Below are 72,089 nucleotides of genomic sequence, written 5' to 3' on the forward strand. Positions count from 1 at the left end.
TTGGTCTCGTGCCGCCAGAGACAAGAGCGATGGTGCCGCAAACACAGCTACTTGTTGTACCACCATGCATGTGGACCTTAAAGGTGGAGCTGTCCCCATAGTAGATCTGACGAAGTTGTTTGGCTTCATCGACCACATCACGTCATTCTCTTCATAACTTGTAATTCTGTACTTACTATGCTTTTTTGTATATGTTACAGAGACGCGTTTCGAATGCCCTTGGTGTTCAAAGGTCTACTCTGTCTCTTCCGACCTACAGCAGCATTATGACTTGGAGCATGCGCAGGACATGGCTAGAGGTGGGTTTTGGATCTTTATGACCACACTACCTTCAAGAGAGAGAGAGTTATATTCATATTAGGTGTGTGATTATTTCATTTGTCTAAGGTCTGTTTTGTTGTTTATTGGACTGCAGAATCTTGTACGTCAGGCTCGACCCCCCCCCACCCCCCAACGACGACGGCGGCGGCAACTTCTTACGCAACTTCTTCGACTGGGTCAACATCACCACCGGCGGCACAGGCATTGTAACCAGCCATGCCAACCAAGTCATGACAACACTGCAGTCAGGTACTTACGTACTTAAAGACGTGTACCAAAATCCATTAAAAAGAAATTGCTTCTCCATGTTCTCAGGTCAAATATTGATATGCGATTAAAATGCAATTAATTGCGATTAATTAATTACAAAGCCTCTAATTAATTATATATATTTTTTAATCTAGTTCCCCTACTGACCTCACCTTCATGGCTGATGCCACCAGCCTGTTCGCTTTTGCCGCCAGAGATGCATTTGAGGCCGCCATCCGCGCCTTCACCACCGGAGCCACTAACCCTAATGACGTCGCAAAGAGGGTCTACGCGGGTTTGCAGTATACCCAGATCATGACAAACAGCCACCATGGATTATCTAAAATCACAGAGTTGTCTGCTTCAGTAAAAAATATATGCGGTAAATTCAGCTCCCACATCACCTCAGCTCAGCTCATCCAAGCCGTTGACACCGTGGTAGCCGCCATTAACCAGGCTGTGCATGGCATTGAAGCAGCTACTGCCTTCATGGCACCCAACGCCCCTCCACAAGGGCCACACGACTACCCACCCCAAGACCCACCGAGGAGCAACAGAAGCATGGACCAACGTCGTAAACAGGAGGAGGACATGGTATGGAAAATAAACATACACATAAAGTCCCTTTCCCACATGCAGTCCATAACATTGCTGGAGAAAAAAAACGTTTGCTTTTTAATTCACTATGAGCACAGAGCACTTAATGAGCATTTAAAATAAAGAAGATATTTTCTTAAGTCTGAGTTTTCCTTAAATGTTTTTTGCAGAGCGAGTCTTGTTTTGCCAGTTTTCCTCTATATTTTTGAAACCACCGCACCTGCAGTCAACCATTACCAAAGGACAAAGAAGGGCGCAACAGTTTTCCCTGTTCTTTAGTGTTTGATATAACACAGCTACTGGAGAAAATATCAACTATACAGTACATCGTTAAGTATTTTTGGCTTGATGTTTAGTATGGAGTGAAAACAGAAGGGGGCACAGTATAGAGCCCTGGGGGACTCCGGTCTAATAACTATAGGGTTTTAGTGGGTCAAAGGCAGGAAAAGCTATGAGCAAGTTTCAAGTCCCTTCAAGTTGATTTGAATATTGTATTCAAATGAATGGAATCCAGTGACTTCCTTAAACATAATAAACCACGGTATGATTTGGAAAATGATCATGAATAATGTCAGATATACAGTGATTTGTTGTCAATAAGCTTAACATGCCAGATGCCCTTGAGTGTTTTTTAAACTTGATAGTCCAATATCATCATTAGCAGCACATACTTTTTTGTTTGTTTTTATCCTGAATAATAGTTGTGCTTGGCAGGCCATTACATGGATTGTTTATCAACTTAAGCACCTTGTGGGTGACATTGGGGTATTAGCTCTGTGCTGTTACTTTATCTTATTTGCAGTTTTGCACAACAAACAAGTTTGATCATTTAAGCCAGTGTTCTAAAACTTTTTCATGTCAAGGACCCCCAAATTGACACTTACTAGCCCGCGGACCCCCCATTTGAAAAGATATGCCAGGGACCCCCATAAGAGAAGATTATTTTTTACGGCTCTAGCAGTGATTCTCAACCATTTTAATTTCAAGGACCCCCAGTTTGACATGCATTAGGCTACGGACCCCCATTTAATGGCATTTGTATCTCTGGGACCCCAATTCATATTGTAAAATCAATGTTAATTTAACTCTGAGAGTGTGCAAATTTGTACACTCTCAGAGTTACAGACCCATAAGGGTCCATGTGGTTCCTATCCATCATTTAGCTGGGGACCCCCTGGAACCCCCTCAAGTACCTCTGGGGGTCCCCGGACCCCACTTTGAGAAACACTGATTTAAGCTGTATTGTGTATTCAAATCATCATAGTCTACCAAATCCCATCGCTGAATTTAACAACTGAGATGGTCACAGAACATGTTTTCATCCAAATTATATTAAAATAAGGAGCTTTTGATGAAAATGTGTCACTAAAGACAGGCGAGTTAATTCTCAAACTGTGTCCATCGACAACATCCAGCCACTAGATGTCGCACTATACTCAACTACTCCAAACACTGCTGTCTAGTTGAATGAAGTGGATGCTGGGTCATTTTAAGCATTCATTTCCAATGTTGTGAGATAACAGTAGTAGTGAAGAGACAACTGAATATTTCGTGGTAATTTATGTTGCAACCTGCATATCTATAGGTTTAGTTTAGGCTGTAACGTTGTCCTATCTACACTTTAAGGACAGGCCCCCCATTTAATAAGATTTTATCTCAAGGAAGGGCCCCAATAAGTAAAAATAGCAATACCACAATATAAAAATACTCTGCTACAAGTAAACGGCCTGTGTTCAAAATGTTCCTTGAGTATAAGTACAAAAGCATCAAAATATACTTAAAGTAACTAGTATAAGTACTACAATATTTGAAAATAGCAGATCTACAAGCTCAACGCATAGCGACGCATTGTGAGCTTGTAGATCAGCTATTTTCAAATAGCCTATGTATAAAATAGGGCTTAAGGTGTTAATTTATGTTTTATAATATAATAATTTATAGCTGCAAAGTAGCCTAACTAGTAATCTGAGTTCCCAGAAGTTTTCTCCAGCTCTCGCATACAAACGGGAGGGGCGAGGAAACTTCTGGGCCAGAGCCCTTGTATTTGTGGGCGGGATGTAACTAAAGGTGGACATACACTACGAGATAATCGGGCTAAAAAACAACCCTCACGAGTATCGGGGGGGCGTGTCTACCCCAGCCTAGATCGGGGGCGAAACTCGGGCATAAACATCGTCTAGTGTGAGGGTTCAAAGATCCAATCTGAACCCTCCCGAGTTGCTCACAAGACGATCGGGGCCACTCCGATCACGTTCAAAATAGTTTGATATTTCGAGTGAAAACCCCTCCCCCCTTTTTTGACATCGTCAAAATCATTTTCAAAAATGTTTGATATTTATCTGGATTGCTGTATGGAACACCTGGCGCGGGTCGGACCAAGAGAAACCCGCAATGCCACACACACACACACACACACACACACACGCAGACACACGTTGTTTATGTAGGATGGACAATCATGTGCAGCTGCGGTGGATCCATGTTTTATATTAAAATACGTTATTTTGATAATGATTTTATGATTTTCATTTTAAAATATGGACTGACAGTCCTATAGCTATAATGTCCATAGAGAATATATCCCCACCTGAAAGATGCTTATTAAACTTTATAACTTGCCTGGTAACATGCATGCTTCATCTTGCCGTCTAAAATTATATTCCTTGGCTTGCAAACAGCCAAAACGTGTGTAGCCGATGAAACACAACGGCTTTGCATTGATGGTATAAGAAAGGTATAAGAAACTCATGAGCACACTGGCCAATACAAACTAATAGGCGAGTGCGCTCTGGTGCGCAATTTCCGAACGCACTGCTGCTGTCCAATGTGTCCAAATTCATCTTTAAATGCCCTGTTTTCACCACTGTCACATATCTTTTACACATATATTTTATACTCTTTATACCAGGAGTCTTCAACGTTTTCAGGCCAAGGACCCCCTAGCTGAGAGAGAGACGAAGCAGGGACCCCCGCCCTCCTCTATATTGTATAACATTGTGTTTCAGATTAAACTTTTTGTTTACTTGGTCTGCTCTTTTTCCCCCTCTACACCTATATATCTCTTTGCCAAAAATAGCCGATCTACACAACGCCTGGCAGCGCAAGGCGTTGTGAGCTTGTAGATCTGCTATTTTTTGCTAAAGTTCTCCTCAGAAAAGGGATGCCAGGGTTCAAGTGGTTAAGGTAAAAAAAAAAAAAAGATAACACACAAAGATTTGGCGGACCCCCTGTAGTAACTCTGAGGACCCCCTAGGGGTCCCGGACCCCCTGTTGAAGACCCCTGCTTTATACTTTTGGATAGTGTCATTTCTCTTGTTAACTAGCAGATTAATGTTTAGCGATCTCAAGCAGTCTGTCTCTCTCAAGTAGCAGCTGCAATCCATCCAGTAACGACCAATTTATGCTTCGACGTACAACGGTCAGTGCATGGTGGGAAAAGTACTCAGATATCAATAAGTAAAAGTATCAATACTCGGTTACAAATAAAAGTCCGGAATTCAAAATTGAGTAAAAGCACAAAAGTATTAGTATCAAAATGTACTTAAAGTAGCCTACCAAAAGTAAAAGTACTAATATTTGAAAATAGCAGATCTACAAGCTCACAATGTGTTGCGATGCGATGCATTAATTGTGAGCTTGTAGATCGGCTATTTTCAAATAGCCTATGTAGGCCTATAAAATAGGGCTAAAGTGGTTTTATAATATAATAATTGATAATAGCAAAGTAACTAGTAACTAAAGTTTTCAAATGATTGTGGAGTAAAAGTACAATATTTACCGTTGGGGTGTAGAAGTAATACAATAGTACTGAAAATTGGCAATACTCCAGTAAAGTAAAAATACCTAAAAATTGTACTTAAGTGCAGTACTTGAGCACATGTACTTTGTTACTTTATGACAACGGTGTTGCGCCCCGAATATATTCAATCTGCGCTTCAGTGTGAGTTTGTGGATTTGCAAAGCGATCCTGATGAATCATGCTTAATAATGTGACGTTGTAGCCTACGTCTGGCATTGCGGGGTATAATGAGAATAAAAGTAAAATCATTCAAAATATTGAATGATTATGATGAGGACGGTAGGCTTTGCTTCATGGTCAGTCTTGGAGGGGGGGGGGGGGACCGCTCGTTTACGGTTTATTATGCCACCTAATAGCTTACATTTTGATTCATTCTCTGTGAGAGAGTATCACAAATGTGCCAAATATAAGGCGTTCTGTCTTGACTCTTGGAGTTCCAGTACATTTGTTAACTATCCATTTCTTAAATTAGCCTTTCATTATGTTCTGGCCCACCATCTAATGCTTTAGAAAAAAAACTTTCATGTTGGTGCACCCTTCATAGTTCTTAAATCCATGAATTTTGCAAAATGTTGCGAGGGAAGTCTCTGTGCCAGCCAGGATTATTTTGTTCTTCGTCGCACAATGGTTTCGACTCGAGTGGTTAACATTATGCGATATTAGCTGTAGAATACAACTCTCGTAGACGTATTTATGATTCTGACGTTTTCAATCTACGAGAGTTGTAGGGTTCACCCCCATGGACACAGGGACTTTCTGCACTATGCCCCGCAGACACTCCAAACATGTACAAATTGAAAATAAAGGTGCTTAACCCCACGCAGCAAATGTTAACTATCACTACGGGGTAGTAGTTTAATGTAATAATCCATATCTTTCAATAAAGAAGTGTTTAATGCCGTCTGTGGCTGATTCTGTCGGAAGTTCCCAATGGGCGGTAGTGACGCGCCCGAATTACACTCAATGTAAACAGGAAGTAAGCGAGGGTGATAAAATGGCATTCGGCCACGGACGGCATTAAAACACTTCTTTATTGAAAGATATGGATTATTACATTAAACTACTACCCCGTAGCGAGAGTTAACATTTGGGGCGTGGGAAAAAGCACCTTTATTTTTTAATTTGTACATGTTTGGAGTTTCTACGGGGTATAGTGCTGAAAGTTTCTGTGTCCATGGGGGGTGAACCCTACAGCTCTCGTAGATTGAAAACGTCATAATCATAAATACGTCTATGAGAGTTGTATTCTACAGCTAATGCGATATACAAGACCACAAGTAGCCTACCGCGAATGAGACGCGTTGTGAGCTTGTAGATCTGCTCTGATGCGGTGCACTGTGTGTGTGCGTGTGCGTGTGTGTGTGTGTGTGTGCGCGCTCCGCTGCTCAGGAGCGCAGCTGACTGACATATGAAAATGTACGGATTGTAATGTGTAACTTTATTTAATATCAAAATAATATAGGCAACTGATATAATATCTTATATAATTATAATTATTAATAATTCATAATTTATATTTATATTTTAAATATATTTTCCTATTTATTATTGCTGTTCGGGCAAGCCCGAGAATCTGGATAGAATCTTGTAATGTGAGATGCCCCCGATGTTTTTAATCGTGTAGTGTGTGCATGTTAAGATAATCTGATAAGAGAATCTTGAAAGATTATCTTGTAGTGTGTGATGATACCCGATTTAAAAATCGTTAATATTAAGATTATCTCGTAGTGTATGTCCACCTTACGCTCAGAATCTGAGCGGACACGCCTCTTACCGGTCTGAGAGCTGTGCAACTCGTCTAAACAGTCCGACGAGAGGCAAACAGCAGTACACAACAATGGCGGCCGCCCGTCGCTACTATTTACATGCAACACCCACTGCATGTGGATCCCGCCCCCTTTTCTTCATTGGCTGTTGATTTGAATCAGAACGCAGTGGCCTCGCCCCTGCTGTCCAGGCTCTGAGGCGAAGTCTCCCAGACTACCTAACTAGTAACTTAAGTTTTCAAATAATTGTAGTGGAGTAAAAGTACAATATTTGCCTCTGAGATGTAGAGGAGTAGAAGTTAAAGTATTGAAAATTGGAAATACTAAAAAAAAAGAAAAAAAAAGGTCCTTAAGTACAGTCCTTGAGTAAATGTACTTAGTTACTTTACACCACTGGTAGTGTTACTTTACACCACTGGTAGTGTGACTAAAACCACACATTAAGATACAGACGTCAGCCTGCTATATATAACCCTTACAACAAGGCGGACGATCCACTCTGCTAATCCCCAGCCCTATGTCTATCTACAGGAGACCATAGTCTCCCCTCCTACTAACGTGAAGGCAGCTAAACTCCCCCTGACTATCTGTCTTCACCGCCGGCAAGACTAAAACCTGCGAACGGCACCCTCCCGTCCCCAGAGTGTCTGTCGAGACGCAGGACGAAGTGCTCCGCTCCTGACCACAGCTCAACTGAATGCTTCATCTGGTCATTCTTATGTTATTATTTATATTATGTCATCATGATTTGTGTGCGTGGGGATTTTAAACAAGCTTTAGTGCTTCATGAGTCTTCCAGTTTAGTAGACCTTGTATTGTGAATGTGTACTTTCATGTACTGTTGTTCTCATGTCTTACTAAATAAAGTACATCAATCAATACCGGTCTGACAGTGAGTTTCACAGTCTGACCTTACAAAGTGGACCCTTGCACTGGCACGTAGATCGATCAGTGTCCGTGGGCCTTCTGGTTCACCATCTTGCATCTCCAAGAAAGAGCTTCACTGTTTTCCAACACGGACCAAAATCCTGACCTGTACAACAGGTCATAATAGGCCGTGGGCCGAGTGCCTCTATCTCCTTTAGTTTTTGAGTTGGTTGATCCCCATCAAGAGCCTGGCTAATTTTTTAGTATTGTGTAGATTAGTTGTTTATGAACACATTATCAAATGTTTCCATCCTGAAAAGTTGCGCCAGAAAAATAAAACTTAGATATAATGTCACTAAGTAATGTTACTTATTTTCAAGAAAATGGCAGCCCACTGCGAAGTATAAACCAATCAAAGCTCGCCTACTGTATCGTGCAATTCAGTTGGCCAATCACGTTCTTCGTACCACTTGCAAGAGCAGAACCCGGAAATACAGCTCAGACTGACGGACTATTGTAAACAAGAAAACAACAGATATCTTATAGAAAGATTAAGAGGTAATATTTGTTTTGTGATGATCGTCGTTGTCTTATTCTTATGAAAATGTATACAATGGATGCAGACAATAGAATGAGCCGTGTTGATGACGGCACATTATGATATTAAGCAATATTATATCATTATAACGTTAGGGTTGCCTACAGGCAACAGGATGGTTTGCAGATGCAAATTTAGCGTTTTAACAACAGCTGAAGATACTATTAAGGAGTGACCAATCAATATGTACCCCTTTATAAATGTCTCGCTATCATTAGTTGGCTCTGCTACACGTTGCCTCGTTATTTTATTGATTCCATCTCGTATCTTTTCTGTTCAGATCTCCAGTCACTGTGCATCCGTTGCCAAAGTTGGTGTTTAGGGTTACGGTTGGTGATTTATTATTTCTCTCTTGACAAGTTCTAAGCTAAAGTTACCAGTTGTTAATGTAGATATAGTTAGGCGAGTTGGGTTAAATTACGTTTGTCTGTCAAGTAAGTGTGTGTGCACTAGCATGCTGCATTCATTATTTTGTAGAGCCTGTTTATCTTTTGGTTAAATGCACAGTGTTAAAATACTAATTTGTAAGGTTTTTGTATGGCTTAAATGGTGTTTGTTATCTCTATCTTATGTTTGATTGTGTGCAATAACCACAAAAAGAAGCAAATCCTGCTTCATACATGTCCTGACTAGACATTACCATGTAGCTGACTAGACCTTCAAAACAGCAGACAAAAATATACATAATCAGATCCTATTTAATGAATCAGCACCAGACAAAATCACTTGAATAATATGAATCAGTGTTGTGAAGCTACATTTAGGCAGAATTATGCTCGTCACAGAATCTGACTGGTCCTTCTAAACATGTTAATAGGACACAATGTATTGATACAGTACAGATTTTAATCTAGATAACAGTTTTGACTTAAAATAATCTACAGAGCCCAAGTATTTGTACAGAACACCTGAAATTCTATAAATCTAATTAGATTAGATGTGGTGATGTAATGTTTCCTCTTTAGAGACCTTTGATGTTTGTGTGTTGCAGGCTGTATGGAGTGGCTCAATTGCAGAGGTGCAGGAGGTGACAAACAACTGGATCTGGAAAATGATTGTGACATGTTTGAAGAAGAGTGGATTGTGTGTGTCACGTAATGCAGTCTATGAGAGATGGGTCGACATGATTATGAAGATCTATGTTTTAATGCTTGTGCTCTTTTGTAAATGATTGGTTCAGGAAACTAAAGATATAGTGTGCACATCGAAAAACAAGAGATCAGAAAGCATGTGATGTCTGATAGAAACTGCTCTCATCGACTTCAATGCATTACAGTTAACTTCAGGTGCCAGTTTTCTTCGCAGTGCGTCTATGACACATGCGATGTTATAGAACAGCTGTCCTAGTGGTTATAGGGGAAGTTCAAGGCTGATCTGATATCCACTCAAATGCAGAAAATGTACCTATGAAGTAATGTAGCTGGGCCACAGACAAGGACCTCATGGCATGTCATCCATCAATGGAACAGTTTGCTGCTGCAATGTGATACTATGTAATATTTTAACTTTGAATAAATCACTCTAAAAAAGTAACCTTTTGTACTACTTCTACTGGTTACCATACCCTACTGAATCTAGGCTTTTTGATGCAGTTCAAGTGCCACGTTTTAGTACAAATGTTGAGATACAAAGAGTTACCGGTAGTGAGTAGGTTTATTTAACAAACCATTTATTTGGCTACCGTTTCTAGTCTTACATGCTCTTGAAATGTGCTCTTTATTGGTCAAGAGAATGTAACTGTAATTCTCAATCTAAAATATTCCCAATTGGTTAGCACATCTTGGTCTCTTAGTTTCATTTATTAAATGCAACTGAACCTGATCCATTGTGTGGACACTGTCTGGACAGATGACAGGAAGAAGCTGAGAGGTCAGTTACCACCATTGAAAACGATGAAACAAAGAAACAAAATAGTATATTAGGTTTTGGGGTTATTTCATTTAATGATGTACATGTCACCTATAGTATGTTGTGTAAAGTAACTAAGAACATTTACTCAAGTACTGTACTTAAGTACATACAGTTGAGGTATTTTTTACTTTACTGGAGTATTTCCAAGTTTTAGTTATTTTACTTCTACTCCACTATATCTCAGAGACAAATATTGTACTTTTACTCCACTACAATTATATGAAAACTTTAGTTACTTTGTAGATTTGAATTATTATTACAAAACATACATTAACCTCTTAGTCTTCAGCCCTATTTAAACTTTGGCTATTTGAAAATTGTCAATCTACAAGCTCACATCGGCTATTTTCAAAAGATTTTACATTTGATACATATTACCTTGTGAAACGGGACATTTAATTCAACATAAGAGTACTTTTACTTACGGTACTTTAAGTACATTTTGATACCAATACTTATGTTCTTTTACTCAAGTGAATTTTGAATTCCGGACTTTCACTTGTAACAGAGTATTTCTACATTGCCTTTCCTTAAGTAAAACATGTGAGTACTTTTTCCACCACTGACTATAAATGGCTCACAGTTTAACAGGTAATAATGTACGATTTATTTGAAAAATGATCTGTAACTGTAACAGATTAAGTATACTTAAATATGAAATCATCATGAAAGACAAGAATTAACGTAACCACTTCATTTATGTTAATGATCAAATCACCGTAGTGGCAGTGAACGAGAGGCAAGGCAATAGGCATATAGCGAAAATAATCGGATATACAAAAGCAGTCCAATACGGTTATGAATGAACTATTAGTAGCCTATGGTATAGCTGCTGCAAGTTTGTTAGGAATATATATATTTTACACTCATTGTAGTCTTTTTTGGACAAGAAGTTTCGGTTTTACGGAATGTTTTCTTCCTGGTTGCCATGGAGATTCTGAGTAGCCCTGCATATTTGCCTGTTTAAAATTGCATTTGTTAAAATCGGTCTTTTTCATTCTGGCGCACGAATCGGAGATGGAAACATTTGTTACAGTACTTATAAGAATTTTATATGTCTACTGTGAAAAAAGAATGTACACTCAGAGTGGGGATCAATGAAAGTCAGAATTAGAGCCCTCGGCCCACGGTCTATAAAGAAAACACATAACTATCAATGACTTAAAGGAGAATTCCGGACAAATTAAGTGTTATCTTTGATGTCTCGTTACTCACCTACCGACGTAAAAACCTGGCAACACGAGTTGCCAGGTTCTGGAAAGAAACAAGCATCCAGTGTTAAATCGTTCGCCATTAACGGTAGCCTCGCAGGAAGTTTCAGCGCATGTTTGACTATCATGAGACTCTACAATGAATAGTAGAAGAGAAAAAAATAACTTTGCATCGGTTATAATAGACGAATTTCCCTAACCCACGCGCTCCCATTATGACAACGGAGGGGGTTTAAAAAATGACGACAGGGGAATCTATGGAAAAAAAGAACGCCACTTTTTACGTCGGTAGGTAGTAACGAGACATCAAAGATAACACTTAATTTGTCCGGAATTCTCCTTTAAATCAAACCAATTAAGTGCTTCAGGTACTGTGGGTCAATTAACCTTGGCTGCAGTGGACACAACTAGACCCAAATTGATGGCTGATTACTGTCAGCTGGCTGCCCAGCTTAGCTGTCTTGATTACATTGATCACTTGACACATTCAAATTATATTAAAATAAGGGAGTGTTTGATGAAAATGTGTCACTAAAGACAGGGGAGTTAATTCTCAAACGGCGTGCATCGACAGCATCCAGCCACTAGATGTCGCACTATACTCAACTACATGGTTGAATGAAGTGGATGCTGGGTAATTTTAAAGGGGTAGTTCACCCCCAAAATAACTTTTTTTCTATTGATTACTCACCCCATGGAGCCTTGAATTCATAGATATTTTTTTGTTTTTGTCACATTCCTAAGCCAATAATTTGATTATAATAAATTTGTCCCCATTGATTCCGGTAGGAGACACAAATGCATTTGTGTCTCCTACCGGAATCAATGGGGCTAAATTTATTATAATCAAATAATAAAGGAAGGAATGCGACAAAAACTAAAAAATATCCATGAATTCAAGGCTCCATGGGGTGAGTAATCAATAGAAAAAAAGTCATTTTGGGGGTGAGCTACTCCTTTAAGCATTCATTTCCAATATTGTGAGGAGGAGACAACTGAATATTTCGTGGTATTTTAATGTTCAACATGCATAGCTATAGGTTTAGTTTAGGCTGTATCGTTATTCCATCTACACTTTACATTTAAAAGGACAAGCCCCCCATTTCATAACATTTTATCTCAAGGAAGGTCCCCAATCTACAAACAGAGTCTGTGGTGCGACTAAAACCACACAATCAGATACAGACCTAAGCCTGCGATATATCCATTACAACGTTGTGTTTATTTTTTTTAAACAATACTTAACTCTTCCCCCTTAGCTAGGGACCCCTGGGTCTGAGCTTCATGTGACGTCGTTCAACTCCCCAGAGACACGCTTCTCTAGACGGCGTGCCTGCCACGCCGTCTAGAGAAGCGTGTCTCTGGGGAGTTGAACGACGTCACATGAAGCAGGCAGCAGCAGCAGTAGTGGATGTCAGCAGGTCAGTAACACAGCATGTCGACAAGTGATCACTGGTGGACGGAGCGGCCAGGGCGGAGGACATACTCTGCTAATCCCCAGCCCTATATCTATCTACAGGAGACCATAGCCTCCCCCCCTACTAACGTGAAGGCAGCTAAACTCCCCCTGACTATCTGTCTTCACCGCCGGCAAGACTAAAACTTGCGAACGGCACCCTCCCGTCCCCAGTGTCTGTGGAGCCGCAGGACGAAGTGCTCCGCTCCTGATCACAGTTCAACTAAACGCTTCATGGTCAGTCATATGTTTGCTCTCACCCACGCCTGGCCCCAATAGAGTAAATCACAGAGTATCTCATCTTCCACACCTGAATTCAATCCACAAGTGAAGTGTCCAGTGGTGGAAGAAGTACTCACATTTTGTACTTAAGTAAAAGTATCAATACCACAATGTAGAAATAACTATCGCAAATCAATAATAATAATACATAAATAATAGAGCAATTTGCTAGATGGGAGGTTGAGATGATGATTGTATCAGACAGTTCTGTCAGACAGTTCTCTGTTCCACAGAGTTCATCAAATGCAACATAAAACAAATAATATTTTTTAAATCAATGAATTGTAAATGTCCTCCTTGACAGTCATGGTGTTTTAAGTGACCATGAATTGTCCATATTATGAAATGTCCACATTATCATGTTGCATAAACACACTACACATATACAACTACAATGAAGATCATTTATACAAAGGAAACACATAACAAGAGACATACTGTGTGCGCCTTCTGCACAGAACATCCAGGAGCTGTTAGTTTTTTTATATCTTATTATCTGTATTAATATTATTCTCAGAGCCTCTTCACAGACAAAGAAAGAGCTCCTTCCCTCTCCAAAATCTCAGTAGTTCTGATTATAAGAACCTTCTGCTCAAACATGTGAACTCAATATTCCTGTGATTGGTGTCGCATGCTTTCTGCCCATGCAATATATGTAACTGACCTGAACAGTAGATGGCACTATATCACGCAACAATACAGTATATGTTACCCAAAATAAAAATGTATCCACAATTCTGACAAAAATAAACAATCAAATAAAATACACACAATTCAACCCATCTCTATAAGCTATAAGGACTGTACGATATTGATATTTTTTATGCAAAGCCTGAAATGCAATGCAGGATTGCAGGAATTGTGCATCATTTAATTGATTCCTGGAAATGTTGTACTTCGAAGACCACTTAACGTTAACCCATTTTCAAACATTTCATATAGGTCTTCACTAACGCTCATAAGATGGCACCATCTCTGTCTACTCACTCTGTCTCAGAGGAGGGCTGAAACAGGGTGAGACTATGAAAGTAAGAGTATACACATGAAGGTCCATTTGGTTACATTTGTACACTCTTGGAGTTCCAAATTGCCTAACACTTTACTGTGAATATTTAGATCTTTATTTCCTCTCTTTAGGCCCTGGTTGGTAATTTGAGATCAGAGGGCATGGCCTGCTGTCTCACACCCTCAAAGAGGTGAGTGATCACAATGCTTAGCAATAACTTTTATACTGTTGGAAAGCCTGTTTATTTCCCTTTTAAATGGTGCTCCATTTGTATGGAACATGCATTTGTTCGACGAGAGGCGCAGCAGAGTATGTGGGTTGCGGCCATGAAAAATGGGATACATGGAGTACGGTGGGTCTAATAGACCTCCAGGCCATTAAGGGGCCTTTCCACAAATCTTATCCGAGGGACATTCTCCCATACACCTGCTGGCCTACTACTCACTCAGAGGAGGGCTGTGGACAGTTCAGAAACCTGCCTACCCGTGACATCATTGGTAGGCAGGGTTGGTCATTTCAAACAAGATTTCAAACTTGATTTTTTTTTCATCTATGCAAGAACAATGGCTTATATTTCAGCATTCTAACTTCCCAGGAAGAGAGGCTGTAGTTTCTATCTATTAGCTAGGAGTCCCTATCCATGTCATTGGTAGGCAGATTTCTGAACTGTCGACCAAGCCGAATGCTGCTTCACCGTGTTTTTGTAGGCACCTCGAGCAGGTCAGCACTTGAAGACCTGAGGGGGCGGTTTGGAACATATCTAGGCAGGCAGTCATAGAGGTAGGAAGGTGCCAGACCATTTAGAGCCTTATTAACTAGTAAAATGAATTTAAAATCAATCCTAAAAACAACCGGGAGCCAGTGTAGTGAAGCTAGAACTGGAGTAATAAGTTCTCTCATCTTAGTTTTAGTTAAAACTCTGGCCGCCGCATTTTGAACAAGTTGTAATCTGTCAGTTGTTTTCTTTGTATGCAAGTTGAGGGCATTACATTTAGTTTGACTCGGTTCCACAGATAAATATTGTGAAAATAGCAGATCTACAAGCTCACAATGCCTGGTGTTGCGAGGCATTGAGCTTGTAGATGGCTATTTTCAAAATGTTTCTTTCTTATACATTTTTGCAATTTGGCCAATGTTTCACCAGTTTTTATAGTATAGTTTGTTGATTACTTTTGATGTAATGGTCTTTTTTCATTTCTTTAGTTTTGTATTCGGTATTACAAGTCCTTAAATTGTCACTTTACTGTCATCTGGGGACCCCCCAAAATCATGTGGGGACACCCCTGGGGGGCACAGACTGGTGCATAATGGACTAAAGACAATATTACTGATATAAGATGTTCTACATTCAGCCATTCTAGGCTATTTATAGCACCAGGCATCGAGTCGTTCAGACTACCAGTACCAGATGACTTGAGCTATACTATGCAAGACCACACGTTGTCATGCTACCTGCATGTACAGTGTATTTGGCTACATTTCCACTTAAAGGACGACTTCACCCATTTTCATCTTCTTCTAATTGGTCCTCACCAAATACTCATGATAAAATGGAACCATTTTGTTCTACTCGGTTTGTGTCTCATAGGAGGGCTGTGGACAGTCCAGAAACCCGTCTACCAGTGACATCATCGCTAGGCAGGATTTTTTTTTCCAATAAGATTTCACATTTTTGAGCGGTCCTATAAGAGGGTTTAGGACCCATCCGCGGTGAGAGTTTCTTTCCGTCGTGAAAATGTGTCTTTCGCTGTGACGCCATGCTGTGGAAAACACGCCTATAGGCTAAGCTTTGCAGGACGTGCTGTGATTGGCAAGCGAGACACATGATGAAATTAACTTCAAACTTCGCAGACGCGCTGTGATTGGCTAGCGAGACGCATGATGAAATTAATAATGTAAAAAATTTAAAGCACCGCTCAATTTACACTAGGTGTGAATTGATCCATGAACATGGCGTCACGGCATGGCTATTTATGAATGAACACTGACGCGAATGAGCAGAGGGTGATGTACCAGTTTACATAGATTGTGCAATCACATTCACTAGTTTACATAGATTGTGCATCACATTCACTCTTTCACACACACATTCATACACCGATGGCGGAGGAAACCATGCAAGGCACCAACCTGCTCACCGGGAGCAACTAGCAGTTCAGAGTCTTGCTCAAGGACTCTTCGACACTAACTCTGAGGGAGGCCGGGATCGAACTGGGAACCCTTCCGGAACCCTCCGTGTTCTAATGACGGCAACTCTACCCATGAGCCATGCCGCCATACAGGGAGTAATTGAATTGGGAATCCCACTAGTAACGCACCACCTAGATTTGGTGTCATGTTACCTTGTTACAACAAAAATGGACCAATCAGCATCTACTGCCCCTGAGAGCACGATGGAAATTGACCAACACTCACTTTCAAAGATAAACATTTTTCTCAATAAATATTTTTTCCTCTTCTTTTTTTTAGAGCGGTGCTAGCGAGACGCATGATGAAATTAATAACTCATAAATAGCACCGCTCACTTCACACTGGGTGTGATTTTTGTCTCCGAAAAAAATTACACATTGAGAAAGTTAAGTTGGACTGTAAGTTGTTCTAAATATGGGTTTGGAGCCACTTACAGACAATGTGTGAAATTTGTGTTGAAAATGTAACCTGTATGAGTGTGGAATCAGAGCAGTTTACAGAGACATGAAAATGGCTGCCCAATAGCCCAAAGTAGATGTCCTGCTGAGCTATGAGCTTCAAAGCAGGGACGTGCTGGCCACTGGGACATTTGGGACAATTCCAGAAAGGCCTCTCCATTCCAGGCCGACCAGGCCGGCCGCTAAAAAAAAAACGGCCGAAATTAAGAACCGGCCGGCCGGCCGTTTAAAAGAAAGACGGGCCTCTCTATCTGAGATTCCCAGGCGGAATTAGGGGCCCTGTACACAGGTTACAGGTTAAACTGCATGCTGCACAGGTTACATGTTAAACTGCATGCTACACAGGTTACATGCTAAACTGTATGCTACACAGGTTACATGTTAAAGGAGAATTCCGGACAAATTAAGTGTTATCTTTCATGTCTCGTTACTCACCTAGCGACGTAAAAAGTGGCGTTCTTTTTTTCCATATATTCCCCTGTCGTCATTTTTTAAACACCCTCCGTTGTTATAATGGGAGCGAGTGGGTTAGTGAAGTTCGTCTATTATAACCAACGCAATGTTATTTTTTTCTCTACTACGATTCATTGTAGAGTCTCATGATAGTCAAACATGCGCTGAAAATTCCTGCGAGCCTGCCGTTAATGGCGAACGATTTAACACTGGTTGCTTGTTTCCAGAATCTGGCAACACGAGTTGCCAGGTTCTGGAAAGAAACAAGCATTCAGTGTTAAATCGTTCGCCATTAACGGCAGGCTCGCAGGAATTTTCAGCGCATGTTTGACTATCATGAGACTCTACAATGAATCGTAGTATAGAAAAAAATAACATTGCGTCGGTTATAATAGACAAACTTCACTAACCCACTCGCTCCCATTATAACAACGGAGGGTGTTTAAAAAATGACGACAGGGGAATATATGGAAAAAAAGAACGCCACTTTTTACGTCGCTAGGTGAGTAACGAGACATGAAAGATAACACTTAATTTGTCCGGAATTCTCCTTTAAACTGCCTGCTACACAGGTTACATGTTAAACTGCCTGCTACACAGTAAATTGTATGCTACACAGGTTACATGTTAAACTGCCTGCTACACAGGTTACATGTTAAACTGTATGCTACACAGGTTACACGTTAAACTGCCTGCTACACAGGTTACATATTAAACTGCATGCTACACAGGTTACAGGTTAACAACTTTGATCATGGAGAGGGCCACTATATTTCCACACTCACTCCAGATGGCCACATTGCATATACTGTCGGGCCTTCTATGTCACACAAAAGTAGCAAAAATAGCAGATCTACAATAGTAGATTGGTTATTTTTGAATTGGAATTCCGATTTTTTTGGTGCTATTTTTTAATTGGAATCCTGAAAAGTAACATTTTTATTTAATTTCAAATGCATGTTGTTTTATGAACTTAAATACAAATACATTGGACAAGATAATAACAAAATAATTAGAATTGTAATACTAGTCATTAAGCTACTAATAGACTAAAGTAATTAAAGTGGGTCATGAATTGTAACAGCTGAAATCAATAATATATCAGTATTCCGATATTAACCTGCGGGCCACATCTTTACTTCTGTCATCACAGTCCACCACAATAAGGAAGACTCCTTGGGATGTGAATTTGGGGACTCCCTGTGGAAAAGGGTAGGCACTTACCAGCAGAATATTTTTTTCCTGTTTGTAGTGATGGCATTCTGCTATATTCAAATACTGGGAAGTCTTTCAAGGACAAAGTCCCACATGAAGAACAAAACTGTGAAGCTGATCTTTTGCATTGTGGCTGTGTTTTTCTTTGGCTGGATACCGTACAATGTGGTCATATTTCTTAAGATGCTGGCTGACGACTACCCACTGACACCTTTCAAGGATTGTGAAGTAAGCATTCGGCTTGATTATGCCTTCTATGTGTGCAGACTCATTGCATTCTCCCACTGCTGTCTCAACCCAGTTTTTTACGCTTTTGTGGGTGTCAAATTCAGAAGTCATTTAAAGTCAATACTAGGGCTTTCACCGACTAGTCGACTAGTATAACCACTAGTCGACCTTGTTGGTACTAGTCGAATAGTTGAAAAAAAATATGTTTTTAATTTGTTTTAATGCCATAGTAATGGCCCATCTTACTATTATTATTATCCTCCTGACTTTATTTTTTATCAAAAGGGGGTCAAAAGTATGCCCAATAAAAGCCTATTATTGGGCAATGGGGATCCTTGGAGACGCTGCTGTGGTGCTGTGCTGCTGTGCCAGAAGCGCTTCCCTTAAAACGCCATAAAAATAAGGGCAGGAGGATAATAATAATGGTAATATAGTAGTAGGATGGCATTAAAACAATGCCCCCCCTAAAAATAAATAAAAATAAAAATAAAATCGACTAGTCGACTACCACTGGGTCAAATTAGTCGACCTATAAAAATCTCTAGTCGTGAAAGCCCTAGTCAATACTGCTTCGAATGAATCAAAGGTTCCATCGTCAAAGCCCAGCAGAGCAGCCACAAGTCAGGATGGCTAACATTTATTCACATGGATCAATGTATTAGTTCCTCTTCAAGAAATCACCAGTTACTGAAGAATCTCCACAAACCATTGTTGAATTAATTCATTTTCACTAGACAATTACAAAATTGGAGAACCCATTCAACATATCATAGGAGATTAAACAAGATCATTTGCATATGGTTGATTGACCATTCTTATTTTATGTATTTTTTATTTTGAAACTGTACAGAGATGTCGATAAGTGAACAACAGTGCTTGGCAGCTTTGTAGCAGCTGTGTGTATATGTAGCATACATTTTACATGAACTTAAAATGCTATTTACTTTAATCAAAGCAGTAATATTCATGAATATAATCTTCATTTTATTGTTTTGTAGCAGTAGATGTATAGCTTAGCTACTCAAATTGTTTACAGGTAGATCATGAATTTGCCAAGTGACAATTTGAGGGCAAATTTGTCACGAAAAAAAGAAATACAGAGCAAATATCTTACAGCCACGCATTTATAAATGTATAGGCCTAGTAAAAATTTGGACAATGTCTTTAATGTTGTTGTTTTTTGTCTTCCTTTTCAGTATTTAAATAATTGAAGTATGCAATTTAGACAGATTCTTGAAGTTTGAATAATTTTTTTTCACAGGTTGCATTGAACCTTCAAATTGTGTTTTTTTATTTATTTTGAAAATGCATAGTGATGTAGATAAGCGACAGTGCCTGTCAGCTTTATAGTAGTCCAACTACTGTACATGTAGCATAAACTTGACATGAACTGGACCTGCTTTTTTACCATTAATTCTTTGTGTTGCAGTAGATGTATAGCTTACTTTTATCAACTCTAATCTTTTACAGGTAAACATAAACTTTCCATGTGACAATTTGAGACTATATTTTTGCTTTTGTCAGAAAATAAATCTCACAGAATATAATTCATTGAAGTTTACAGTTTAGACAGATTCTTGAAGTGTATATCACTTAACTAACCCAACTAACCCATTTAACCAATCCTAACAAACTGTATCCTTAAGTGTAGTCAAATTTAAAATGAAAGAAAGAATATGTTGTGAAACAAACATGAACAAAGCCAGGCATTAAAGCTCCTTTGAAGCCATCCACATCCCCGAATTAATCAATGAATTGTTATGTCCTTGCACGTGCTTTATGAGTTGTATACATGCAGTGGACAATAGAAGCCCTGCTATAACAGCCAGAGCAGACTGGCAAGCGCTTGAAGGGTTTCACTGCCCAGGTAGGGCTCAAGGCCTAGGAAGAGCTTTTTCCCAGTGGCTGTCAGAACCCTGATCACGGATTTGTAAAAAAAGAAAAAAAAGAAACTGCATTTATCTTTAAATAACCATGCTTGTTTTGCTCACACAGTTACTATGCACTATAATGTATAATATTTTAGCCTATACTCCACCCAATTCTGTACATTCCCCATTGCTGCTATAAGAGGTTTTTTCAAGAGGGTTAGTGTGGGTCTTACCTGCTCATTTCAAATATATTTTGATCATATCTTTTATTACAGTCCAGTCCAGTATTATCTTTAGGCCTATTATTATCGTGTTGCATAATGTATTGCTGCTAATAGCACAGTCTTGCAGAACATGCAACACCAACATTACGCTGCTTGAACTGTACTTGTATTAGTGAGTGACAAAAATAAATCCCTCTTGAAACGTGATTCTTGAGATGTCTGCAGCTAAGTGCAAAGTTGACATTTTGACCTGAGGGCGGGTGGCACTATAGAGAAAAGGTCATGGGTCAATGAAATGGTTAGGGTTCATCGTCCGGGGGACCATGGCCAAATCCCATTACTCATTTTTATGCCACCCTGCATTCGATGAAGTCGATTGAGTTCCGCCATCTTGAAGGACTTTCCATTCATTAATTCAGGGTCTGCATAACAGTGGTAGAAGTACTCCATTCCAGAAAGACAAACGACCTCGCTGTGAGTGAGTGTGCAAACCCAACCTTTCACCCAAAAGTTTGGGTGAAAAGGTTGTAAAGTGTGGGCTCGTGCTCACACTGACTCCTGCGTCATAAGACTGTCTCCTGTCCAAGGGGAGAACCCCTTTGTGGGAGTGCTAGATGTTTGGTTTCCCACACGGAATCTTGGTGCCGTGACGCAGATCGGGTTTCACAGTGAGTGGAGTAGCCACCTGAGGCCAAAGGGTTTGATTGATTGATTGATTGAATACTTTGATGTTTTTGCCAGACCCAGGGGGTCAGGCCTACATGAGGCTTTGTCTGTCCCTCTTTTCCTCCCGGTCAACGTTTTTCCTCCCGGTTCAACGTTTTTCCTCCCGGCCCCTCTTTTCGATTGGCCAAGCTTAGCGTGACGTAGTGCTCTGATCTTCAGATTTCAACTTTTAAAGTGGTTTGTAGGTGTGTTACGTACTAGGAATTTATTCTGGGTCTGGCAGAACCAGGTCTCCTGGTCTTGTTTACTAACTAGTTACGAACACGCCGAATGGATGACACAACTAGAAAAAGTGCCCCTCGGAGCACAGGTCTCCGCCAGGTCAGGTAGGTTGGTGTGGGCCAGCAATGGATCGGACGGATCAGTCTTGATCACTTGACTAAAGAGATAATATGTACCGATTTGCGTGATGTTTGGACAACATTTGTAGGAGTAATATAAAAAAAAGGTTTCGCAAAAATTGGCCTCCGGGCGGCGATATAATAAGGGCAATGTTGAAAGGATGGCATTTGTTTCTGAATTGGCATCCAGGGAGTGTGTGTGCAGTTTTTCTGCGATCAAGCCAACGGTGCCGGAGATTAGCTGTTCACAAACGGAGGGGGCGACGGACGGACACACACACGGACGGATGGACCTGACGGACGGACAAGGTGCAAAACATAGTCTCGGCCATGGCTTTCGGCCTGGCGGAGACAAAAAGCCAGAGGCTTGTTTCCATTGTGGTCCATTCAACATTCAACACAAAACAATTGGACAAAAACAACAGTGCAACAAAAAAACAACTACACAACTATAGAAAAGCAATAGGCCTATATACAGATTAATTCATGATAAGGGGAAGTAGTACCAGCTCATAAGCCAAATATCCCCTGGCCAAGGACGAGTGTGTGTTACACTCAAAGCACCACAGAAACAGGATCTTTGACTACTGGATCTATTGTGGTAGTAGTGACACACACACACAAAAAGAAAAAAATCACAGAAACTTCGACATCTGGTTATAGAAAAAAAGAGGTGCAGAAATGTTAATGATGTTGAATTGTAAATAAAGGAAAAAGAAAGAAAGATATAATAATACATACATACTGTAGGTAGGATACAGTATTACTTGGACCACTGACATTCTGTTATTATTAGTTTTTTAAATAAATATAATATAATAGTGGGCTCTAGGAGAGCGCCCACTCATGTTATTTCCACTATTGAGTATATATTTATTTTAATCTATTTATTCTTTGGGAATCACAGGGATTTTTTGAATCTCTTTAAAATGTTTTATACTTTTTCAATATTGAACTTTAAGTTTAAAATGTTATACAGGAGGTCAATGGAGAGGTAAATAATATCTGGACGTATATGACGTTACAGCATGCCCACAGGAACAGTACCAGACTAGTCATGGTGTTGTTGTTAAGGTTACAACCATTGTCCTGAATGTCGGTAGCACAACCAAGGAGATGATCGTGGACTTCTGTACACAAAGGCAGGGGGTATTACACGTCTCTATCTGATCAAAAGGCACCATGCAGTGGAGAAAGTGAGCATATCACAGAAGACCCAACTTGGAGAATTATGCGCGCAGAGACCGAGGCAAAGAAGGTGAGACAGCATCTCCACCACTTCAGGCTGCTGAGGAAATTCACGGTCTCACAGAAGGTGCTGAAATCCTTAAACTCTGCTACAACCCAGCTCATCCTGACGGGGGCCACCACCGTATGGTATGGAAATAGCCACTCCCAGGATCTGTGAGTTGGATCTGTGAGTTGGCCAGCTCCCTCCCATCCCTGCTGCACACTTACAACAGTGGGTGCTTGGGTAGGGCTAAAAGGACTATGAAGGAACACCCCAGTAACGGACCATTCGTGACAATGCGGATTGGCAAGCGCTTGATGTGTCTCACAGCCTGGGACATAAAAAAAACTGCACTCGTCTATAAATAACCATGTACGCTTTGCTCACACTGTTACTTGCATTAATGTACATATAAGCGTACTCGATGCATATATGCATATATCTTACCTTGCGGCGCATCCTAAAATTGCCTAGATATATTATAATCCCCCTAATTCTGCATATTCCACAATGCACATCCTCATTGCAGCTAAGACGTTTTTAAAGAGGGTTAGCCTGTATTACCTGTTATTTTTAACCTTTTTTGTTTTACATTTTTAAAATTTAATTTCTTATTTTTATTTTATTTTTCATTTTATTTCAATACAGTCCAGTATTATCTTATTATTATTATGTTGTTTTATATTGTATTGCTGTTGTTAGCACCGTTTGCAGAACATGCCACACAAACATTTCACTACTTGCACCTGTATGAGTAGTTAGTGACTAAACCCCTCTTGATCCTTGACTTTTTCAGATACAATATGACAATATGTTACATTTCAATGAGAAACACTCTCGTCTTAGTAGGTTCAGTTCACCATTTATTGACACAAATGGAAACAATTAAGCTTGGCGTTAACGCTCCACTCTCGGGAGAATATTCACTGAATTGTGTCGAAGCAGCCTGCTAAGCAATAAGCATATATTCAGAGAAAGCTTATACAAATCCCCATAGGGATACAACATGAACAATAAGCAGTATATTGACATATTAGATGACTTAGCAGACTTAACATAATCACAAGTATTTTAGCCTATGCAGACTTTAAACAAGCAGATATACATGATAATCACAAGTATTTGAGCCTATGCCAGACTATAATCAAAAAGGTGGAGGCTGGGGTGGAGGAGGCAGCTTAGCAGAAGTGGTCAGCATCAAGACCAGCAGAGACCTAGAGAATTCGAACCGTATTTAAAGGAACCTTGTTGCTAATGTGTGGGCTGTGATTGGAGTATGAGTGAGTGACGTAATGACCAGCTGAGCTGTGAATGGGGAATAGAAAGCTGATGTTCACATCAGCTGACTGACCGCTGGTTACAGCTTTGGCGTGCACGACTTCCGTGTCCTGCATGAACTAACGCTATGCTTCATTTGGTTGGAATATAATGTGCATTATGCAATTTTGTTCCTGTGCACAATTAGTACTGTATTATTTTAGGTTAGATCCGGCTGCTCTAGTTGAGTGAGTTTTCGTGGCTGTGTTCTCCATCCCAAACAGTTTTTATTGGTCGAGATCTGCATGCTGCTTTGCGCACGTTCCTGGAATACAGATATTATGATACAACATGGATGATGGGAAAACAGCTTTATTAAGAGTGGGGACAACACAGTAGCCTTTTTACCTGTGACCTCGCTTAGCTTCTGATGCACTTCATATTTATATTTCAGGATTGTTTAAATAATCAAACCGTATAGTGACACCCTAATCTAGTGGCTGTTCTTACAGAAGGGACTGGGTCTCCAGCCCAGCCGGGTCTCACATATTTAAGGGAGACCTATGAGGCAATATCTAAAGGAGACAGCTGTGTGTGTGTGTGTGTGTGTGTGTGTGTGCGCGCGCGCACTCACGCACGGTCGCGCTGTTGCTTGATGAAGCAGAGATATTCCTCTAATCTCATTATTACATTTATTGTCTCCGCCAGGCCAAAGGCATGGGGAGAGTATGTTTTCACTTTGTCCGTCCGTCCGTGTGTGTGTGTGTGTGTCCGTCTGTCACCAGCTGTGATTGGCTAGCGAGACACATGATGACATGATGACATCACTCATATCATACCTACCTGACCTGGCGGAGACCTGTGCTCCAAGGAGCACTTTTTCTAGTTTATTTAGATTTGTATTAACGCGAGAACAATGGCTTCTATTATTGCATTGCAACTTTCAAGGAATAGAAAGCCTGCAGTTTCTATTAGCTTGGATTCCCCATCGATGATGTCACTGGTAGACAGGTTTCTGAACTGTCCACAGCCCTCCTCTGAGACACAGACCGAGTAGATTTTTTTTTTACCATTTTATCATGAGCATTAGTGAGGACCAATTATATGAAGACAGGTTGAAAATGGGTGAAGTCGTCCTTTAACAGTGCTGCTTGGGGCTTTCTAATAGGCTATTATTTCCCTGCATAGGCAAACATTGGCCAAATTGTCAAATAATATGAGAGGCCAAATGTTGGAAGATAGCCGATCTACAAGCTCACAACGCCTGGCATTGAGGCATTGTGAGCTTGTAGATCAGCTATTTTCACAACATTTATCTGTGGAACCACAGATATCTGTGGAACCACAAACTAAATGTAATGCCTCAACTCCTACAATTCCAAGTGCTTGTCAGTTCAAATATGATTATTTTGGGGGGGGTCACAGTCAGAAAATGTTGAGAACCACTGGGAGGATGCAATGCATGTTATAAAATAGTATGTGAAGCTAGCTGAAATCAATCAAAACATGTATTTTGTGAAGTATTTTTATTGCAAAGAAAAAACACATTGAGGTACATACATACATACATACATACATACATACATACATACATACATACATACATACATACATACATACATACATTAGTTAGTTAGTTATGAGGCGTTTTACAATTTTAAACATTACACTGGTGCAGGGATGTTTGTATTTGCTTGTGAAATGTGGATGATGTAGTCAGTACTAACACAGGGCGCTTGAAGCTAGAGAAAGGATTTGCTTATAATTTTGAGAATTTAACGACTGATATCGTCACAGAACATGTTTTCGTTCAAATTGTATTAAGATATTAGGAGCTTTCGATGAAGTAAGATGGTAGCCTACACGTTAACATGATGATTATATGATCAGTAATGACAAAGCGGAGTTTCTTCTCAGGTACCATTCCGCTATTTCGGTATTTTGAGCGTAACAGTGTATGTGTGTGTGTGTGTGTGTACTGTATGTATGTATGTATACATTTTCAGTCTCACACATAACAGTAAATTATAATTTATTTCTTTCATATATATATACACTTCCACTTATGTATTCTTTACTGCCACATACAGTACATCTAACTATTTACCTACATAGTTTTATTCTAAGATATACCATATACTCACATACATGCAGTCGTGGACATTTAGTTGTTTTTTTCTTTCTCTCGCTCTCTCTCACTTGAGCATTATTCATCATGAATGTCTTGAATTAAAGACCATATTTCTTGCATTGATCTCAGCATGTCTTACATTTTGTTATGTGTGTCACACTGGTACATGAGTATGTTTTTAAGTGTTGAAGTGAGGACAGTGAACACGAGGTCAGATTAATTTACATTTCTGCCTGTGCTGGGAGAGAAAATGATGACCAGAAAACATAATCTTAATCACAATTGTTATTATTTTTATCGGCAGGTATGTTTGCACACACAAGGTCCCATTGAGGTTGGTGCATTACATTGAATAACAACTGTATAGAACATTTTATTTACAAATAATTGTATTTACAAATAATGGTGGGCTTTCTTTGTGAGCCTCAAAAAGTGGTCTTGATAGACAGGCACCTCATGATTAACTAGAAAAAGTGCTCCTCGGAGCACAGGTCTCCGCCAGGTCAGGTACGTTATTCTGGCGTCCTGGTGGCGCTATAATAGGCCAATGTGAAAAGGGTGCCACTGCATTCATGATTTGAGGTATTTTGCTAAATTAGACCTGCTGGTGGCGCTATAACAGGCCAATGTGAAAAAGGGTGGCATTTCTTCCTTGGCCTAATGGGATTGTGTTTGTGGAATTTCACAGAAATCGCAAGCTGCGTTCATGATTTGAGGCATTTTGTTCAAAACGGACCAATCCTGAAAATTTTGGAAGCGAACCTTAGCCAATGAGGATGGAATATGGGAAATCGGACAGATCCGTGTTGATCACATGACTATAGAGATACTGTGTACCGATTTGCATGACGTTTGGATAAAATCTGTGGGAGTAATGTAAAAAAAAAAGGTTTTTCCTCCAGGTGGCGCTATAACAGGCCCATGTGAAAAATTTGAGGCAGAGGTTCTGAATTGGCATCCAGGGAGTGTGTGTGCACAGTTTGGAGGCGACCAGGCCAACGGTGCCAGAGATTAGCTGGTAACACACGGACAGGACACACGGACGGACAGACACAGGGACACACACACGGACGGACGGACGGACGGACGGAGGGTAAAACATACTCTCTCGCCATGCCTTTCGGCCTGGCGGAGACAATGAAAAGAACAGTAAGAAATGGCAGTATAATATAGCTTTGTTCAGACTGCACGCAAATCCAATTAGTTTCTCAAATCTTATACAGTCTTATACATGTATGTAGGACTTACTCTTCATTACTGTTATTTGTTAGTGATCAGATTGGATTTGTGTATTTAGACATCGTCGACCTATCTGCATTGGCAGATGTTGTGTGCAATACCTATGTTTCACGCAGCACAGGTGAGTAATGCTTAACTTAAACACGGTCATATGACGGTGTCACTCACTGGACATTGCAGATCTTCTAATTTTGACAAGTGACACTGCCGTGCGATGAAGTATAAATCAGGCATCAGTGCATGAGTGAGTGTCCAAACTGAGACCCATCTGTAAGAATCAGATGGGAATCACATTTCAAACCACCCTAGAACTGTGGTTCAGATGTGATTTGCAGAGGACAATGCATTTTCATCAAGAACATTTAACCTTTATTGAGTTATATACAGTATATATATATATTTTTTTTAAAGATTTTATAAAATCGGCAAAACATATTTTAAGAATTCAACGGTTTAACACTGCTGTCAACATTACAGGAATTAAGGTGTATTCAGGTCCATGTGCTTCAGAAAACAGACAGTGGTCTTTGAATGTGTTGCATGGTCTGTCACTCATGTATAATGCAGGGTGGTTCTCAATTTTTTCAGGCTGTGACCCCCCAAAATCAATCCCCACACTGACAAGCACTTGGAATAGCCGATCTACAAGCTTGTAGATCGGCTATTTTCACAATTGTTGCCTCTTTCTCATTTGACAATTTGCCCAATGTTTCATAGTATAGTTTGTTGATTACTTTTGATGCAGAAATGGTCTTTTTTCTTTAACTTCTTTTTTTGGTATTGTGGTATATGAACAGTGTGCAAGTCAAAGCATATAAAGAAATGATTAAAGTAAGAGTAATAATAATGTGACAAGACACAGTCTAACTGTATGCATTTTGGCCTACTCAAGTGACCTTTGTTGTTTACTCAGATCCTGGCTAGCATCTGCTATTCAGCCTGGGGTGACATCTCCATTGTTTAGCTAATCAGGTAGAGAGACAGTGAGTCTACCATGTGTTTGGTCAACAGGTGGGGGGAGGCTATCGTTGACCCCCACCCCACATGCTAATGTCAGCTATACAGTGTATAAAGAAGTGACTGCAACATTATTAGTTAGTACTGCCTGGCCGTGAGGCTGTCAGGGAGCTCCGGCTCCCTGGCTCTCTCTGCTATGCTGTTATGATGCTGTACTTGAATGAATGCTGAATAAATGAACATGGAACATGGTCCTGACGTCTCTTCTCCTCCATTTTATTACAACCACAAGCCTGCTAACACGGTCTGATGCCTCATAATACACGACAGTATAAAAAAGGTCTTAAAAGTCCTTAAACTTTTTATTTTTTTATTTTCGTTTCTTAGCAGAGACTTCAAGCTCCTTTGTCTTTTTTCACAAGTGCAAAATGACTTCAGGGTGCCGGTTTACAATTTAGTAAAAAGGACTAACTAATAAAGAAACATTACCCCTAACCTAAATCCTAATCAAAAGAAAATACACCATTTCTAAACTTACTTACCTAACTAAGTGAAAACAGAAACAAACCAAGAACTGGATGAACCAAAGAAAAGTACAAAACACCCCTACAAAGTGAATATAGGGTATAAAATATACAAATAGGTAACTGACAACTCTGAATGACTAAATATTATTCAAGATCGAAGATAAACAGAATCAAAACTTTGGGTGAACTGAAGGCCAAACAAATCAACTAAACAAAAGGCAGAAAAGGTTACATGGGTTGGGAGACCAGAGGGATCGAGTCTCTGCTGCTTTTTGAGCTGCTTGTCCCCACTGCTGCCAGAGCAGAGTGAGGCTTTATAGACGAATCCACAGACGCGCTGCCTGTAGCTGCCTGCAGCTGCCTGCAGCTGCCTGCAGCTGCCTGTAGGCGGCCATTGCTGCGGTGTCGCGGTGCGGAGCATTGACACCGCAGCAATGGCTGCCTACAGGCAGCGTGTCTGTGGATTCGTCTATAGGTGAGGACTCTGGATCACAGCCAATCATGGATAGGGCGTGGACAGGGGTGACGAATGAGAGCAGGGGACAGGACCGGAGGCTGGACCTGTCAATCTGTAGCACAGCCTGCATACAATCAGCCACTTCACACTCACACCAGCACCACACCCAGTCTCACAGCTTTCACACCATTCACGACCTTATATGGGATACAGAAAAGAAACAATATAACACAAGCCACACATAGCACAGAAATATTCCCAAAGCATCCTCATTAACCCAAAATAAACCAAATACAATTATCTAATAAATAATACAAATACGGCTGGCCGTAACAGGACCCTTACAGGTCTGCAACTCAGCAAGTGTACGAATGGAACCAAATGGACCTGTAACACAGAGTTATGCATACATAAAACTTGGGGTCCTTGAAATTAAAAACGTTTGAGAACCTCTTCCTTAGTCTTCCACCTCTTCGTACTGGTGGTATTCCTCCTCCTCACACGGTCCAGCCTCAGCACCGCCATGGAGATCTATCTCTTCGTACAGATGGTACTCTTCTGCCTCTTCACTTGGCCCAGCTTCAGCACTGGACATAATGTCATAATAATCCTCCTCAGTGCACTCCACTCCTGCATTCTGCCCTCTGGTGGCCTGGAGAAACATAGCAGCAACCCGACTTGAATTTAAGTAAGAACAAACAGTTTAATCATGTGTATTCCAGTCTTGCACTGAATAAAGATGAATAAAGATTACCTTCCGCGAATAGAAGACACTGGTAAACGCCATCGAGAGCACCAGCAGCACTGTGATCGTAACCCTGATGATGTCAGCTGTCAGATGAAAGGCTGTGAGAGAAATGTGTTTGGATAAGCTCATCACCAAGCATGTTACATTAAGGAACAGCTGTCAATACAGAAGGTTTATTTGACAGAATAAGGATTTCTGAATTCATATTATTGTTGAGTTGAAAATCAATTTCATTCAGGTTACCTGTGACAGTGAGAGAGAGGACCTCGCTCTCAGAGGAGAAGTTATGATTAAAAACAGAGATGTGATAAACACAGGTGTAGTTCCCCTGGTGGGTGTGGTCTGCTGCAGGAAACAGGAAGTTGGCAGAATGATTGACAGCTGGCTGGGTGTGGTTGTGTGTTGTGTTGGATCCAGTGAAGGTGAGGTGGAAGGAGCCTCCTGGGTACTGTGGCTGGATGAAGCAGGTGGTGGAGAAGTTGGAACGCTCAAACACCTGCAGCCCCTGCTGCTGGCCCTCAGAAACCCCGTTTATGGAGGGGAAGATGAGGATGCTTGGTTTAAAAAGCAGATCTGTAACAAGACAGATGAAATTGGCTGAAATCTCCAGACTCATTAGATACATGACTCTGAATTAATATGTATCATCCAGTAACTAAAGCCACTTATATGACTGGATAACTGAAATGATGTAGTCTTTTTCTTTGGTAACAAATACAGAAATGTTTAAAGTCAATGAAGTTCATTTGAATCGTATTCAATTTAATAGAAACAACAATCCTCTTTGTTTCACTGTTTACAGTTCACAAAGACCGACCAGTGGAGAGAAAGACACACAGACAGTTATAGATCAATTAATAAGAGATTAAAGTGTACAGTCATTGTTTATTACCTGAACAGATCACCTCCATTAAGTCAGATGAATAATACGACTCCTTTGTTCCACACTCCCTCAGTGAAGACTCGGACCCAACACAGGAAGATCTAATCCACCATACAGGTTGACATGTAAAACCGTCACTCTTTTTTATTAAAACAGCAGAGCCACAGTCCAGCTGTCTACACACTACAGATGATGACTTCGGGGTCCAGCCAGACAAACCAACCACTGGTCTCCACTCTCCCTGGTTTTTCATCTCCAGTCTACCAGTACAGTTACTGGTTCCTCCTACCAACCTGATATCAGAGTCTGTACAGACACAACAATGGAAACAATACAAAGTAATATTAATCCTATTGTAACATGATGAACACAACTTAAAGTGTAGTGTTTATTTTACCTGAGCAGGTGAGTTTGACAGTCTTGACAGGTGAAGAGGTGTTTCTAGATGAGTTTGAGGTTCTACAGTCCAGGAGAACAGACTCTTTGCCTTCACACTGGAATTCTTTGGTCCACATTGGAGCCTTCACTTCTCCATAGAGCGCCCCCTGGATGACCGAAGGGACACCACAGCCAAGCTCCCTACAGACCACCTCTGCATCCTGCTGGTCAAAGTCAGCTTCACACACTGAGACCCACGACTGTTCAGACTTCACCTCCACTCTGCCTGAACACAAACTAGTCCCATTCACCAACCTCACAGACTCTGGAGAGAGAGAGAGCGAGAGAGAGAGAGAGATAATACAATAGCATTTGTGGGGTATCGATCAAAGCCAAGAGTCAGACAGTGGTGGTACAAGCCCAAATATGGGTGTTTATTCAATGAATGGCACAGAGTTACTGCATAACGTTTCAAATCATAAAAGGTGAGTATCTAAGCATGGTGAATAATTGTCAACAAAGGTTCCTCACAGGGTTGGGGCTCAGTTCAGGCATCAATTATTCAGGCATTGTTTGATACTGTTTCAAAGGGGGGGGGGGCAGTGAAGCTCCGGCTCACACCTTTAGCTCAGAGAGCATTGTTTACACAGTTAGGTCATTTAGGGGGAAGGCCCCGTTCTGTCATCACAATAGGGTCTTTTTTAAACGTTCCATACGGTGCCTATAACATAAAAATTACACCCTGTGTGAAGTGGGCGGTGTCTTGCTAGCTAATCACAATACTGAATGGAGTCAACCAATCATGTACAAAAAATAAATACATTTATTGAAACACTCTTTATGATGGACGAAACCATAACTTTAAAAAAACCAATCTATGGTTTTTTTTAAAGTTATGGTTTCTTATATAGGGTATGCACATGTGTCATGTGATACTGCTATGCACATGTGTCATGTGACACTGGCCAATCACAGTCCTGAATAGACTGTGATTGGCCAATCACGGTGCAGGGTTAGGCGGGGTACATTTTTGTACATTTTTGGCCAATCACAGCGCAGGATTTGTTGTACAAATATCCAAACCTCACTTATAGGGGCGGTTTCACCGCCCACAAAAGACACAAGCTTTAGCGGTTATTTCACTTAACAACACAGAGTTTTAAGAAGGGAAATAGTGGAGTGTTTCGCTTACCGCCTGGCGCCCGTCTGTTCACCATGGAGAGTCAGTACTACTGAGAGAGAGGGCAGAGAGTGTTTGTAGCCAACGCCCGGCCTGTCACACAGGTGCGCTGAGTTGGGGCTGATCGAGGAGGTAGATTGGAAGGTACCGCCCCTCGATGACGCGGCCTAGGCTGCAGCGCTGTCTTCTGGTCCTCTCTCTGCCTCTCATCCACTGTCTCCCCATGGTGCGGCGGCGCTTACCTGCCAGGCGGTCTCCTAGCAAGACTCCACATATCCCCCCCCTAAGCCCGCCGCCTGGGTCGGGGGCTTCAGCTTCTACTTCCTCATACATTCTCGAGAGGGCGTCGGCGTGTGGGATGTCCTTTCCTGGCCGATGCTCGACCTTGAAGTGGTAGTCCTGGAGCTCCAGGAACCATCTCGTCACTCGGTCGTTCCGGTCTTTTTTGGTAGCCATCCACTTCAGGGGTGCGTTGTCCGTGATGAGGGTGAAGGTTCGACCCCAGAGGTAGTAGCGGAGGTGTTGAATAGCCCACTTCACCGCCAAGCACTCCTTCTCTACCGTGGCGTAGTTCATCTCAGGGGCGCCATGGACACCGAAGGGCAGCACGGTGTATTGGAACAAACCCTCTGGGGTGGAGAAGGCTGTCTTCACTTTTGCTTGTTTCGTCAGTGGGACCTGCCAATAGCCCTTGGTCAGGTCCAATGTGCTGACGAAGCGCGCAGGTCCCAGGCGCTCTATTAACTCGTCCACCCGGGGCAACGGATAGGCGTCGAACATGGATACCTCGTTTAGTTTTATGAAATGTTCTTGATGTCCTGGGTTTGGGCGGGCGAGAGGTCCTCTCCTATGGGGACCGGGGGCAAGCTCTGGGGGGAAAAGGAGGTCAGTAGGGCCGGCAGTGGCAGCGGGTTGGCTGCGTTCCATTTCTTTAGAATGTTCACATGGTATATCTGGTGGCTCTTCCTCCGGCCCGGCTGCCTCACCTTGTAGTCCACAGGCCCCATTTTCTCGGTGATCTCATATGGCCCCTACCACTTGGCCAGGAATTTACACTCACTGGAGGGCACCAGCACCAACACCTTTTCCCCTACCTGGAACTCGCGGAGAGTGGCGCCGCGATTGTACGTGCGCGCTTGGTCGCGCTGCGCTTGCGCCATGTGTTCTCGAACCAGGGGCCAGATCCTCTTCGCCTGGGCCTGGAGCCGGTCCACATGTTCCACGACGCTGCGGTGGGGCGACGGCTGGCTCTCCCAGAACTCTTTGGCAATGTCGAGTAGTCCACAGGGTCGCCGGCCGTACACCAGCTCGAACGGTGAAAACCCCGTGGACGCTTGTGGCACCTCCCGTATGGCAAACAAAACATAGGGGATTAACTGGTCCCAATCTTTCCCATCAACCTCGGTTAGTTTCTTTAACTTTTTTTTTAAGGTCTGGTTGAAGCGCTCCACCAGACCGTCTGTCTGGGGGTGGTACACGGAGGTGCGTATTCACTTAATCTTCAGCCATTTGTACAGTTGTGACCTGACACGAGACATAAAACATGTTCCCTGGTCTGTAAGCACCTCCTCCGCGATGCCTACCCGACTAAACATCATTAGCAGCTCGTGGGCCACGGCCTTGGCCGAGGCCGCGCGTAATGGTATGGCCTCGGGGTAACGCGTAGCGTAGTCTAAGATTACCAGGATATAGAGGTGGCCACGGGCCGACTTCGGCAGTGGGCCCACTATATCCATGGCCAGGCGGGAGAACGGGGTGCTGATGATGGGGAGGGGTACCAGTGGGTTATGAAAGGTGGGCCGAGGGGCGGTCCGCTGGCATTCGGGGCAGCCCTTGCAAAAGTCTTCAATGGCCCGTTTCACACCGGGCCAATAGAAACGGGCTAGAATGCGCTCGTATGTTTTCTGGACCCCCAGGTAGGCCCCTAACTGGTGAGTGTGTCCTAGATATAACACTCGGGACGTATACTGTTTCGGCACCAGCAGTTGCTCAATCATGTCCCCCCCCCTTGTTTACCACCCCTCTATATAACAGGCCGTTGTTCACAAGGAAGTATGGGGAACTTAGTTCACTCACCCCGTCACACTTCTTCCCATCTATGGCCACCACACGCTGGCGGGCCATCTCGAGGTGGCGCCGCGTGGCGCCGCGCGGCTCTGCCAGGGGGAACTCGGTGAACGGGTCTCCTCCTTCTGTCAAGGTCGGGGTGCCTGGTTCTGCCGAGCCCCGATTTCCTTCTTCTTCCTCCTCCTCCTCCTCTCGCCGTGGCTCCTCCTCGGGGGAGCTGTCACTCACGGGGCCGTCGGTGGTGGGCCGGAACGCCGGGAAGGCAGGCAGGGGGCTCTGTTGTCTGGGCCGCGGCGCCCGGCGGGGTGGACCGCTCTGCCGGCCGGGGGACCAGTACCGGCCGAACAGAGCGCAGTCCGTGCCAATGAGCAAGGGTACGGGGAGATTCGGCACTACGCCTGCCGTCACGACGGCGCTTCCGGCAGTGTGGCGTCGCTGGTCGGTCCCGCCAGGTCGGCACGGACGAGCGTGACCACGCTCCCGGACTCTAGGAGGGCGTGGGCGTCATGGCCGCCCACCTTCACGGGCAGGGTGGCGCGCTGGTCGTGACTGGTCCCCGTGTGCAGGCAGGGCCGGGCCCCGTCGGAGCCGGTGGCGGATGCCATGCTTGCGTCCCGGTCTCGGTCTGGGCAGGTCCAGGAGATGTGGTCCGCCTGCCCGCAGACATAACATCTCCTCTATTGCTGGGCCCGGCTGGGCCCAGTGGCTCGGGGCCGAGTGGGGGAGGCGGTCGGCGGCGGCGTCCGCTTACGGTCCCGGCTGGGCCTCCCGTCAGCGGGGCTCTTCGTCGGCTCGGTGCGAGTGGTCCTCATCATTTCCACGCTCACTTGGTGGTTCTCGAGGAGGGCCACGAGGGCCTCGAGTGAGGTGGGGCTCACTTGTGAGGCGTATCAGCGGGCATCAGGCGGCAGGGAACGAATGCAGCGGTCGATGACCACCCGGTCCACGATGGGGGGCTCACCTCCTCCCGCTAGCCAGCTGTGCGTAATGTGGAGGAGGGCCGCCACTTGGGGCCGCGGTGGCTGGGCCGACTGGTAGGTCCAGGTGTGGAAGTGTTGCGCCCGGCCGGGGAGGCTGTGGCCCTGGCTGGCCAAGATGGCGTCTCTCAGCGTGGGGTAGTTGCGGGCATCGGCGTGCGTTAGGTCGTGGTAGACGCGCTGCGCGTCGCCACTGAGGAACGGAGCTAGGAGCGAGGCCCAGTCGGCCACTGGCCACCGCTCTCGGGCTGCGGTGCGCTCGAACACTTCCAGGAATACCTCCACGTCATCGTCAGGATTTAGTTTGGTGAGCACCTCTCTAGGTGCGCGTGCATTAGCTACATCTCTGGCCATTCTGTCAATTAATCGTTGCACCGCTGTCTGCAAATCAGTTTGGCTTTTTAGTAACGCCGTCAAGGCGGTGGCGTGTTCCATTGTTTGAGGTCTTGGCGTTGATCAGATATTACCCGTATTCTCCACCATTTGTGGGGTATCGATCAAAGCCAAGAGTCAGACAGTGGTGGTACAAGCCCAAATATGGGTGTTTTATTCAATGAATGGCACAGAGTTACTGCATAACGTTTCAAATCATAAAAGGTGAGTATCTAAGCATGGTGAATAATTGTCAACAAAGGTTCCTCCCAGGGTTGGGGCTCAGTTCAGGCATCAATTATTCAGGCATTGTTTGATACTGTTTCAAAGGGGGGGGGGGGCAGTGAAGCTCCGGCTCACACCTTTAGCTCAGAGAGCATTGTTTACACAGTCATTTAGGGGGAAGACCTTTCCCCAGGTCCAAGGCCCCGTTCTGTCATCACAATAGGGTCTTTTTTAAACGTTCCATACAGTGCCTATAACATAAAAAATCACACCCAGTGTGAAGTGGGCGGTGTCTTGCTAGCTAATGTGTGATTCACAATGTGTGATTCACTTAAAAAAAAACATAAATGTGTTTTTTTTAAGTGCATAGTCCTATTTATAGGGCTATGCATGTTTCACTAGCCAATCACAGTCCTGAATAGACTGTGATTGGCCAATCACGGTGCAGGGTTAGGGGGGTACACTGGTGGCCAATCACAGCGCAGGATTGGGGGTGCAAATATCCAAACCTCACATATAGGGGCGGTTTCACCGCCCAAAAAGATACAAGCTTTAGCGGTCATTTCACTTAACAACACAGAGTTTTAGGAAGGGAAATAGTGGAGTGTTTCGCTTACCGCCTGGCGCCCGTCTGTTCACCATGGAGAGTCAGTACTACTGACAGAGAGGGCAGAGAGTGTTTGTAGCCAACGCCCGGCCTGTCACACAGGTGCGCTGAGTTGGGGCTGATCGAGGAGGTAGATTGGAAGGTACCGCCCCTCGATGACGCGGCCTAGGCTGCAGCGCTGTCTTCTGGTCTTCTCTCTGCCTCTCATCCACTGTCTCCCCATGGTGCGGCGCTTACCTGCCAGGCGGTGTCCTAGCGAGACTCCACACATTATTATTAAATTACTACACAGGAAGCATACGTTCATATTGATGCATGTGGAAGACTAAGTAGTTTCATTAAACCTTCTCTCGATCTATCAGTTCTGCTGGTTTTTGCCCCCCTGAACACCCTTATTACTCAACATTAAATATCACCATTTATTCGTGAGTAAATGCATTGGGAACTCCGATGCATTCAATGCTGGCCATGGCCATGTTGACTGAGGAAATACCTCACAACCGTATTCATTCACAAAATATAAGTACTATAAAATGTCCTTGTGTAGGCTGTACTGTAGGCTGGTTCAGAATGTATCAATAAACAATGTGAGATTCATAATTGATGTAATTATTATGGAAAAATATGTATTTAAATACAAGCCCCTAGCATGGCAAAAGCCTCCCGAGAAGACATTTTAAACACTTCTTGTAGAGTAGTACCCTCACACAGAGATGCCGTCCTTGAATTGTCATATTCTATGCATAAGCATGCTATACTAATTGACACTATAACAACTTTGTAGAGCTGCCTTTGAATGGAATCAGCTGTTACCTGCTCTTCTTGAACAAATGAACAGCAAAGGTTTATGACCAGCCCCTCTACTGTGGAGCCAAACCATCCCAATTCAAAGTTTAAGAAGACTGGCAACATACTACAAGATTCAGGGAAGACATTGCTAATGTGGTATCTGAGTCATAAGGGAACCGGCGGAAATACGAGTCCATTTCCGGAGGCGGGGAATAAACAGTCATCGCTCAGAAACCGGAGTTTTTCCTTTCTTAACAATTCCATTTTATTGTCAGAGTTCTTTTAACAATCCATACGTTCGAGTCAATTCAACATATAGCGCATCTTATTCCACAGAATCTACTTTATCCTGCCGAACGTGGCATCTGCTTGGGTTCAGAATCACAGAGCCCCGTTTCTCACAAAAACGTCATATTATATGCAGACAGACATTTGACCCAGGACCTCCTCTCAGTCCTTCTTCTAACCACTCACAACAGGTTTTTAAAGAACAATAGACTTCTTGGGCCAGCCTTTCACAATGGATCTGCCTCCTTTACACTGACTCATGACAATTTACTTTAACCTATTTATAAAACTATACATTTACACAAGCTCATATTATACAATCCTTGTTTAACACCTTATTACCTTCAAATAAGACCACACATATATGTATTCAACCTTGTATGAATGATTTAGACAAAAAGAGATGATTTAAGAGGACTTGACATTTTCCTTAGATTCAAGAAGAAAAGTTACATGAAACAAACTGGTTTCTTCCACCAACCACATTTCACCAATGTTTATACTTGCTACAAAATAAGCTTTAAATTAAAATAAGTATTAATAGCATATTAACTTCATATTCCATAAGCACAGGACCCGATATTCACGACACTAATGCGCCACAACAGATATAATTTTTTTCAAATAATATGCATATTTGGCATTCTATAATACCTTGACATCATCATTGGAATTTGTTCTTTGGAACGATTAAAATGTGTGGGGAAATGTGAATGGTATTATTAGGCTTGTTTGGCTTCTGATTATAATCCTATTCTTAGTGAAAAATGAACAGTAGTCATGTGAGTTAATTGTCACTACATACATAGTTAATGCATCTGTTTAGGGGAAAAAGCTAAAACCTTCTGATGGCTAAACACATTTATGGTAAAAACAGCTACAGCATAGTTGAAGTAATTTTTTGTTACCTGAACAGATCACCTCCAGTCTGTGAGTGGAATATTGAGACTTCTTGGTTCCACATTCCTTCAATGAAGACTCAGACCCAAGACAGGGAGATGTAATCCCCCATACACGTTCATGTGTAAAGCTAGAACTCCATTCTATTGAAATAGCAGAGCCACAGTCCAGCTGTCTACACACTACAGATGATGACTTCAGGGTCCAGCCAGGCAAAGCATCCACTGGTCTCCATTTTCCCTGGTGTTGCATTTCCAGTCTACCAGTACATTTATTGGTCCCTCCTACCAACCTAACATCAACAGACTCTGTACAGAGACAAGGACGTAAGCAAAACAAAGTAATATTAATTTTATTATAAAATAATGATTCAAACATAAAGTAAAGTGAAGTGTTTCTTTTACCTAAGCAGGTGAGTTTGACAGTCTTGACAGGTGAAGAGGTGTTTCTAGTTGAGTTTGAGGTTCCACAGTCCAGTAGAACAGACTCCTTGCCTTCACACTGGAACTCTTTGTTCCACATTGGAGCCTTCACTTCTCCATAGAGTGCCCCCTGGAAGACTGCAAGAGGCCCACAGCCAAGCTCCCTACAGACCACCTCTGCATCCTGCTCGTCAAAGTCACTTTCACACACTGAGACCCACGACTGATTATACTTCACCTCCACTCTGCCTGAACACAAACTAGTCCCGTTCACCAACCTAACAGACTCTGGAGAGAGAGAGAGAGAGAGAGAGAGAGAGAGAGAGAGAGAGAGAGTGAGAGTGAGAGTGAGAGTGAGAGTGAGAGAGAGAGAGAGGGGGGGGGGAATGAACGAGTGAATTGACATTGTATCATAATTATTTACATTGTATCATTTTACATTTTTAAACCATTACAAAGTAAGTATAAGTCCATTATGGATGATTATGGAACGGTAACCATGCGTAGTCATACAATTGGAGATCTCTGCCTAGTGCCTATACCGATATGTCGGGTGAAACTTTTAATCAATGAATTGGCTAGAAAGTGAATGGAAACAATTTGAATAAAATGGCAGAGCGTCTATGCACAAGCGCAATGCTCTACTGAATGTTATGTTATTAGCACAAATAGCTTAGCTGAAATAATTGAAGCATAGACTTCTCATGGTTGTGGCAACGAGTTAAGACTCAACGTCAGGGAAATGACCGGGTTGTTACAGACAGACAAGATCAAATCCAAAAGCTTAACTAAGCTGTGTACAGCACATAACCCAAATCCAAAAGCTTAACTAAGCTGTGTGGCAGCAGCACATAACCCAAAGCATGAAGTTGACAAATGTAAACTTCATGTTGTAGTAGGAAGAGCGAGAGAAATGAAATACTGTAAATCTTATTGTTATTGTTGATGTTATTAGTTACCTGAACAAATCACTTCCAGTCTATTCCAAGTGGAATCACCAGAGTCCTTTGTTCCACACTCCCTCAGTGAAGACTCAGATCCAACACAGAAAGATCTAATCCCCCATACATGTTGACGTCTAGGATTATCACTCCTTACTGTTGAAAATGAAACTGCAGAGCCACAGTCCATCTGTCTACACACTACAGATGATGACTCCTGATTCCAGTCAGAACCAGCCACTGGTCTCCACTCTAGCTGCTGTTTCATCTCCAGTCTACCAGTACAGTTACTGGTTCCTCCTACCAACCTGATATCATCAAACTCTGTACAGAGACAATACATGAAACAATACAAAGTAATATAAATGCTATTATAAGATGATGAACACAACTTAAAGTGTAGTGTTTATTTTACCTGAGCAGGTGAGTTTGACAGTCTTGACAGGTGAAGAGGTGTTTCTAGTGGAGTTTGAGGTTCCACAGTCCAGGAGAGCAGACTCGTTGCCTTCACACTGGAACTCGTTGGTCCACATTGGAGCCTTCACTTTTCCATAGAGCGCCCCCTGGAGGACTGAATGAGCCCCACAGCCAAGCTGCCTACAGACCACCTCTGCATCCTGCTCGTCAAAGTCAGCTTCACACACTGAGACCCACGACTGATCAGACTTCACCTCCACTCTGCCTGAACACAAACTAGTCCCATCCACCAACCTCACGAACTCTGGAGAGAGAGAGAGAGTGAGAGTGAGAGTGAGAGTGAGAGTGAGAGTGAGAGTGAGAGTGAGAGAGAGAGAATGAAAAAATCATTATTGTTATTATTATTATTATCATCATTATTGAAATCATAATTATTGTGTGTCCTTTACCTGAGCAGGTGAGTCCAACAGTCTTGTCAGGTGAGCAGGTGATTCTAGATGAGTTTGAGGTTCCACAGTCCAGGAGAACAGACTCGTTGCCTTCACACTGGAACTCTTTGGTCCACATTGGAGCCTTCGCTTCTCCATAGAGCGCCCCCTGGAGGACTGCAAGAGGCCCACAGCCAAGCTCCCTGCAAACCACCTCTGCATCCTGCTGGTCAAAGTCACCTTCACACACTGAGACCCACGACTGATTAGACTTCACCTCCACTCTGCCTGAACACATACTAGTCCCATTCACCAACCTCGGAGACTCTAGAGAGAGAGAGAGAGAGAGAGAGAGAGAGAGAGAGAGATACGTCGGGTGAAATTTGAAATCAATGAATCGGCTAGAAAGTGAACTGAAGCAATTTGATCAAAATAAAATGGCAGAGCGTCTATTCACAAGCTTAATGTTCTAATTAATGTGTTATTAGCAAAAATAGCTTAGCTGAAATAATGTAAGCATAGACTTCTCATGGTTGTGGCAACGAGTTACGACTCAACGTCAGGGAAATGAACGGGTTGTTACACACAGCCATGATCAAATCCAAAAGCTTAACTAAGCTGTGTACAGCACATAACCCAAATCCAAAAGCTTAACTAAGCTGTGTACAGCACATAACCGAAATCCAAAAGCTTAGCTAAGCTGTGTAGCAGCAGCACATAACCCAAAGCACGAAGTTGACAAATGTCAACTTCATGTTGTAGTAGGAAGGAGACGCAGACTGGAAACTACACAACCCAAAAACCAAACCACATCTCTACCAAAGTGTCCTTGTGCCGTTGCGATCTGTCCTCCAAACCTCACAAACTCTGGAGTGAGAGAGAGAGAGAGAGAGAGAGAGAGAGAGAGAGAGAGAGAGAGAGAGAGAGAGAGAGAGAGAGAGAGAGATTAAATCACTACAAAGGAAATAAGTCCATATAATGAATGCATCGGGAACACATCAGAGACAAGGGGCCCTATTTAGACGATCTACGGTGCACAGATCGGAACACAATAGAGCACCGAAGTCCTGACGTGACTCGTTCATCCCCAGGTTTGCGGAAGTAATTTCTCTATGGAGAATAACATTGGGTCATCTTAGAATCGTCTCATATAAGAATTGTGGTCCAAAAATAAACACCGCGTGTCGGCGTTATTGTCAGGGAGGGGGTTCTGTATCGTTTATGATAGTCAGTCACTTATATTTGATACAGTCTGTTTCTGGCGAAAATGTAACTAATTCGGCGGAAGTAACATTAGCGTTTTCTCACCGTCAGTTGATGCTTCATATCCATAAGAGTCAACACGCCGTGGTCATTTGTTTATTTTTGGAACACAGTTCTTATTTGACGCGATATTAAATACGTCTATGGGATTCAGAACGGGGGTGGAAAACTGCGAACCAGGTAGACAAACAAAGGATGTGTAAATGACGTCAGACTTCGGCGGTCTATGCACACACTGCATCGGGGGGAGGGGGGTCCCCCCCCCCAGAAACACACAGACACCCCCCCCCCTGAAACACACAGACAGACAGACAGACAGACAGACAGACAGACAGACAGACAGACAGACAGACAGATAGACAGATAGATAGATAGATAGATAGATAGATAGATAGACAGATAGATAGATAGAGTAAAATAATGTAAAGATTACTTGCATTGTTGAAGTCATTATTTGTGTTACCTGAACAGATCACCTCCAGTCTATCAGTGGAATTATAAGACTTTTTTTCCCCACACTCCCTCAGTGAAGACTCAGACCCAACACATGGAGATGTAATCATCCATACAGGCCGAAGTGTTGAACCAGAACGAAATGTTGTTGAAACAGCAGAGCCACAGTCCAACTGTCTACACACTACAGATGATGACTTCAGGGTCCAGTCAAAACAAGCATCCGCTGGTCTCCACTCTCCCTGGTGTTTCATCTCCAGTCTACCAGTACAGATACTGGTTCCTCCTACCAACCTAACATCAACAGACTCTGTACAGACACAAATGTGTAAGTAATACAAAACAATATGAATTATATTATAAAATTATAATTCAAACAATTCACATAAAGTGTAGTGTGTCTATTACCTGAGCAGGTAAGACCAACAGTCCTGTCAGGTGAGCAGGTGTTTCTAGTTGAGCTAGATGTTCTACAGTCCAGGAGAACAGACTCACTGCCTTCACACTGGAACTCTTTGTTCCACATTGGAGCTTTCACTTCTCCATAGAGCGCCCCCTGGAGGACTGAAGGAGGCCCACAGCCAAGCTCCCTACAGACCACCTTTGCATCCTGCAGGTCAAAGTCACCTTCACACACTGAGACCCACGACTGATTAGACTTCACCTCCACTCTGCCTGAACACAAACTAGTCCCATTCACCAACCTCACTGACTCTGGAGAGAGAGAGAGAGAGAGAGAGAGAGAGACAGACAGAGAGAGAGAGAGAGAGAGAGAGAGAGAGAACTATATTTTTATTATTTCATTTGTTATTGTTTATTTTTTAAACGATTACACCCAGTGTGAAGTGGGCGGTGTCTTGCTAGCTAATGTGTGATTCACAATGTGTGATTCACTTAAAAAAAAAACATAAATGTGTTTTTTTTAAGTGCATAGTCCTATTTATAGGGCTATGCATGTTTCACTAGCCAATCACAGTCCTGAATAGACTGTGATTGGCCAATCACGGTGCAGGGTTAGGGGGGTACACTGGTGGCCAATCACAGCGCAGGATTGGGGGTGCAAATATCCAAACCTCACATATAGGGGCGGTTTCACCGCCCAAAAAGATACAAGCTTTGCGGTCATTTCACTTAACAACACAGAGTTTTAGGAAGGGAAATAGTGGAGTGTTTCGCTTACCGCCTGGCGCCCGTCTGTTCACCATGGAGAGTCAGTACTACTGACAGAGAGGGCAGAGAGTGTTTGTAGCCAACGCCCGGCCTGTCACACAGGTGCGCTGAGTTGGGGCTGATCGAGGAGGTAGATTGACGATGACGCGGCCTAGGCTGCAGCGCTGTCTTCTGGTCCTCTCTCTGCCTCTCATCCACTGTCTCCCCATGGTGCGGTGCTTACCTGCCAGGCGGTGTCCTAGCGAGACTCCACACATTATTATTTCAGTCAGACAACTCTTGGATTGGATTAGAATATATATTTATTGAGCAAGCTTGAGAATGGATATAGAACGCATAAGGAAGCATAGTTTGGCGTCAGGCCTCTGAATCCATTCACTCCCTGTAAGAATAACATTTTAACCCATTAAGACCTGGAACGCATCTGTGTCACTTTTTGATTTGAGCTAAAAAGCATTATTTTATACTTTGGCTATTCAAAAATAGCAGATATACAAGCTCATAGTGCAGATATACAAGCTCATAGCGCTCATAGCTGAGTGGTTAGTGAGCCCGCCTAGGGAACCAGCTGGCCCTGGTTGCCCCAGGTTCGATTCCAGGCTATCCCAGCATATGTGCCGATGATATGAAATTTGTCCCTGAGCAAGACTCTTAACCCCAATTGCTCACAGGTTCTCATTGGAAACAAGACCGCAAGGACTTTCATGAACGACCTGTTAAAAGGAATTATCCTTTATCATGAGCTTGTAGAAACTTTTTTTTTTTTAATCGTGAAAATGTGTGCAAATCTTTTAATATATATCAGAATCAGAATCAGTTTTATTGTCACATCACAGGTTTACAAGGTAAAAAAGTTGGTGAAATTCTTTTTTGTACATCGTTCCCATCGCAACGTTAGTTTCCATAGAAAGAAGAGGGGGGGGGGGGGGAGAAGAAGAGGGTGGGGGGCAGGTGGGAAGGAGATCAAAACAAGAGAGCAACAGAAGGCCAGACAAGTTATCTACATATTTACAAATTACCTGAGATAATAAAAAAAACTAAAAAAAACTAAACTAAGGTGCCTGAGCATAGCAGCAATGTATTGTATACTGTGCATGTTATACTATACTGTGCATGATAGACAATGGACGTTAAGGTGCTTAGAGGAAAAAGGAGCACAATAGAAAAAGACCAAAAAAAAGTCAGTGCGTTATACAAGGGATTAAGGTGCAAAAGGTCAGTGCGTGTCCACCTAGAGTGGACTGACCCTAGTATAATCCGCATGTAGCTCCATGAGGGAGTGCAACAAAAAGTCATTTGTACCTGGTGTAGTCCACAGGTGTGTCCGAGGGGGGGCTAAAGTCCAAGTCATTGTCCCTGGTATAATCCACAGGTGTGTATATATTGTTTAAAGCGAACATTTTTAACTCTATTCTTTGCTTCTGGGCGGTCCCTGGAGCTAAATATTTTGAGATGAGGGTCCGCGGCCAAATACATATCATTTTAGGGGTCCTTTGAGCACCACTGATACAGAAACATACGTTTTTCAGAAAACTGTTGGGATTTAGAAGACATTTGTGGAATCGGCCTCAGGTCTTAATGGGTTAATAAATGTTACATGCCAAATAGCATTTACAGGGAATGAATAAAGACCCCCATGGGGATCTAGAAACAGAGCCTACAGGTGGATGCCGGGGAGGCGGGTGGGATGACTTTCATGGGCAGCAGCAGGTAAGCAGCGAGCAGCAGCAGCAGATCTCAGCAATAGCAGCAGCAGCAGCAGTAACGACACACGTCGGCTCAGCAAGACAGTGTGTCAGCAGCATACGTAGGCAAGCAAGGGCAGCAGATCCGGCAGGATCTCGGCAGCAGAGCAGCAGCAGCGTCGCACGTCAGAGCAGCAGAAGAGCGCAACCAGACTGAGCAGGTAGGCAGAGCATTACTTATAACCCACCGACCAGGAGAAGAGTGCATGTGACTTAGTCACCTGATCGGTTAGCCCAATCCCTTGAGTTGCCTGGCCTGAACTAGCTCCGTAAACTGCGCCTCATTAAATTACTACACAGGAAGCATACGTTCATATTGATGCATGTGGAAGACTAAGTAGTTTCATTAAACCTTCTCTCGATCTATCAGTTCTGCTGGTTTTTGCCCCCCTGAACACCCTTATTACTCAACATTAAATATCACCATTTATTCGTGAGTAAATGCATTGGGAACTCCGATGCATTCAATGCTGGCCATGGCCATGTTGACTGAGGAAATACCTCACAACCGTATTCATTCACAAAATATAAGTACTATAAAATGTCCTTGTGTAGGCTGTACTGTAGGCTGGTTCAGAATGTATCAATAAACGATGTGAGATTCTTAATTGATGTAATTATTATGGAAAAATATGTATTTAAATACAAGCCCCTAGCATGGCAAAAGCCTCCCGAGAAGACATTTTAAACACTTCTTGTAGAGTAGTACCCTCACACAGAGATGCCGTCCTTGAATTGTCATATTCTATGCATAAGCATGCTATACTAATTGACACTATAACAACTTTGTAGAGCTGCCTTTGAATGGAATCAGCTGTTACCTGCTCTTCTTGAACAAATGAACAGCAAAGGTTTATGACCAGCCCCTCTACTGTGGAGCCAAACCATCCCAATTCAAAGTTTAAGAAGACTGGCAACATACTACAAGATTCAGGGAAGACATTGCTAATGTGGTATCTGAGTCATAAGGGAACCGGCGGAAATACGAGTCCATTTCCGGAGGCGGGGAATAAACAGTCATCGCTCAGAAACCGGAGTTTTTCCTTTCTTAACAATTCCATTTTATTGTCAGAGTTCTTTTAACAATCCATACGTTCGAGTCAATTCAACATATAGCGCATCTTATTCCACAGAATCTACTTTATCCTGCCGAACGTGGCATCTGCTTGGGTTCAGAATCACAGAGCCCCGTTTCTCACAAAAACGTCATATTATATGCAGACAGACATTTGACCCAGGACCTCCTCTCAGTCCTTCTTCTAACCACTCACAACAGGTTTTTAAAGAACAATAGACTTCTTGGGCCAGCCTTTCACAATGGATCTGCCTCCTTTACACTGACTCATGACAATTTACTTTAACCTATTTATAAAACTATACTTTTACACAAGCTCATATTATGCAATCCTTGTTTAACACCTTATTACCTTCAAAATAAGACCACACATATATGTATTCAACCTTGTATGAATGATTTAGACAAAAAGAGATGATTTAAGAGGACTTGACATTTTCCTTAGATTCAAGAAGAAAAGTTGCATGAAACGAACTGGTTTCTTCCACCAACCACATTTCACCAATGTTTATACTTGCTACAAAATAAGCTTTTACTGTGAAATAGTTATAATTACAAGAATTCAATTTGAGTCTGTATTTCTTTACCAGAGTTTTTTTTTGAAGAGAGAGATAACATATGCATTCACCTCAACCATCACCCTTACAATAGTATTATAATCAGCCGCTTGGTTACAAAAGATTTGGCTCGGTGGCTTGTTTTGGTTCACACTTAAGACAATAGACAGGATAGCTGGAGGTGTTATCTTGATTACCTCCACTGTAGCAGACAACCCAGCTGTTCTCCCCCACTACAGCCTTTTGGTCTCCTCGTTTTGGTCTCATTCTGACATGAAACATTCTGACAATTTGTGTTCATAATGTATTAATAGCATATTAACTTCATATTCCATAAGCACAGGACCCGATATTCACGACACTAATGCGCCACAACAGATATAATTTTTTTCAAATAATATGCATATTTGGCATTATATAAATACCTTGACATCATCATTGGAATTTGTTCTTTGGAACGATTAAAATGTGTGGGGAAATGTGAATGGTATTAGGCTTGTTTGGCTTCTGATTATAATCCTATTCTTAGTGAAAAATGAACAGTAGTCATGTGAGTTAATTGTCACTACATACATAGTTAATGCATCTGTTTAGGGAAAAAAGCTAAAACCTTCTGATGGCTAAAACACATTTATGGTAAAAACAGCTACAGCATAGTTGAAGTAATTTTTTGTTACCTGAACAGATCACCTCCAGTCTGTGAGTGGAATATTGAGACTTCTTGGTTCCACATTCCTTCAATGAAGACTCAGACCCAAGACAGGGAGATGTAATCCCCCATACACGTTCATGTGTAAAGCTAGAACTCCATTCTATTGAAATAGCAGAGCCACAGTCCAGCTGTCTACACACTACAGATGATGACTTCAGGGTCCAGCCAGGCAAAGCATCCACTGGTCTCCATTTTCCCTGGTGTTGCATTTCCAGTCTACCAGTACATTTATTGGTCCCTCCTACCAACCTAACATCAACAGACTCTGTACAGAGACAAGGACGTAAGCAAAACAAAGTGATATTAATTTTATTATAAAATAATGATTCAAACATAAAGTAAAGTGAAGTGTTTCTTTTACCTAAGCAGGTGAGTTTGACAGTCTTGACAGGTGAAGAGGTGTTTCTAGTTGAGTTTGAGGTTCCACAGTCCAGGAGAGCAGACTCCTTGCCTTCACACTGGAACTCTTTGTTCCACATTGGAGCCTTCACTTCTCCATAGAGTGCCCCCTGGAAGACTGAATGAGCCCCACAGCCAAGCTGCCTACAGACCACCTCTGCATCCTGCTCGTCAAAGTCACTTTCACACACTGAGACCCACGACTGATTATACTTCACCTCCACTCTGCCTGAACACAAACTAGTCCCGTTCACCAACCTCACAGACTCTGGAGAGAGAGAGAGAGAGAGAGAGAGAGAGAGAGAGAGAGAGAGAGAGAGAGAGAGAGAGAGAGAGAGAGAGAGAGAGAGGGGGGGGGGGGGGGGGGAATGAACGAGTGAATTGACATTGTATCATAATTATTTACATTGTATGATTTTACATTTTTAAACCATTACAAAGTAAGTATAAGTCCATTATGGATGCTTATGGAACGGTAACCTTGCGTAGTCATACAATTGGAGATCTCTGCCTAGTGCCTATACCGATATGTCGGATGAAACTTTTGATCAATGAATTGGCTAGAAAGTGAATGGAAACAATTTGAATAAAATGGCAGAGCGTCTATGCACAAGCGCAATGCTCTACTGAATGTTATGTTATTAGCACAAATAGCTTAGCTGAAATAATTGAAGCATAGACTTCTCATGGTTGTGGCAACGAGTTAAGACTCAACGTCAGGGAAATGACCGGGTTGTTACAGACAGACAAGATCAAATCCAAAAGCTTAACTAAGCTGTGTACAGCACATAACCCAAATCCAAAAGCTTAACTAAGCTGTGTGGCAGCAGCACATAACCCAAAGCATGAAGTTGACAAATGTAAACTTCATGTTGTAGTAGGAAGAGCGAGAGAAATGAAATACTGTAAATCTTATTGTTATTGTTGATGTTATTTGTTACCTGAACAAATCACTTCCAGTCTATTCCAAGTGGAATCACCAGAGTCCTTTGTTCCACACTCCCTCAGTGAAGACTCAGATCCAACACAGAAAGATCTAATCCCCCATACATGTTGACGTCTAGGATTAACACTCCTTTCTGTTGAAAATGAAACTGCAGAGCCACAGTCCATCTGTCTACACACTACAGATGATGACTCCTGATTCCAGTCAGAACCAGCCACTGGTCTCCACTCTAGCTGCTGTTTCATCTCCAGTCTACCAGTACAGTTACTGGTTCCTCCTACCAACCTGATATCATCAAACTCTGTACAGAGACAATACATGAAACAATACAAAGTAATATAAATGCTATTATAAGATGATGAACACAACTTAAAGTGTAGTGTTTATTTTACCTGAGCAGGTGAGTTTGACAGTCTTGACAGGTGAAGAGGTGTTTCTAGTGGAGTTTGAGGTTCCACAGTCCAGGAGAGCAGACTCGTTGCCTTCACACTGGAACTCGTTGGTCCACATTGGAGCCTTCACTTTTCCATAGAGCGCCCCCTGGAGGACTGAATGAGCCCCACAGCCAAGCTGCCTACAGACCACCTCTGCATCCTGCTCGTCAAAGTCAGCTTCACACACTGAGACCCACGACTGATCAGACTTCACCTCCACTCTGCCTGAACACAAACTAGTCCCATCCACCAACCTCACGAACTCTGGAGAGAGAGAGAGTGAGTGAGAGAGAGAGAGAGAGAGAGAGAGAGAGAGAGAGAGAGAGAGAGAGAGAGAGAGAGAGAGAGAGAGAGAGAGAGAGAGAGTGAAAAAATCATTATTGTTATTATTATTATTATCATCATTATTGAAATCATAATTATTGTGTGTCCTTTACCTGAGCAGGTGAGTCCAACAGTCTTGTCAGGTGAGCAGGTGATTCTAGATGAGTTTGAGGTTCCACAGTCCAGGAGAACAGACTCGTTGCCTTCACACTGGAACTCTTTGGTCCACATTGGAGCCTTCGCTTCTCCATAGAGCGCCCCCTGGAGGACTGCAAGAGGCCCACAGCCAAGCTCCCTGCAAACCACCTCTGCATCCTGCTGGTCAAAGTCACCTTCACACACTGAGACCCACGACTGATTAGACTTCACCTCCACTCTGCCTGAACACATACTAGTCCCATTCACCAACCTCGGAGACTCTAGAGAGAGAGAGAGAGAGAGAGAGAGAGAGAGAGAGAGAGAGAGAGAGAGAGAGAGAGAGAGAGAGAGAAAGAGATACGTCGGGTGAAATTTTAAATCAATGAATCGGCTAGAAAGTGAACTGAAGCAATTTGATCAAAATAAAATGGCAGAGCGTCTATTCACAAGCTTAATGTTCTAATTAATGTTGTGTTATTAGCACAAATAGCTTAGCTGAAATAATGTAAGCATAGACTTCTCATGGTTGTGGCAACGAGTTACGACTCAACGTCAGGGAAATGAACGGGTTGTTACACACAGCCATGATCAAATCCAAAAGCTTAACTAAGCTGTGTACAGCACATAACCCAAATCCAAAAGCTTAACTAAGCTGTGTACAGCACATAACCCAAATCCAAAAGAGAGAGAGAGAGAGATTAAATCACTACAAAGGAGTCCATATAATGAATGCATCGGGAACACATCAGAGACAAGGGGCCCTATTTAGACGATCTACGGTGCACAGATCGGAACACAATGCACACACTGCATCGGGGGGAGGGGGGGGTCCCCCCCCCAGAAACACACAGACAGACAGACAGACAGACAGACAGACAGACAGATAGATAGATAGATAGATAGATAGATAGATAGATAGATAGATAGATAGATAGATAGATAGATAGATAGAGTAAAATAATGTAAAGATTACTTGCATTGTTGAAGTCATTATTTGTGTTACCTGAACAGATCACCTCCTCCAGTCTATCAGTGGAATTATAAGAAAAAAAAATTCCACACTCCCTCAGTGAAGACTCAGACCCAACACATGGAGATGTAATCATCCATACAGGCCGAAGTGTTGAACCAGAACGAAATGTTGTTGAAACAGCAGAGCCACAGTCCAACTGTCTACACACTACAGATGATGACTTCAGGGTCCAGTCAAAACAAGCATCCGCTGGTCTCCACTCTCCCTGGTGTTTCATCTCCAGTCTACCAGTACAGATACTGGTTCCTCCTACCAACCTAACATCAACAGACTCTGTACAGACACAAATGTGTAAGTAATACAAAACAATATGAATTATATTATAAAATTATAATTCAAACATAAAGTGTAGTGTGTCTATTACCTGAGCAGGTAAGACCAACAGTCCTGTCAGGTGAGCAGGTGTTTCTAGTTGAGCTAGATGTTCTACAGTCCAGGAGAACAGACTCACTGCCTTCACACTGGAACTCTTTGTTCCACATTGGAGCTTTCACTTCTCCATAGAGCGCCCCCTGGAGGACTGAAGGAGGCCCACAGCCAAGCTCCCTACAGACCACCTTTGCATCCTGCAGGTCAAAGTCACCTTCACACACTGAGACCCACGACTGATTAGACTTCACCTCCACTCTGCCTGAACACAAACTAGTCCCATTCACCAACCTCACTGACTCTGGAGAGAGAGAGAGAGAGAGAGAGAGAGAGAGAGAGAGAGAGAGAGAGAGAGAGAGAGAGTACTATATTTTTATTATTTCATTTTTTATTGTTTATATTTTAAACCATTACAAAGTAAGTATAAGTCCATTATGGATGCTTAATAGAACAACAAACTCGCGAAGCAATTGAAGATCTCTGCCTAGTTCCTACCGACGAAACGTCGGGTGAAATTTGTATTCAATAATTAAAATGTATTATAAAAATCCAAAAAACGCAGGAAGGATAAATAATATTAAAGAAGTATGGCGGAAAACAACTGTTTTGCCATTGCATGGCAGGCACACTTACTCATTCAAAACGTGAAAGTATTTGTGTTATATTACTATATAGTATAAAAGTAACTTCCAATCATCTGGCTACGGCCTTGAGTAATACCACAATAAAGCACAAAAAACAACAAAGGTACCGTAGACCTACGGGAGATTTTGCGACAGTCTGTCTCTCTCACAGCATCATCTTGGCTCTCTGATGTATCACATATGTGTTGTCTGTCCAAATGTCCGGGGCCACTGGTTCGGCGCTGCAGGGTAACACATGAGTCAAGCCAGTAACAATAACCACTGTGTGGGACAGTGGCGGGCCATCAATAGAGGGCGCTAGTGCGCCACACCACCTCTAGATCTTCCTTGAATAAATATTACTTCAAAATATATTCTTTATATATCTTAAACGATCAAACCAACAAGGTAAATATTACATAGTTAATTTCTAGTGAGTAAAAAGTGTAATTGCCATAAAATGTAGATAAAAAACGCTCTACGTTGTCTAAACTTAATGCTTTGAGCGCAAACATCTTTACCATAGACTCGCCATGTTAAGTTTTGCACATGCGTATCAATGCAAGTGAACGGGCCGCCGTGTGCGCAGGTTTACAGCGCCCAGGGCATAGATATCCATACACATAGAACTGCACTGACTGCTGCTGCTCATTCCAACTGGTTAGCTTCAATTTCTATGCCTGTTATGTTAATGCTGAGTTATGCTTCGACGCATGACGGTATCGTCGATCTACAAGCCCACAACGCATCGCGGATGCACTTGTTGTGGGTATAAACCGAGCTTATTGAGGCATGAAAAGCACGACAACTCGCTGAGTTCTCAACTGATTTACACGCGGTTTGGTTTGTATGATACAGGATTAAGGTTGCTGGTTTTCATAACAAAATGCTTACGTAGATTGTAAACATAATATAGCCTAACTTATAAAACGAAACAACTTTTTGTTATTATTGCAGTGAACGTGGATAATATAATAGGCTACGGCAACATTTTATTATTAGCCTAGTACAATGCCATGCCATTCTTTCACAAATGAACGACTATAGCCAAGGGCAGGGCCTATCACAAATAAACTAGTGTGATACCATGGTACATGTTATTGACTTAATTCTTGGTGCAGCACCACCTGGGGAAAAATCCACCAGCCGCTATTGGTCTGGGAACACTGTGAAAACTAAAAGTTGATAAAAAAACATGAACATGAACATTAAAACATGATAAGAAAATGTGTCATCAATGACAATTTATGACAAGATATATGCTGTCTTTCTAGCATTTAGCATATGTGCAAGTGGTGAGAGTAGGAGCAGCATGTCCCAGTGCTACTTACGCAGGCTTTGTTATTCATTGTCTTAACGAACAGGATGTAATGTTTTATAAAGGACAATGATTTGTCTTTCCTTGAAGAAACTGGAACTGATATGCACGCATTCTCCTCCTTTGAAAAAACAAAAAAATAATTTGTTGAGTTAATTGGCTGCAGTTTGCACATCAGCCTCAAAGTTGTGGCTGTTTGAGATTCAATACATTAAAAGGGTTAGTTACAGTAGATGAATGTCAGAACATCAGTCTTAATTCAGAAAAAGGAAGGATATTTGTGTGCGTGCGTGCGTGCGTGCGTGCGTGCGTGCGTGCGTGCGTACGTGCGTGCGTGCGTGTGTGCGTGCGTGCGTGCGTGCGTGCGTGCGTGCGTGTATGTACGGTATGTACAGAATGTATGTCATGTCTCCATGGGCACGAACTAGGGTTGCTACTGGTCCGGTAAAATACAAATCTTGCATCACGTTTTGAACGAATACAGGATGCGATTTTGTTCCGTCTTTTCATAAACACTTCATATAATAGCTCGATGAAATGTTTGAGATTCAAGAGATCAAAAGGTTAGGTGCACGTCAGAACATCAGTCAGAAGAAGAAAATGCATCACTAACCACAGGATAGTGAAGCCGAAGAGATTGGGCGCTGTGTTTCAGGTTCTCAAGAATATACGAATCTTTGAGACTCGTCTTCTGTAGTTCTTGTACCAAACGATTCAGGTCCTTGGCAAATGTACCGCTGCAATTACACTATGGGACACATGACAGGGCCTGGTCAGGGTACTGCAGGTTTGTAGAACAAATAAAATGTGTCTTTGTTGAACAGAACAAGAAGAACGTAACAGACTTGCATGGACCATTGCTCAGTGAAAGATACAGTACCTTTGTTGAGTGAAAGATAATTAACTCTTAGACTACTTACTGCTTCTTCTCTCATTTGCTTAGTTGGCACGTTAAAGTACAGTCCCTATAGAAATGGAGATAATTACAATTATTATTATTATTATTATTATTATTATTATTATTATTTTCTACTGGATGTTTAGCACAATATTCTAATGATCACATTCACAGGAATGCATGCCCCACACTGTTATGCAATACCTGTTATACACCTTGTCAGAGTACCCGATGTAACCGTCTCTCTGTCAAACGGTTCTCGAGATATGTGAATTACAGACATTAGATTTTGTTATTGCTTTTAAGTATACTTAAGTATTCAAAAGTACATGCTTTTAAAAATACTTAAGTACAAGTAAAAGTAGAAGTACATTTCTTAATTTTTATATCGATGCATTGCTGTAGGCCTACTGTTTTCACAATGAATTTATAGGACCTTGAAACCACCTGCACTGCATGCACTGAACCACTACGTTACACAAAAGCCTGCAAAAACACATTATTTAGACAAAATTATTTAGTTCTGGTTCCTCAGTCATTTCTGACTGAGGAACCAGAACTAAATAATTTTACTCCTACACCCATAGGCTACAAGGTGTAATAATACAGAAACATTGAACTAGTATGATTAACATCATGTATATTTCTTTTGCATACTAAGAAGTGTAAAAGAAAGGCTTAACAAGGGGCTTGAGTGCCATGAAGTAGCCAAGCCATGTTCGATTCTTCTTTCGATAACCTCTTGTCATCGAACATAGCCGATCTACAAGCTCACAACACATCACTTCTGCTAAGGATTGTGAGCCTGTAAGTCAGACATTTTCAGCATGCGAGGATGTCGTACGACGAAGTATGCGTCCAGCTTAACCACCCAGATCTGCCTTAATTCCCCTTGGATCTGGTCCTATTTTAACAGCATTTCTCGGTAATATGGCAACGGACCTGTGTCAGAGTCCTAACAAAGCAATGCATTAACTAAGGACCTGTGTCAGAGTCCTAACAAAGCAAGGGGTCCACTGAAGAAGTGGTCACGTGAACAGCAGCGTTAACAGCAGCAGTGTGGTACAGGGTATCTGCGTGTATACTTATATCTATAGAATACCACTACTAAAACTCCTCAAACAAGATTGACAGTCATATTATACCAGCAATCTTTTTCTGCCCCGATCCAATCTTTTTTTTGTATCTGCAGCGTGTGTGTGTGTGTGTGTGTGTGTGTGTGTGTGTGCGTGCGTGCGTGCGTGCGTGCGTGCGTGCGTGCGTGCGTGCGAGAGAGAGAGAGAGAGAGTAAATAAAAACAAACACCGCTGCTGCAATGAACGTCTCGGTTTGCGTGTCGAAACAAACACTGCTGTTGCAATGAACGTCTACACTGTGTCTGTTGCCGATGTGCGGCCCAGGCTACTAGAGCCCCGCGCAGCGGCGAGACGGGAGGGCCGCGCAGCGGCCCGAACCTCTAGTAATAATACATTGGTCCTTCCTTCCTTTTCTAGATCCTGGACAAAGATGTCTGTATGACATACTTTGATGTAAAAGTCCAAAATATATCTATTCCTGAGTTTCATAAATCCTGATTTCATCGTTGCACGATCGAGCGACGCCCTGTGGTGGAAAAAGTACTCACATTCTTTACTTAAGTAAAAGTATCAATACTGCAATATAGAAATACTCTGTTACAAGTTAAAGTCTGGAATTCAAAATGTACTTGAGTAAAAGAAGTACAAAAGTACTGGCATCAAAATGTACTTAAAGTACCAAAAGTAAAAGCACTCATAATGCAGAATGTCCCATTTCAAATTTTCAAATGCAAATCTTTTGAAAATAGCAGATCTACAATCTCACAATCAGTGGCGTACGCACCATAGAGGCAGGGCAGGTGGCCGCCTGCCCAACTAAAATCTAGCCTCCCCTAGCAAATAAAGTAAAAGACAGGCAGTGAAAAAAATCCAAAGAGAATAGTGGCCGTCGGACCTCCTCGTCCATTCACGCGGGCAGGCAGCCAATCACTACCGTATCCATTTCCATTCAGCAGAGCGACGTCGCCTATACTATAGTGATGCAAATGTATGCCTTTATCTTCATGGGGTGCCAGGAGTGCCAGTTGTGGGGTTCTGGGCCATCACCTGTACTCACCTGACATAAAAGGGGCTGCTCTCAAGTCTGAGAGCAGCTTGAGCCATTAAACTATAACATGAAGAGACCACCGCTGAATAATTGATTGATTGATTATAGCCTACTTGCATATTGCTTTTATTAACGTTTTTCAGTTTTGTTGTCAGTGTAGTGTTGTTGTTAACTTGTTTCCCCCGAGATTTCCCCCCGACATCCCCCCCCCCCTTCGGAGGGGGGGGGGGGGGGGGGAGAAAAAAATCTCGCCTGCCCTAAATGTAATTTCTGGGAACGCCACTGCTCACAATGTTGCGAGTTTTCAAATAAATGTGGTGGAGTAAAAGTACAATATTTGGATCCGAGATGTAGTGGAGTAGAAGTAAAAGTATTGAAAATTGGATATACCTAAAAATGTTACTTCAGTACACTACTTGAGTAAATGTACTTAGTTACTTTCCACCACCCAACGAAAATAACTGATCTTCAATCTCATGTTGTGAATTTAGGTCACGGCTCACGAGTGCTTTAAAGGTTCTATGACATTCATTTTCACTTTTTTTTTTTAATGTTTTTTTTTTTTTAATGTTTTTTTTATATAACTTTGAACATTCAGTGAATTTTCTGTGGTCTGGAGTTTTTTGAATAATTAGGCTGAAAAGTAATCTGAGATTGGGCCCTTGACTTTGATGTCATAGTCACTTAATCCCACCCCCTCTCCTCCCCGCCCCTCCCCTATCCTTTCCTTTGGGGGGGCGGAGCAGAGGCGCTGATTGACAGGCAAAATCCCTCAACAGCGACACCCGCAGGCAAAGATTACTTTTGACATTGCAGTTGAAAAGGCTTTAGAAATGTGAGAGAAAAACACCTGCAATGGTTCACTGGAGTGGAATTTTCAGTTAAAACTGAAGGACCATGACTTTTAATGTGTTGTAAAACTGAATGATCTGAAAGATCAGCCTACAGCGAGTAGTGCGATCGGCAGAGCGGATAATGGGAATCGAGCTCCCAGCGCTCCAGGAACTGTACAAAAAGCGGTGCGTGGTCAAAGCCAAGCGCATCATCAAGGACAAGCACCACCCAAGTCACAGACTGTTCAAACCCCTACAACGACCGCGACCGGGCAAGGGGCTCTACCGCAGTATCAAGAGTTCCACCACCAGGTTATGGTGTAGTTTTGGCCCGGCTGCTGTCAGGATGCTGAATGAGGCATAAGCCTTGTTCAGCAGCCTGACAGCAGGCGGCGCAAAAACTTTTCTGGCTCTTTCTGAACACACCTGTGGATTATACCAGGGACAATGACTTGGACTTAGCTCCCCCTCGGACACACCTGTGGACTACACCAGGTACAAATGACTTTTTGCTGCACTCCCTCATGGAGCTACTTGCGGATTATACTAGGGTCAGTCCACCCTAGGTGGACACGCACTGACCTTTTGCACCTTAATCCCATGTATAACGCACTGACTTTTTTTTGTCTTTTCTATTGTGCTCTTTTTTTCTCTAAGCACCTTAACGTCCATATGTATATCATGCACAGTATAAGTATAACATGCACAGTATACATACATTGCTGCTATGCTCATGCACCTTAGTTTTATTATCTCAGGTACTTTGTAAATATGTAGATAACTTGTCTGGCCTTCTGTTGCTCTCTTGTTCTGATCTCCTTCCCCACTTGCCCCCCACCCCTCTTCTTCTCCCCCCCCCCATCTTCTCTTCTTTCTATGGAAATTAACGTTGCGATGGGAACGATGTACAAAAACGAATTTCACCCACTTCTTTACCTTGTAAACCTGTGATGTGACAATAAAACTGATTCTGATTTCTGATTCTGAATGTCATGAAACCTATGCGTCGGCTATTTGAAAATAGCCAATCTACAAGCTCACAATGCGTGGCGACTTGCGATGCGACGCGTTGTAAGCTTGTAGATCTGCTATCTTCAAGAACTCTTGCATTAAAATGTGGAATATTTGGAGTATTTTTTTAATCCATCTAACAACAAAAATGCTCCCTGACTGGCACAAAACATTTTCATGAAAATATTGTAGGTTTAAATAATAATTACAAAAAATATTCCAAAATAATCCAAATATTCCACATTTTATTGCAATAGTTTTTGAAAATAGCAGATCTACAAGCTCACAACGCGTCGCATTGCGACGCGTTGTGAGCTTGTAGATCGGCTGTTTCCAAATAGCCGATGCATAGGTTTAAAGTGCTCATGCGGCCTAATAGTAATAGTTGCTTCTTTTGGGCTTGTTTTCCTAGACCCTGGGGCCTGTTTCATGAAAGCAGAATTAAATAAGCCTGGATTTAAGCCAAATCCAGGTTTGACAAAATCTGATAAGTAGCCTACAGCCTGGTTTATTTCATTCCACCAACGCCAATCCAGGCTGAGAAGGAGCGACTTTGTCAAGCCAGACTTTGTCAAGCCAGACTTTGTCAAGCCAGACTTTGTCAAGCCAGAATTGAATTTGTCAAGCCAGGCTGAATGCTCGTGCATGTCTTCCCCAGGCAGTAGACCATGAGGTCAAGCACAGATTTACTAAGTTTACTAAGTCCACGGGGGTCCGCGGGGGTCCCCGTGTTGACAGGGTCCCGTGGACCCAGGGCCGCCACAGGGACGCCCGTGGACCCTCGGCCGCCACGGGGACCCCCGGTGACAAAACATACATGTACCACTTCAGCCCTATATTTCGACCATTTGAAAGTAGCCGATCTACAGGCTCACAATGCAACGTATTGTTTTGTGAGTACTTCTACTTTTGGTACTTTAAGTACATTTTTATACCAATACTTAATTTGTACTTTTACTCAAATACATTTTGAATTCCGGACTTTAACTTGTAACAGAGTGTTTCTACATTGCAGTATTGATACTTTTACTTAAGTAAAACATGTGAGTACTCACCACTGGTGAGTTATTATGAACATAACTGACTATGGTTGGAGGTGGGTAACGTGGCCAACGTGAAATCGTGCAAAGACACCCAACTAAATATTTTGAGGGCAAAAATAAGACTTAATAATTCATTAAAAAAACGTTTATTTTTTATTTTTTAGGCGAGTCTCTCTTTGTGCCCTCCCACGCATACAGAATGTTAGGCGTGCGTGGTTCCTGTATATGGGTCCAAATACACCTGGGGTCCTGACACATATTGAATGCATTGTGGTGTTAGCACAGTTTTGTGGAGCAGGTCCCACCAACATTCTCTGTATGAGTAAGTGAGTGAGGGAGGGACTGAATATGCTCCTTATTGAAACAGCTCTTAAAGTCACTCTTTTAGCCCGTAAACGAGCGTATACAAAGTTGATTCAGACAATATAGAACATCACCAAACCCAGTACCGTTTTTTAAATATATATATATATAAATGTTAACTTCCTGTTGATTTAGCTATTTTTACTAGGAAGAAAACCCAGATCCAGATCTTCAAATAGTAAAATCAACAGGAAGTTGTCATTTTTTAAGAAAAAAAACAGTACTGGGTTTGGTGATGTTCTATATTGTCTGAATCAGCTTTGTTTGTGTTCGTTAACGGGCTAAAAGAGTGACTTTGAGAGCTGTTTCAATGTACAATGTAATTGTAAGTCAATGAGGAGCATATTTTTAATTCAATTTTTAATCAATGGAGCAACCATTTTTTATTTCTTTAAAGCCCTTTTGAGTTACATCATGGCAAGGTAACTACACAACCGAAACCTCTACCAAAGTGGTCTTGCCCTTTAACTACAAATGGTCCTGTCAAAGTGTACTTGAGCAACACACTCTGTGGGCCAGACCAGTTGTTCTCAAAGTGGGGTCCAGGGACCCCCGTGGGTCTTCAAGGGGGTTTCAGGTGGTTCCCAGCTAAATCAGTTGATACCAGACTGGTGCCTTTTGGGTAATAATAATAATAATAATAATAATAAGGGTAATAATAATAAATGTAATAATAATAATAATATTAAGAAGAAGAAGAAGAAGAATACGTACAATTATATCGCACTTTTCTGAGTACTCAACTCACTTTTCGCGTACCAGTCTACTCGGGAACAATGAAAGATGGGAACGATAAAAATAGGGAAAGCACCCTGTTATGGAATACCCGTTATACCCTTGTCAGAGACTCGTTTGTCTGTCTGTCTCTCTGTGTCCCTGTTGTGCCCATATGTAAAAAGGCATTGTGCAGTGGTAAACGTCTGTGGAAAATGAGTGGAGAATGAGAGCAAACTGACTGTGGACAGTGGACTGATACTGGGGAATATGCCAGGTGTGGGTAATTTGCCAAATCATTCAATCAATTCATCTGACTACTGTGACGTCGCCCGTTACTTATCGATCATCAAACAATAGGAAAAAGGCAGACCGGTGCTACTTTCTTGGATATTCTGTGTTTATGTATGTAGATTTATATGCCTTTTTCATGTCAGCCAAGTACATTTGTAGACTTCAGCCAAGTGCGCCAGCACGTTATAAGCAAACATTAACACTTTGTGGACGTAAAGAATGTCCATAAAGACCGCCTGACGATGTCTGAACTAGTAACCCTCAAACATGGCCATCAGTTGGCCAATTCATTCAAATCTTGATATATATTTTTTGTTTTTGGTGCGCTGGTGTTGATTACCAACAGCCGTGGCGTTGTTTATATGTTGTAAATACTTGTGCCTTTTTTAATGCAAACTATCCCAAAACAACTGATTAAGTTCACCCATTTCCCCCACATTATTTTATTTACTTAAAAGGTCCAAATAGCAGATGATGACTTGTGAGAAAATCATTAAACAGCTTTTTTTTTTTAAATAATTAAATGTAACAATGTGTATGTTCCATAATGCAATTCCAGTGGTGAATGCTGTTCACCACTGGTGTTGTTTGACCCGGCGAAGGAATGGCGGATTCGGCAAAGACCCTAAATATCTGTATATGTGTGTGTCTCAAATAATTGGCTAATTTGGGCCACGGCCAGAGCCTTTTTTGGTGGTTCTGGACAGCAACCGCCTATCTGAACAACTCAGCGCTGTGCACTGCAACGTGTGTGCCGAAATGGAAGTTGTACGTACGTACTTTGGAGAAGTGGTTGCTAAAAAAAACCCATTACAAAATAATAAAATGGAGATCTCATTGTGACGCAAGCATAGCTATAAGTACCATCAGCTAAATACATGTGTTCAGACACAGATAATGCCCTCAAACTTCATCAGTCAAAGTTGCCGTTCAAAAAGTTATTTTTAGTTTGTGGCTGTAGGGGTTTGCAGTTGTCATGGAAACTGGTGTTAACTTGTCACTATCAAAGTACGTAGGTGACAAAATGAAGATGGTAAATGGAAAGGTCACATTAGTACATGTTCATGGCAGTGGAATCTTTTCACTGAAAGAAAGTCAAAATTAACCACTGTGTATTAGTTCATAAATCATAAAGTGGAGTTACAGGTCAAATGAGATCATATAAGGATGCCTCTATCACAGCGGGGGTTTTATCACCTACTGTAAGTCAGTGCTTCTCAAAGTGGGGTCCGGCGACCCCCAGGGGTCTTTGAGGAGGTTCCAGGGGGTCCCCAGCAAAATGTGTTAATATAGCATCAAGATCAGTTTAACCACTTTAATTCCAAAACAGCAGATAATACACAGCGCCTATAGGCGGCCTCTCGACCCACTCAGCTATACGGCCACCGGGTGAAGCAACACAGAAGGGAACAGGTTGTCTTATATCCCACAGCCATGCAGGCTAAACAACACCTAGCCTAAGTCAGTGGTTCTCAAAGTTGGGTCCAGGGACCCCCCCCAGGGGGTTCCAGGGGGTCCCCAGATATATTATGAATAGCTAGGAACCAAATGGACCCTTAATGTGGCTGTAACTCTGAGAATGTACAAATGGAACCAAATGGACCCTCACTTGGTTCCATTTGTACACTCTCAGAGTTAAGGTGGTCCGTGGTCTAATGCAGGGGTTCTAAAAGTGTGGTCTGGGGACCTCCAGGGCCCTATATAGATCAGCTATTTAAAAAAAAATCTTGACATTCTTTGAAAATGTTTGAGTATATTTGACATTTTTAACATAACAAATCTTTATGGGGTCTTCCTTGGCACAAAGTCTTTTCAGATGGGGGTCCGCAGCCAAATACTCACTGGCACTCATTCATTTAGGGGTCCTTGACAATGACATGAAAAGGTTTGAGAACCACTGAGCCTAAATGATGCAATCACATGCAGCATTTTCTGCACACAATGTCTACCTCTCTAGTTGTGTGATTCATTTAGTTATCGTTTGGGAAATCTATCACACGATCGTACTGTGGCAAAATAGAACACACCTTCATTGCCCCGATCACTATGACAGTTCACACTGATCAGTGGTGGAAGAAGTATACTCACATTTTGTACTTAAGAAAAGTACCAATACCACAATGTAGAAATACTCTGTTACAAATAAACGTCCGGTATTAAAAATTTACTTGAGTAAAAGTACAAAAGTATTCACATTAAAATATACTAGTACTGAAAGTAAAAGTACTCATTTAGCAGAATGTCCCATTTCACAAACTAGAAGAATCGATTGCCGTGAAAGGCCTAAGAAGAAATGGCACCTTTTAACATTGGCCTATTATAGTGCCACCAGTAGGCCACAATAACCTACCTGACCTGGCGGAGACCTGTGCTCCAAGGAGCACTTTTTCAAGTTTTGGCCTATTTCAGGCTGGGTCTTTTAAGAACTGTTGAAGTCTCTGATCTACAACGGTGGTGAAAGAGTTCAGTAGTTTGGCGAGCTAACCTATCTGAGTCGATCCAAAATAACTGTTGATCTGGAGAACTGGTAGGACTGACTATTGCAAAAAACACTGAAGGAATATTTTCATGGACATAAAATGCAGTGCCTATAGAAATAGAGATAATAATGCGTATTTTATTATTATGAATCTATTCAAAGATTATGACCTTCACATTTATGTGGATTAAAAAACAAAACAAAAAAGTTCAACATCCCTATCACTGATTATTCAGCACAAGACCACTGTACAACTTTACAGAGTCAAATCCTGAGTATAATTTTTAATTCTGAGTGTAACAATAGACCAGCAAGGAATGTTAGGACCCCCAAATTGACTTTCATTAATCCACAGACTCCCGTTAGATTCTGTCCTAGATTCCAAATTAATGTTGTCCCAGAAAATAAGTGTTGATATAGGCTAAATAAAATGTTATAAATTGTTATATATTATAATTTTACATAAGAAATAGATGCATAGCGGTGAATATTTATAAACTGGAATTATTTATTAATGGAAATTAAACTGCTCCTCATTCAATTCAATTCAATTCAATTTTATTAAAGTGTCAAATCACAACAAGTTGTCTCAAGACACTTTACATGTAGAGACCCGACATCCCACCCTGAGCAAGCAATTTTGCGACAGTGGCAACGAAAAACTCCCTCTTAACTGGAAGAAACGTCAGGCAGACCCTAGGCTCTAGGGTGGCGGCCTTCTGCCTCGACCGTGTCGGGGGAAAGAAGAGAGAGAGAGAGGGAGAGACAGACAGAGGAGAGACATTTGGCTGTATAGATCTCTGGGGGAAGATTGAAAACATCTGTGCAATAGTGATCATCATATATTAGTCCATAATGCTACTTACTGGTAAGTGTAAATTCAGGATTAGGATTTTCTGCAGTTGATGGGAGATATCCCTCAATGCCTCCATTGCCTCCATTGCCTTGGCATCAGCCTTGCAGAGATTTAAGAGGACAACTATAATCACCATGTACTTCATATCCAACCTGTCAATCTTCTATTCTCTTGCTCTTTATGTCTGTCTGTCTGTCCTATCTCTCCCTGTCTCTCTGTCTGTCTGTCCTATCTCTATCTTTCCCTGTCTCTCTGTCTGTCTGTCCTATCTCTGTCTGTCTGTCTTATCTCTGTCTGTCTGTCTTGTCTGTCTTGTCTGTCTCTCTGTCTCTCACTCTCTCACTCTCTCACTCTCTCACTCACTCACTCACTCACTCACTCACTCACTCACTCACTCACTCACTCACTCACTCACTCACTCACTCACTCACTCACTCACTCACTCACTCACTCACTCACTCTGTCTGTCTGTCTGTCTCTCTTCTTTAGCAGTCTTGTGTGTGAAGTGATGGTGATGACAGTCTGAACATCTTTTTTATGCCCTAAAGAAGAGGAAGTTGTGATGTCAGTTACACATAGTGTACGCCTACATGGAAATACTAATGAAGGTTTGACTTTAACTGGAATCTTAATATCAAATTAGTCACAGCAGGACTACCGTATGTGTTTTTTTTTCTTAACTACAAATGGTCCTGTCAAAGTGTCCTTGAGCAACACACCCTTATGTAGGCCAGTAGTTCTCAAAGTGTGTTCCAGGGACCCCAGGGGTCCTTAACACATTCCCTGCCAACCACGTAAATCTACGTGAATTAAAATCAAACCATTTACCGCCAATCCCGTAGAACTACGTGAATAGGTCTTTTCAGTGGTTTACATTAGATTGGACCCTACGGCAGCTCATGGGTTAATATTGTCCATCTAGATCAAAGAGAAGTTGAAAAGTCACGTGATCCGGTCACGTGATATAAGAATTCTCGCGTTCGTGCTCGTATGTGCACATGCGCGCGGGCGATGAACTTTTCCCCAGGAGCAGGAGCACAAAACTATAATGTTGGCGGTGCGAAAGCCCATCAAAGCCGGCCCACTGATCCGAGCCGAGCGAGAACAAGACTATGTCTGCAGACTGCAGTCTCACCCGTCACCCCTCTTGCGTCAGAGGAGATGGGCGACACAAAACAAACAGCCGATCCACACAAGCGGCAAGCCCACAACCCTGCATCAACCCTCGTCGTCTGAAACGATCAAACGACCCCTCCTGTCGACCCCCCCGTCGTTGTCGCCGCCCCCCCCCCCCCCCCCCCCCCCCCTCGACAGACGGTGTAATTGACGATTCTCCGAGAGTGATCCGTGGCACGGGTGGTGTTTTATTTCTACCTATTCAATGGAGAGATCCATGCGGACTGTGTGTGTGTGTGTGTGTGTGTGTGTGTGTGTGTGTGTGCGTGCGTGCGTGCGTGCGTGCTGCATTGCTGTGTGAAAATAGCCGATCTACAAGCTCACAACCTCTGAGCTTGTAGATCGGCTATTTTCAAATATGCTTGAAGTGCTATGTGGTGTGGACTATAGTCAACTTTAGTTGATCAAAGTTAGAGAACCACTGTACCAGTGTAGTAAAGTTACTTATTGTCTCCGCCAGGCCGAAAGGCATGGCGAGAGAGTATGTTTTGCCCCCTGTCCGTGCGTCCGTGTGTCCGTGTGTCCGTGTGTGTGTCCGTCCTGTCTGTGTGTTCGCAGCTAATCTCCGGCACCGTTGGCCCGGTCGCTCCGAAACTGTGCACACACACTCCCTGGACGCCAATTCAGAACCTCTGCCCCAATTTTTTCACATGGGCCTGTTATAGCGCCACCAGGAGGCCGATTTGTGCAAAACCCATTTTTTTACAGTACTCCTACAGATTGTATCCAAACGTCATGCAAATCGGTACACAGTATCTCTATAGTCATGTGATCAACACAAATCTGTCCGATTTCCCATATTCCATCCAGATTTTTGGCCTATGGTTGGCTTCCAAAGTTTGCAGGATTGGTCCGTTTTGAACAAAAAGCCTGAAACTATGCACTGCGTGTGTGCATGTGTGGGGGGAGACAGCCAGCCAGCCAGCCCGTTCTCTCCATAGATCAGTGGTTCTAAACCTGTGGGTTGGCACCCCCAGGGGGTCCCCACATGATTTTGGGGGGGGTCCCTATATGTGAAGTGAAGTATGAAGTGACAAAAAGAAAGAAAGAAAGAAAGGAAAAAAGAAAGAAAGAAAGAAAGAAAGAAAGAAAGAAAGAAAGAAAGAAAGAAAGAAAGAAAGAAAGAAAGAAAGAAAGAGACCATTACTGCATCAAAGGTAACCAACAAACTATACTAAAAACTGGTCAAACATGGGCCAAATTGTCAAATAATATAAGAAAGAGGCAAACATTGTGAAAATAGCAGATCTACAAGTTCACAATGCCTCGCATTGCGAGGCGTTGATATATGATATGATATGGTCACGTTTCTTGGAGTTGGTTAAAAGTCTAATAGCTGAGTTTTGTAATGCTGGCCAATGGTCCCATGCATCAGCTTCTAGGTGGGCACTGACATGAATGTTAGCACTCAGTGCATGCAGTGTGTTCATTATGAGTTTATTTAGGATCCCCCATTAGCTGTTACACCTGGCAACAGCTTTTCTTCCTGGGGTCCACACAGAATAATATACATACAAAAAAACAGGTTTACAGATATCACAAAAAAATAAGATAAAATACTTTACAGCATAACAACACGGTTAGTGCATTCACCCAAGTAATATATCATGGTATAGTGAAACAAATGTACAATTATTCCTCCAGATTTATAAGAAAATGCTTTAGTCTTTTATAAAAATGCCTTTTACCCTTAATTTCTGTGATGCATTCTGGTAGAGAGTTCCAGAAAGTCATTTCCCTGTACATGACTGTATTCTTCATTGCATCAGTTCTTGGCCTAGGCACTGTAAATCGACCCATCGCTACATGTCTGGTATTAATTCAGTGTCTATTGCTGGTATAATGAATATTTTTATATACGCATTCTGTTTTTTTATTTAAAACATAGACAGATCAAAAAAATCTGACAGATTCTGATAAATGAATATTGTATTATAGATCTAATATTGCACTTAAGGGCAAGACTAGCTGCCTTATTCTGGGCTATTTGTAATTTACGCAGGTCCTTTTTAGCTGCATTTGGCTACCCTGCAAGCAGAGCTTGATCAATGCATTCAATTATTGAGGAGGCAAAGCCTTCGGAGAAGTGGTTGCTAAGAAAATAACATATATATATATTTTTAAATGGAGATCTCATTGTGACACAAGTATATACATAAGTACCATCAGCAAAATGCATTTGTTCAGACACAGATAATGCCCTCAAACTTCATCAGTCAAAGTTGCTGTTCAAAAAGTTATTTTAAGTTTGTGGCTGTAGGGGTTTGCAGTTGTCATGGAAACTGGTGTTACCTTGACACCATCAATGGAAACGGATAAGTACGCAGGCGACAAAATGACGGTGGTAAATGGTAAGGTCACATTAGTAGATGTTGATGGCAGCGGAATCGTTTCACTGGAAGAAAGTCAAAAACCAACTACTGCGTGTTAGTTCATGAATCATAATGTGGGGTTACAGGTCAAATGAGATCATATACAAGGATGCCTCTATAAACACAGCGGATGTTTTATCACCTAAGTCAGTTCTTCTCAAAGTGTAGTCCACGGGGACCCCCAGGGGTCCTTGAGGGGGTTCCAGGGTCCCCAGCAAAATTAGCAGTTTAACCACTTTAACCATATATATTGGCGATTCAAAAACAGCAGACAATAGCTCACAGCGCCTATAGGCGGCCTCTCGACCCACTCAGCTATACGGCCACCGGGTGAAGCAACACAGAAGTGATTCTTATATCCCACAGCCATGCAGGCTAAACAACACTTAGCCTAAGTCAGGGGTTCTCAAAGGGTCCTTGAGGGCGTTCCAGGGGGTCCCCAGATAAACTATGGATAGTTAGGAACCAAATGGACCCTTAATGTGGCTGTAACTCTGAGAGTGTACAAATGGAACCAAATAGACCCTCAGTTAAGGTGGTCCGTGGTCTAATGCAGGGGTCCGGGGACCTCCAGGGCCTACAGATCAACTATTTTCAAAAGAAATCTTGCCATTCTTTGAAAATGTTTGAGTATTTTTGTGTGTGAGTAATTCTAACACCACAAATCTTGTATGGCGTCATCCATGGCACAAAATCTTTTCAGATGGGGATCTGTGGCCAAATACTCTTTTTAGGGGTCCCATTTGAGAACCACTGAACCTAAAATGATGCAATCACATGCAGCATTTGTACACCTCTCTAGTTGTGTGACACACACACACACACACACACACACACACACACACACACACACACACACACACACACACACACACACACACACCTGCTACTCCCTTGTCTTATCTGATGAAAAATTCCCCCAGTTTCTCATGAATATGAACCACACTGTTTACGTTGCACTGAAACTGGTTTAGCAGTGACCACAGTCTTCCTCTAGGTTCATGATCTCTGTAAAGTTATATACACATACACACACAACTGTCCACCATTAAGAACCAACACCAACAGGGCTAACACTGTTTGTTTGTTTGTGTGTGTGCGTTGCCGTGTGTTTGTGCATGTGCGTGAGCATGTGCGTGTGCGTGCGTGTGCGCAGTGTTGTGCTACTTACTGGAAACCAGTAACTAGTTACCATTACTAGTTATTTAATTTAAAAGTAACTCAGTTACTTTACTAGTTAATTACACCAAAATGTGAAAAGTAACTTTTTAGTTACTTAAAAAAAAAAGGGCTCCCATTATTGCCCTTATAGCCTTCATTTCAGTACTGTTATTGCATTGGAGAATAATACAATCTGTTGATCAACTTGACATGCATTTGCATCACTGAACTCTGCTGAGCAATGTGGTCTATACCAGGGGTCGCGCTATAGGATTGTAATCTTTTTTTTTTTTTTTTACTTATAATTTTTATCCCACGATTTTGTAACCCATATTTTTTTCACCCAGTGCCAATTGCCTATGTAATCCTGGGCGCTACTCTCCCTCTGCCAGCCTAGGGAGAGCCCAAGCTGAAGCTCATGCCTCCTTCAATGCATGAGGAGCAAGCAGGCCGCTTCTTATCACCTGACAGGGGGGAGGTTCCCTGGTTAGACGTAGCGCGTGGAAGGAACACGTTATTCCAACCAGTTCCTTTCCCCTCCATCAGGCGCCCTGGCTGACCAGGGGGAGGCAGTATAGTGACCAGGATTACTGCATGTTTTTGTGAGGGTATTAACTACCCTAGGAGACACGGGGAGAACATACAAACTCCACACAGAAAGGCCCTTTCACCAACCCCACCTAGGGTATGGGCACTGATGACGCGGAGGAGAGAACACGCCCCCAGCGCCCACAGCGTCCCCGGCGGGAATTGAACCCAGGACCTTCTAGCTGTGAGGCGACAGCGCTACCGACTGCGCCACCGTGCCCCTATAGGATTGTAATCTGCTGGTCCCAATGTCCGGAATGATTCAAATTTATCAGACATCTGATACAAAATACCGGTCATAATTATGTTTAAGCAGTAATTACAAGCAGGTGCGTAAATACAGCCTAACACTTAGGCCTACAGCATTACATTTTGGATTGAGCTATTTGAACATGAACCATGATGAACGAGTAATATACACATTTTATATGCAGTAGCAGGGTCATCTTGCACAAATACATTAATTATACACTACCATTTGCGCCTGGCAATCTCTGCTTCTCACCCATTGACTTGCATGTTAAATGATGTCTTTTCCCCTTAAAATCGATCATTTCAGGAGCAAGAGCTTTAAAATCTCTTCTAAAGCTAGTCAACAAGGCCTGCAGTAGGCTATGCACTGGACAAATGTGCATGACATTATTTCAATAAACTAAAAACATGGGAAATGTTAGAGGGAGTAATAGCCATGGATACACGACGGTCGACTGTCACGACCGTCATGGATGAACTTCAACCTGGTGTTTGCACTTTTTCCATTTATGGCCCGTACATCTACATAAACATTCATATTTCAAATATAAAGTGCTTATCCCATGGCCACGGATGTTACATGTATATATGGGCTCTCAGAAGTACCTGTATCATCCGTATTGTTCAATAAAAAGCATTTTTTCTCCGCACAGACTGGTGTAAAGTAAATAAGTACATTTACTCAAGTACTGTACTTAAGTACAATTCACTGTTCGCCTCGCTGTATATATAAACACTATATAAAAAATAACGGAGTAACGCACCATGTAGTAACGGTAACTGAGTTACTGAATTAAAAAAAGAATGCGTTAGAGTACTAGTTACTGAAAAAAGTAACGGCGTTACAGTAACGTGTTACTTGTAACGAGTTAGTCCCAACACTGCGTGTGCGTGTGCGTGTGCGTGCGTGTGCGTGTGCGTGTGCGTGTGCGTGTGTGCGTGTGCGCCTCTGCAGACCAACTGACTGCGTGGCTATAATAAGATAAATCAATCAATACTCTATAAATCAGGTCACTGGGTGTTTTCAGGAGTGGTAGAACATAACTAAGTACATTTATTCAAGTATTGTACATAAGTACAATTTTGAGTTACAGTACTTTTACTTTCATTGGGTAGGCTAAATGCCAATTTGTCAGTGCTTTCCACTACATCTCTCAGGCAAATATTTAAATATTTAAAATTGTATGTATTATTATTATTATTATTATTATTATTATTATTATTATTATTATTATTATTATTATTATTATTATTATGGGATCGCTTCAGCGATCACACTAATGTTATCTTCATTAGTTGTGGAATCGCTTCAGCGATCACACTAATGTTATTTCCACTAGTTATTATTCCGCCCGTTTTTGGATTGGTCAAGCTTCATGTGATATCACAATATGTAATATAAATAGGTAAGACAGAATTAATCAGGAACAGTACTTTCTAGTGTGATACTATCAACGTTAGTGGGATCGCTTTAGCGATGTTATTGCCACTAGTAGTGGCAATGTAGTTATTATTCCGCCCGTTTTTGGATTGGTCAAGCTTCACGTGACATCACAATATGTAATATAAATAGGTAAGACAGAATTAATCAGGAAAAGTACTTTCTAGTGTGATACTATCAACATTAGTGGGATCGCTTCAGCGATCACACTAATGTTATTGCCACTAGTTATTATTCCGTCCGTTTTTGGATTGGTCAAGCTTCACGTGATATCACAATATGTAATATAAATAGGTAAGACAGAATTAATCAGGAACAGTACTTTCTAGTGTGATACTATCAACATTCATCCTTAGCGATCCCACACTGTTTCTTCAGGAACAGTACTTTCTAGTTATTATTATTATTATTCCGTCCGTTTTTGGATTGGTCAAGCTTCACGTGACATCACAAGGCCTGCAGTAGGCTATGCACTGGACAAATGTGCATGACATTATTTCAATAAACTAAAAACATGGGAAATGTTAGAGGGAGTAATAGCCATGGATACACGACGGTCGACTGTCACGACCGTCATGGATGAACTTCAACCTGGTGTTTGCACTTTTTCCATTTATGGCCCGTACATCTACATAAACATTCATATTTCAAATATAAAGTGCTTATCCCATGGCCACGGATGTTACATGTATATATGGGCTCTCAGAAGTACCTGTATCATCCGTATTGTTCAAT

The 72,089-nt window shown here is 42.2% G+C and overlaps 1 protein-coding gene across 1 annotated transcript; it reads right to left on the reverse strand.

Annotated features, from left to right (window-relative positions):
* Positions 1-29,599: 29,599 nt before the first annotated feature.
* On the reverse strand, positions 29,600-48,644 carry LOC308075002 (scavenger receptor cysteine-rich type 1 protein M130-like; the record flags this gene model as incomplete). The annotated part of the gene is made up of 15 exons (XM_080414578.1): positions 29,600-30,220; positions 30,323-30,414; positions 30,560-30,889; positions 31,209-31,505; positions 31,597-31,902; positions 38,991-39,290; positions 39,387-39,692; positions 40,364-40,669; positions 40,761-41,066; positions 41,212-41,517; positions 42,010-42,057; positions 42,917-43,216; positions 43,315-43,620; positions 48,131-48,430; positions 48,527-48,644. The coding sequence occupies 15 exons, from the start codon at positions 48,642-48,644 to the stop codon at positions 30,026-30,028; spliced, it is 3,816 nt and encodes a 1,271-aa protein (XP_080270704.1). The 3' UTR covers positions 29,600-30,025.
* Positions 48,645-72,089: the final 23,445 nt, after the last annotated feature.

This window comes from Gymnoscopelus braueri, assembly GCF_963280865.1.
Source record: "Gymnoscopelus braueri genome assembly, chromosome: 19".
NCBI lineage: Eukaryota > Metazoa > Chordata > Actinopteri > Myctophiformes > Myctophidae > Gymnoscopelus > Gymnoscopelus braueri.